Raw genomic sequence first — 60,948 nt, 5'->3', positions numbered from 1 at the left:
CAAAGTAAGTGTTCTTGACCTACAGTTTAGAACTTTCAGGTTGTTTTATGAACATGTAAGTCTTTGTTTAAGGAAAGTTGTTTTAATGTTCATATAATGTAGCTCTAAATGATTATGAGCCACTAGAACAACAATGGTCCTCAAAGAAACATCTTTTAAGAAAGATAAGGTGATTCTTTGATAAATAATTCTCTTCTGAGCATAACCTTTAACAATCAATCATATTTTTTTTTAGCGTCTTAACGTTTGCATTCAGATTTTGTTTAGTGATGAACACCCTTAGGTAATTCAACCAAATCCCAAACGTTAAAATCAAATTTGCTAATAACAATTCTTACTCCATTTAGAAAATTGATTGATGCTAATGGCTTAATTAGAGGAAGTAGGACCAGTAAACTTTCCAATATCCATTTCAACTTCAACCAAGGAGGATACATAATCATCAAAGTTAAACCTAGATGACCTCTGTAGTTGATTATTGGGTTGTATTATGAGTTTCAGTTTTATGGATTAACTCTTGATTAAGTTGCTATCACTTTCAAGATTCTAAGTGTGTAAGAGTTGGTGCAGTATGGTGTGCAAGAGGTGTAATCGGAGTAAAATTTAATAGGTCTCTTCCCCCGGCCTCTTGCACTTCTGGCAAGTCCTGATAAGGACTTTTATTGCTCCCACTGACTTAGAAATCTTTAATAATTTAGCATGATTATGGTCAACATTAGAAGACCAATAAATTCTAATAGAGAAACAAATTAAAGAAGTTACTCATTGTAGTTTCTCTGTTTGAGGATTACAAGTTTGGCAAGAAATCTGAGTGTGCCCACATTTAAGCAACAATGAAACTTTTGTTAGAGTAGCAGTATATTCTTAAAGAGAAAAGTTGTGAAGGAGCAATGTCTTGTACAAGAGGTGCAAATTGAGGTAGTAACAAGTTTTCACTCCCCTACCTCTTGCAACTCTCGCAAGTTAAGATAAAGACATTTAATGCTCCCACTAACCTTTTACATCTCTAGAAATGCTACAAGATAAGTTTCAATGATTTACGTGCTGTGGAACATGTCATATATGTTAAACTTGATTTCCTTAATGTCCAGATGTTTATAAAAATTTTGAGGGACATATTTAGAAGGAATCATAGTATATATGAATTAATTTCTTTAATGCCTTGATCCATTAGGGACATATTAGACACAAGTAAATATTATGATAAATGAATAATGTCTGAATATTCCATTTTGGGATAAGTTCCAATGAAATATAATTTCTAATGGAACTTAATTTATTCCCTTAGCCATTAAATATTAAGGCTTATACACATGCTCATAAGTCTCTAAGAATGAGATTTGATAATATTTCATCCTTCATTAAACTAGTCATGATTTATCATGAAATTTGGTCTTAATGGATGGAATTTGTAAGTCTCATTTTTCTTTTGTTAAATTTTCATTTTCATGATAACAAAAGGTTGTGGAAAAGTGTAGCATCATCTAGTTCTATCTTATAAGGTTTCTATCCATATTGAGATGACCAACAATATGAGAGTTTAAGGTAAGAGTAACTTTGTTTTAACCATGCAAACCTCACAACTGTCATAACGTAGCTTTTATATTGATACTAAATTCTGAATAATCTACAGAATATATAAGGTATCATAAAACCCAATTATAAAACAGTTTATTATGGTTCTTATATTCTTAACATAACATTTTGCCACTAATTCTCATACTAATTATTTGTTTTTTCTGGTAAGTAAACGTATAGAACTAGACTCAACCCGTCATGTGTTAATTGGAATATTATCATTAGCAGACTCAAATATCATAAATATCTAACTACTTATCTTAGCCAGCTGTCTCATTGAATTATGGATAGTCCATGCTAATGCCTAGTTAATGGCAAAAATTTGAAGTGGGACTTTCCTTTGAAGAAACTTATAGCTGGAAGTAGTACTTGACACTATCTTTGAATCTTAAAAGTATCATCCTTTTAGGTTTAGTGGTGGTGAGATGAACAACATCTAATTTTCCAATCTCATGCATTCATTTTCCTGTACATATGTTGCTAATCAACACACTCATTTTCCTTTGGTACTCTTGAGTGGTATAGTTGATTCTTAATGCAACTTATGGTATTGGTGGAAAAGTTATATGTAATGCATCAGAAAGGTGTACTGTTTTCCATGTGTAAACCTTTAAGTAATGGTTCATGGTATTGTACATCATGATGTATTCACATATACCACTAACTTTATAGTAAGAAACTAGAGTAATGCATGTTTTTTAGGAGTTATTTTGATTCTTCCAATGAAAACAGATTAGTCTTGAGAAAATTTAGAATCTGGAACAGCTCCCATGATAGCAATAATGAAATGAGTTCTTGATTATCATAAGAGATATAATGGTTGACTTATCCCACTAGTCATGCTCTAGTTTTCTTTTGAAATACTTTTATCAGAAAAGAGCAGTAGGATTATCATATCTTAAGAAATAATCAACAATCCAACAAGAGATAATTTTGTAGAAACTCTTTCGTAAGCAAAACATTTTAGGTTTTGAAATTAGAGTGGATAAAATAGATGAGATACAAACCTAAGAAGAAAATTTGAGTGATTTACATTATGGGGTAATCAAGTAAGGCAGACACAAATTATTATATTGAAGATATAGTCTGCTACAACACCAAAATAACAGACTAACTTAAGGTTCTACCTGAATTTTGGCTTCGCTTGGGCTTTGACCAAAATTCAGACATTATGAACGTACATAAATAACAGATTGTCTTGATGTTCTATATAAATTTGGTTTCGCTTTGGCTTTGACCAAAATTTATGCATTATGAACATACATAATAGACTGACTTATTGTTCTACATGAACTTTGGCTTTGCTTTGGCTTTGACCAAATTTCATGTATTATGAATATAAATAAAAACAAACCAACTTAATGTTCTGCCTGAATTTTGGCTTCGCTTTGGCTTTGACCAAAATTCACGCACTATGAACGGTATAAAATAATAAACCTCGGCTTAATCTTCTACCTAAATTTTGGCTTCGCTTTGGCTTTGACCAAAATTCAGCATTATGAACGATATAAATAATAGACCGTCTTTAGTGTTCTACATGAACTCTGGCTTCGCTTTGGCTTTGACCAAAATTCACATATTATGAACACACATAAATATAGACTGTCTCAATGTTCTACATGAACTCTGGCTTCGCTTTGGCTTTGACCAAAATTCATGTATTATGAACACACATAAATAATAAAGTAAAACACATAAATATAACATAACACCTTTGGGCCAGAAATGAAATATTTATGTAAATTAGGCTGATAATTTATTATGTGCATCATCAAACAATTCGTTGTTGGTTTCATTATCCAACAATACACATAATCACATAAAATGGTATAAATTAAAGTTGGGTCATTCGCAAAATAAGAATCTCACATAAGAGTTGCATATAAAGGGCTTTAAGTGTACAAACATTTAGGCACAAAATCAACTATTCAGTTCATGGATTATAGTCTAGAATTTCTATAATCAATTCATTAATTGCAATCATTAAATTCAAACATTAATTCATGAGGACTTTGTAACCGATTAATTCAAGAATGCATGAATACATAATCAAGTGCATTGAAAAATTATTAATTATAAGTTCATCCTCATTGCAAAAGATTTTAAATTGCATTACTTTCATTAATCCAATATTACATAAAACTCTCATGTCAAATCAATGGAATTAGTTGTAAAATAACTCAAATAAAACATTCATGTATACATAATCAAATTTGTAACTGATGGAACCTATACTTAAATACATAATCATCTATCATGACTTAAAAAATAAAATTCATATCATCAACCAAATATTGTGTTGATTATTTAATACACAATTTCATGAATTTAAAATACAGTATGGTGTCATTTTGCATGAAACAATTCTTGACTAAATTATTGCAAAATATGACAACCAATGCTATATATTATTTGATGCCCATAGTAAAGGCAAAATAACTATCCATAATATCAAATTGATGATTAGACGTTTCAACATTAAGTTGATCATTGATGGTCATTTATGGAAAAATAATAATCAAGTTGAATAAATGATTAGATTAATAAAGTTTGGGTCATGGAAAATAATTTTGATTCATGGTAATGAGTAATGAATTGAAAAGGAATTGAGTTTTAAATCACTGTTGATTTTATCAACAAAAGAAGATAACAAACGACAACAATGTCAACCATAGTATTTCCATTGTGTACTTTTGAATCCATGATTGGATTTTATTAAATACATTCTTCAATTTCATACCCTTATTCATAAAAAATGATTCAACAATTATTTTGAAGAAACTAATCATCAAATCACATGATTGAATAGATATAATCGACATAGCTCTGATACCACATGTTGATTATATCTTTAAACATGGGTTAAAATAAAGAACCCTAATCATGTTTATTCAATCATAACGTAAATATAGATGCCAAGTTAGAGATACTTACTTGTAGGGATGATTATCTTTGAGGATAAAGATGAAGTCATGATTCCCGTTATGGTACCTTGTGTTGATGGATCACACTAGAGAGAATTGATCATGGTGTTCTTCTAGAGAGTTTTGATCACCACTTATCACCAATATATAAAGATCAATAAAAAATGATCATGAATGGTGATCCGTTATAAAACTCTATGTTTTCTCTATTAATGGTACATAAAGCGAAATCATAATTGCCCCTTAATACTAATCAATAATTACAATTACTACCATCAAGTAATTGTCGGGGACTAGTTATGTCATATTGGTAATGTTACCAAATGATCCTTAAGGCCACATCAACGAGTTATTTCTAACAGCTATATGGTACTTAAATAAAAGGTAAAAAGATGCTCGATTATATTGTTCATATTTTTAAATAATATCGTATTAAAAGTTATGAACATTTAAAAAATGGAGATGATATTGAAAAAAAAAAATCAGACTTTTCCAAAAATAATGTTGATGAAAGGTGAAGATGCCTTCTTCTGTTGCACATATTATTGACTTTTAAGCTAACTTCCCCCTTTTAAAACAATCTAGACCCGGCTGAAGGGTAATCCAAGTGAGGCATTGACTTTGGGCTACAGTTTCCAAAGGGCTTTCAATTTCTAATAAATTAATTCTTTATAATTATAAATGCACTAATCCAAATGAGGTTTTTGAGCACGAATTGAGTTGTATATCCAGTAAAGAAGCTATGATCCAATTGCATTTGGCTAGGTAACTACTTGAATCGAAGATCTTTATTCGTATAAGGAAACTATAAAAGTAGACATTTTAATACATGTTACCCGCCCAACCCATCCGGTTTATCTGGCCATTTATACCATTAGCCAACTGACTTTAGGTTATTACGTTTTTACAAAAAGTCCCCAACTCTTAAATTCGCTTTAGGCCTTCTAAAGGGTTGAACCGACCGTGAAATAATCATAACCTTTTCATTCGTTAACATTTAAAAAAATATATATGATAAAAACAAATACCTTATTCTTCTTAACTTGAATATAACATTTCTACAGTTAAATAAATCAACATGTTACATGATTACTAGTGTTCGGCTTCTCGGGTGACCACTCTATTTTTAAGAGTAAAATCATTGAGGGTAGGTAAGTGTGATTAATAGAAAGTCAAGGACATAGTGATGAAAAAAGATTCAACCCCACCCCACCCCACCCCCACCACCCTTTTATTCTTCTTCTACTCCCCAAGTCAGCAACCACTGAACCAAAAGTGATGACAGAATCAGAGACACCTGCAGCAACAGAACCCACTCAAATTAATTCCCACATTTAATTTTCACAACCCCCAATCCCCTCTCTCTCTCTCTCTACATTAACTCTCAAACCCTAACATAAATCCCTCCTCAATGGCTTCTTCACCCATTCCATTTTCATCTTGAAGTAACAACAACAATGGCCGCTTTTCCCACCTCTGTTTTCCTCTGTTTCTCTTTCTTCACCTTGTACTTCAAATCTTCTTCAACCGCACACTCCACTTCATCTTTCTCTTTCACCAATTTTGGTCAAAATTCAAGTTTCACACTTCACGGTGATGCTAAAGTTGTTAACAACGGTTCGTCCGTACAACTCACTGCTCCATTACAGTCTAGTGCTGGAAGAATAACATACAAAAACCCCATCAAGTTTTATTCCGGAATTCCTAACAAAACGGTGTCGTTTTCGACATACTTCTCGTTTTCGGTTTATTCGGGTTCGGGTAATGGAGATGGGTTGGCTTTTGTTGTGTTTGCAGATGGGTCTCATTTGTTTGATGGTAATAAGGGGCCGTTTGGGCTTTCAAATGGGGCTGATTTGAAGTTCTTGAGTGTTGAATTTGATACATTGATGAATCATGTGGGGATTGATTTGTCTAACTTTGTGTCTTTGAAAGTTGCAAACTTGTCTATTGCTAATTTGGGGTTGAATAGTGGTACCAGGTTGCAAGTTTGGATCGATTACGAATCGGGTTCGAAGCGGTTGGAGGTTAGATTGAACAAATTTGGGGAAAATCGGCCCGTTAGCCCGTTATTGTTCGAGCGAATTGATTTGAGTAAAATCTGGCATAAAAATGAAAGGTTTTATGTGGGCTTGAGTTCATCTAATGGGAACTCTTCACAGGTCTGTAATGTGTACTCCTGGAGCTTTACGACTCGACAATCGCCAGATTGGATGCATTCGGAGCCGTTGGATCCGATCGGGTTCAAAGAAGGGGATGGAAAAAATGTGATCAATACTCATAAGAAAAATGATTGTGTTGTGTGGGTTGTTATTGCTCTCATACTTGGGATTGGATTAGGGGCTTTAGGAAGCTTTGTTGGTATGTTTATGTGGACGATATTAGCGAAAAGGCGACCGGTGACACCCGAAGAGTATGCTGTGAAACATGTTGTTGATGACAACAAATGTTTGAGCATATAGGTAAGAGTTTGTTTGTTTGTTTGTTTGTTTAGATGGTATGCATTTGTTATGAATTGTAAATTGATTTTGGTTGTGGTGATCTTGTATAATTGTTTAGTCAAATGTTTTGTGTTTCTAGTTATGTGTTATGAACAAGATTTGGTTTTGTTTAGTCAAATGTAATGTTTCCTTGGACTTATGTCGTAGGTATTATTAATTAATTATTAATTTAATTAGTGAATGCTGTTGCATGTGACTGGTTTCCTATTTGTTAACCAGAAAGTGTTTCTGATCAGTGATCTGGAAGGAGCATAGTTTATATTATCTATACGGTAGTAGGGCTGGCAATTCTGACACGAAGATGAGAACACGACACGAACCTACATGAAGTTAACAGGTTTCGTGTTTAACCTTAACAGGTTTCGTGTTTAACCTTAACAGGTTTCGTGTCTATAACAGGTCGACACGATAAGACTTGTTTAATTTCGTGTCGTGTTCGTGTTTACCTATTTCGTGTTCGTGTCTTATCGTGTTCGTGTCTTAACATGTCATGTCAGACACGATATGACCTGTTAAGACTTAAGACCATTATACAATACCTGTTAATGGCTAAATATCAAACAAGTAGTAACAGGACGTGTACGTGTCTTAACAAACAAGTCGTATGATACTTTGGTAAATTTTCCGTGTCTTAACAGGTCGTTTCGTGAAGCCTGTTTATTATTAGGTTCGTGTTTGGAAAATCTGACACAATAAGATTTCGTGTCGTGTTTGTGTTTACCCGTTTCAGATTCGTATCTTATCATGTTCGGGTCTTAAGAGGTCGGGTTGACTCAATATGCCTAGTGGTTACAGATGAGAGGTGTTCAGTGAGTTGTAAACTCTCACTGGTATGGTATGTTTCCATATTTTTATATTACAACAAATGAATGAATGTACAAAACTCTGAATATACACTTTTAAGTTAAACTGTGAAACATAAGGCAAGAAAATAACAAAATCTTAAACTACCCGGTTCGTCCAAATCTGTTTTCGCTTTCTTTGTAAGTTCTACGCTTATCGTTCAATCCTAGTGCACGGGGCAGCCCTCTAAATCGCGCTGCCAAGTATAACTACACGAGTGTTCCTGCACAACGGGAATGAGATAATTCCCGTAAAAGAAATTAAAGAATTAATGCTAGTAGAGGAGTAAAAGATCTATACTGATGATCGTAGTGCATTCCCATGTTTCGGTCTTCGCTCTGGTGATGCTTCAACAGTTTTATTTTTAGATCTACTGCAGATACAACCGGGAAACGGGTTCGCATAAAAGCTCTCTTCCAGCTTCGGAGACGGGCCAGGTTTCCGCTTATATGGTGCCCCCACCCGGTCTTTATGTATCAGCTTGACTTGCGAACTAAACGTCTCCCACGAGATTTCACCAGCGTCCAACAGATCAATGAGTTTAATAAACTGTAACCGGTCAGGGTTAATCGTCTTACGAAACCCTTCAAACCGCCGGTGTCCTTGGACCGCCTTAGCCATGTTCCCATCATACGTGTAAGCAAACACATCGCTCTCAAGGGCAACATTGTAGTCAAGGGCGGCTAGGCGGTTCTGGTAGCGGCTAAGATTGAGCAACTCCTCAGGCGTGGCTAGGGTGCTGTGCGAAAAGACGTTTGGGTACTCAAGTCGGAAAGCGTCCATGCTGTTATTACCGTAGATTTCACCGGCTACGATGTAGATTGTCGTGTTTGAAGGGTACCCCATGGCTTTAAGGAAAATAGCAGCTTCTCTAGGCGACAATGGACACGCTCCTTCTTGTCGCTTTTCGGTGCCGTTTATCTCTTTCTCCTTCCAATGCTTCACATTGTATCTCATGGTTTCAAGTACTTTAGATTCTTGTTCTGTTAGGTTATGGGTGCAACCTGTGAAAGCTAGCATATCCTTCTCATACCTGTAATAGATTAATCATTTTGTCATCTTTTACATGAGATTATCTAATCTAAATCTAATCTAAATATTAATAAAAGACTACAAATAATGCCACATGGCATTCTCTCCTTCAACCACATAAATTTTATTTTATATTTATTTAATTAAAATATTTCTTTTAATACTAATAACTAATATATATATAAATATCACTTATCTTTATCTTTATCCTTATCTTTATTTTAATATTAATAAATCCAATTAATAATATTATAAATATCTAAATCTAATATCTAATAAATTATTAATATCCTTTGTTTTAGACCCTTTGTTTTTTACTTATTAATAATATTACCCAAAACTTTTATACTTTTGCAATTTAGACCCTTTGTTTTTTTACTTATTAATCTAAAGCTTTTCATCTTTTCCAATTTAACCTCAACTCTTTTTAATTTTCAATTTTTTCCCACCATACTTTTCATCATTCCCAAGCTTTTCGTTTCGTTCTAAATTTTGTGAGTTAACGCACCGCAACGTGCGTGTGGGGTTCAACATTTTTCGTATATTTTTCACGTTTGGCCCGTCAAAACACATCTATTTTTCTCCGTTTGACACGTTCGTCGCAACGCACGGGTCCTGGATTAACTTAGTTATTTTTTCTATGTTTTATGTTTCGATTTAACTTCTCTACAACGAGCGTGCGTAATTCAAAGATTTTACGTCTGCTTTTCGCTCGACTTTATTTTTTTTCCGTTTTTATTTATTTTGTTTTTACGAGTTTTCCGGTGTTGGTGATCGCTGATAATGGTATAGCATTGATACTACTTGACACAGTTTTACGACAACCGCTGCAACGCAGGGGCTTAATACTAGTTATAAAATGTAATATTACCTCAAATGAAGAGCGATGAAGGGTTCACCGTCACTCCTAAGTCTATCAACGAGCTTTCTACCAAGGCTCTCGATCTCATCTGAGTAACGAAGAGCCTCATAGTTTGCACGACACCGAAGCTTTTGATAAGACGATGGGAGGCCATTATTGACAAGTCTTGCATCGGAATGCGTGAATTGGACCACTTTATGTTTTCGTAACAATGCTTTCATTTCTCCTCTATAATAACTCGCCTGAATCATCAATCAAATCAATAAGGTGACATGAAACCGACGAAATAAAAGAAAGAAGTAAAACACACACCTTTGACCATGAAACAGGAGCCTTGATAAACGGCTTTATTGTTGCGTATTTTGGTGGTAAAGACTCTACTACTTCGATATCATCTTTTAAATTATCGATGAAATGCCTCCAATCGAAAATGTCCTTAAAATCACTACAAAAACGAACCAAACGTCAGCTACTAGATCGTTACTTACAATACTTCTTTTTATACGCACTTTTACCTAGGATCCGTCCAAAACGATTGATGATCAAGAGACGGGATAACAAGAGTGGCATTCATCATCTTAGCAATTGCCACCATGTCACATATCTAACATAAACATAAGGTCCATGTTACTTAAACTTGAAAATAGTTAGTTTTAATATCAAAATGCAAACTCACCCCTGTCCTCATTTGATTCAATCCGCCGTTGGCATGGACGAGAAGATACCTGGTTGTCCGGAATTTTCTCTCTTAAAAAAGTTTAAAATCAAAACTTTAAATAGAGTTATATACCGAGAATTACAACTAACATAAACCAAATGACACGACTTACTGGTTGGATCTTGAGGTCTCTCGATACATTGATAATAGCGACTGCTGTTTGGTTTCATCCAAATATCTGGGACCTACGTGAAACAAAATGTTATCCATAGGGCTGACAATTCCTGATACGAAGACAATCCATTATATCCGTTTCGTTTAATAAATAGGTCATATTTTTTTAGTTTAGTTTAGTTTAGGTTACGACATGTCTAACATGTTTACAATGCAATTACAAGATGCCAACATGTTTGGCTTGTTGAGATAAATAGGTTAAACAGGTCATGTTCGTGTTACATGATGTTAAAATTTAGAGTGAATTTCAAGGATTGTTCTTTATCTTTATACTCATTTTCAGGCGCTGTCCTTTATGTTTAAAATTGACGAGTTTTGTCCTTTATGTTTTCATATCATACACGTTTTGTCCTTTAGGCCTAACCCAGTTAGTTTTTTCAGTTAAATTTGGTCATATGCTTTGCACCTGAGGGCATTTTTGTCAATTCAAAGGTAAGTTCAACGGCAGATTTATATAGCTCAAAGCTTCTGCAACCTTTGAAATGACAAAAATGCCCTTATGTGCAAAGCATATAATAAAATTTAACTGAAAAAACTAACTGCGTTAGGCCTAAAGGACAAAACATGTATGATATGAAAACATAAAGGACAAAACTCGTCAATTTTAAACATAAAGGACAGCGCCTGAAAATCGGTATAAATATAAAGGACAATCCTTGAAATTCACTCTAAAATTTAATAATTCAACGTGAGAACTCAAAACCTATCACAAACATGTTGTCAAATGTTTTAGAAAAGTAAGCTTACAGGATTGTGGGGGGACTTGTCTAAGATCTTGTCAGGCATAGAAAATGAATCAACATCTGCTACAACATTCTGAGCCTTTATCACATCACCTTTATAATCCCTAAGCATCAGCATTTGAGCGTTCGACCAGCTCCTACTCACCGTCGCCTCCTCCATCTCCGACACAAGACCACCACCACCCGTCATATACGAAAACTTCACAAACACACTAAACCCCACAACAACAATCAAAAACCCGAGCAACGTACGTCTCAAACTCCTTCCTAACTTCCCATAATTCCGAACCTCCACCGACCCTTTTCGGTGGGGAACATTACCATTATGGTTGTGGTGGTGGTTTTGGGTGGTGGTGGTGGTGGTTGTGGTGCAACTACTAAAACAATCAACAGCAGCTTCGGCTATGCAGTCGTTGATGTTTTGGTTATTATTCTCCTGTTGTTGTTGTTGTTGAGGGTGTTGATGTTCGTCGGAGTCTGTGGATGCCACCGTGACATCGTTAGCACGGCGGCGGTGGGCGGAAACACCCCCGAATCGTGGACTGCCGGTGGTGGATTTGGGGGTGGCGCCACCGGTTGTCATCCAATCCAAAAGATTATGAAGCGATCACCAATTGAAAGAAATATCGAAATCTAAACAAAAGAGAAGAGAGGTGAAATTAAGGATCAAAATTCGATAGGAGGGTGTAATTGTTGTTATAATTAAGTTATTTAATTAATGGTTTTGAAATATTGTTTAAAAAGAGGGGGAGAGTATAAACAGGCGAAATAAAAGGTGGTTCCTCTGTTTGATTATGATGATTTTACGGTGTGGGTGTATCTATACGCGGATATCGCTACTGTTACTAATAAACAACAATGTTGAATTGTAAGTGTGTTTGAAACCTCATGCCGACTTTTTCATGTTTTCTTAAACGAATTGTTTTTTCAACTTTTTGTGTTTTTAAACCTCTGCCTATAAATAGAACATGTCAGCACGGTTTTTTTTAATATTATTTTACATTCTATATCTATTATATGTTTCCTTTAAACATATATAGTATTATGATTTTTTTTTGCTATCAAAATCTAAACAAAAGAGAGGTGAAATTGAGGATCAAAATTCGATAGGAGGGTGGAATTGTTGTTATAATTAAGTTATTTAATTAATGGTTTTGAAATATTGTTTAAAAAGAGGGGAGAGTATAAACAGGCGAAATAAAAGGCGGTTCGTGTGTTTGATTATGATGATTTTGCGGTGTGGGTGTATCTATACGCGGATATCGCTACTGTTACTAATAGACAACAATGTTGAATTGTAAGTGTGTTTGAAACCTCATGCCGACTTTTTCATGTTTTCTTAAACGAATTGTTTTTTCAATTTTTTTGTGTTTTTTAAAGCTCTGCCTATAAATAGAACATGTCAGCACGGTTTTTTTAATATTATTTTACATTCTATATCTATTATATGTTTCCTTAAAACATATATAGTATTATGATTTTTTTTTTGCTATCAAAATCTAAACAAAAGAGAGGTGAAATTGAGGATCAAAATTCGATAGGAGGGTGGAATTGTTGTTATAATTAAGTTATTTAATTAATGGTTTTGAAATATTGTTTAAAAAGAGGGGAGAGTATAAACAGGCGAAATAAAAGGCGGTTCGTGTGTTTGATTATGATGATTTTGCGGTGTGGGTGTATCTATACGCGGATATCGCTACTGTTACTAATAGACAACAATGTTGAATTGTAAGTGTGTTTGAAACCTCATGCCGATTTTTTCATGTTTTCTTAAACGAATTGTTTTTTCAATTTTTTGTGTTTTTAAACCTCTGTCTATAAATAGAACATGTAAGCACGGTTTTTTTAATATTATTTTACATTCTATATCTATTATATGTTTCCTTTAAACATATATAGTATTATGACTTTTTTTTTGCTATCAAAATCTAAACAAAAGAGAGGTGAAATTGAGGATCAAAATTCGATAGGAGGGTGGAATTGTTGTTATAATTAATTTCTTTAGTTAATGGTTTTGAAATATTGTTTAAAAAGAGGGGGGGGGGGGATATAAACGGGCGAAATAAAAGGCGGTTCGTGTGTTTGATTATGATTTTGCAGTGTGGGTGTATCTATACGCGGATATCGCTACTGTTACTAACAGACAACGTTGAATTGTAAGTGTGTTTGAAACCTCGTGCCGACTTTTTCATGTTTTTTTAAACATATCGAGTATATTGTTATGGGTTAGCAAATGAATGTTTAAGAAACAACTCGATATGTTTAAGAAAACATGAAAAATTCGGCACGATTGGGTTAGCAAATGAAAGTGGCATGCTTCATTCCAATCTTTCTAATTCTTTCCAGATTTAACTTTATGGGTTAGCAAGTGAATGTGGCATGCTTCATTCCAGTCTTTCTAATTCCTTCCGTATTAAAGTTTGTGGGTTAGGTAATGAATGCGGCATGCTTCATTCCATTCTACATGCTTAACATGAGCGGTATAGGAAAAAAGAAAACACGTCGATAACTCGATACTAGTGTTCACAAAATCGAATATCATCTTGATAAAGTAAACGATAACTACCGAGTGGAATGAAATGTAACGATAGGATGAGAATCTTGAAGAACAAACTTTCAAGTTATATTGTGCAACACCAACAAATGAGTCGAAGATCATGTTTCAAAACACACTTCTGTAACGCAATAATGATAATATTTCCTCAACGTTAACTACATACGATCCATACTTGAACAACAATCACATACATATAAACGATGATATACAAACACCATCCGACCTCCAAGTAGCACACACAGTAGCATACAACCCATATTATAACCACCTAGCCGCAACCATTATAAACACATATATATATAAAACATGAACATTTGATCATAACTTGAGCCAATCCAAGCAAGGGCAGCACCCCCAACAGAACCTAGAAGGATAGTAATCCTTAAGATACACATCTCGGCTAAAACCAACGATGTAGAAGCTAAAGGCTTGACCACGGTTGACCATCGTGACACGTGTAACCGGGATTACAGAAATGGTGTGCCTCTCACATATGACTCTAGCAGTAGGAGGAATTAGAGGCCGTTCAGATATAACCTCCGAAGAGAACTGATTCAGAAAGAAGGAATCAGCAAAGAAAGCCGGAGTGCATTGGTAGGCTTGCGTGTTGCACAGCTGGACCCCTTTGGCTCGGTGGAAGACATCATCAGGAACCGAGGCGGCCCCACTTGTTGCATTCAGTTTTCTGGTTGCGTGTGTATCCCTACAAAATATCATCGTTTTGTTAAAGAAAGGAAACCAATAATTCAGTCAAGGTTCGGTAAATTCAAAGCTAGTTATATATGACCGAAGTTTTGTATAAAAATACAGTAGACGTACCATTTAACAACGGCGATTTTGCGTGTCAAAAGAGAACCACTGCCTAAACATTTCAAGCATTTAACTAGCCCACGAGATCCACAAGTTGCACAAGGTATCTTCCCTTTGCCATTACATTTCACACACCTGCAAAAAAAATAGAAATAAATAAGAAAATAAATTCAGCCGGTGCTCTGATAATTTATAAATTTTAATTTGAGTAAAATGCGTCCATGAGGTTTGGCCAGTTTTGCAACTTTCGTCCAAAGGTTTGTTTTTCCGCATCTGGATCCAAAAGGTTTGAAATCTTGCCATTTTCAATGTCATCTGGCTTCGTAACTCAATCCACTTTTCTCCATTAACTCAAGGGTATTTTCGTCTTTTTTGTTAACTTAAAGGGCAATTCGGTCTTTTACACTTTATGTACAAGCATTTAAAATACCCCTGACTGAATCTGTTAGACCGAATTACCCTTTGAGTAGGGTTGTAAACGAACCAAACGAACACGAACAAGACCGGTTCGCGTTCGTTTGTTAAGGAGATATATGTGTTCACCAATTGTTTATGAACACTTACCGAACTGGATTTTTTTTTTTGTGTTCGTTTGTTAAGGAAATGAACGTGTTCGTGTTTGTTTGTTAATTTTAGGTAATGAACGAACGTTCATGAACACAAACAATCGTTCATGAACATAAAATATAATACACTGACACTTGTTAAATATTTTATTTCTTTGAATTTGAAGTATTATGAACTATCAAAAACAAACGGCATAAACGAACACGTCAATGAACGTTCACGAACATAATTGAACGAACACGAGCTCTGTTCATGTTCGTTCATTTAACTAAACAAACAAAATTTCTTGTTCGTGTTCGTTCATTTATTAAACGAATGAACACAAACGAACTTCCCGCTGAACGATTCACGAACTGGTCGTTGAAAGGTCGGTTCGTTTGCAGCCCTACCTTCAAGTTAACAAAAAAAACGGAACTACCCCTGACATAACGGAGAAAAATGGATGGAGTTAAACAAGCCGGATGAAAATGGCAAGATTTTAAACCTTTTGGATCCAGATGCGAAAAAACAAACCTTTGGACGAAAGTCGCAAAACTGGCCAAACCTCAGGGACGAAAATGGCATTTTACCCATTTATAAATTTAAATATCTATATTACCATTTTATGCGTAAATGGCAAAAGGGAAACAAGTAAAACGACTTACAGTGTATCAGACCCATCTCTATGAGCAATCAAACCCCTTCCATAACAGGCAGCACACTGAGCCATTTGATTCTCCTTATGAACTCCATCGGGATTACACGTAGCGCAAACAATATCTCCTCTTCCCGCACAATCTGCCATCAAAACAAGACGTCATCAGGAATCCAACAATAAGTCGAAACAATACGACACTTTAGGCCATCGTTTCACAATTACCTGAACATTTTTCAACAGTTTCAGAGTGCGGAATTTTGGCACGTGACTCTTTGTGGTTTGTAAACAAAACTGGGAATTCTGACCGCAAATCTAATTCCCAAACACCAAGTTCAGGCCCCTTATCTTTTCCGTCAATATTACCACCGTTGTACGGCTCTGTTTCGGTTATAACTTCGCGTTCTTCCACAAACGTTTCGAGAGTCCCGACGTAAACATTGCAGTCCTCGATAGAGTGGATTTTCCAAGTGCGAGCGGGACGACTTCCCCAACAACAACGGTGACCAACATGATCGATCAGTAATTCCCGAATCTCAACTTCATCCAATATTTGCCTGTTAGGATACGCAACAAAATTATGTTAACCCGTATAGATTAACTCAAACAAAGATCACATGGTGTATAATTCAACTTATACCTAGCAGGTTGATGTTCAGGTTTACCAAATTGCCCTCCATATCCTGCTTCGTAAGAATAAGGTTGTTCTGCAAGAAAAAGTGAATAATCTTATATGTACATGGGGTAAGGTTATTGTAAAAAAGGTTAAAAGTGTGAGAAAGGTGAGAAATATTCTGGAGATGACATGTGTCCTAAATCTAAATTAATTCAAAAGGGTAAACAAGTAATTTTATCATTAATTCAATTAATTAAAAACTTCCCATAACCGCCACCTTAATTATAGGAACTGGATTTTTTTTTAAAAGATCTCTATAAACACCATTCAGCAATTATATAACACCATTCAGCAAGTATATAGCACCATTCAGTAATTATATAAAACCATTCAGCAAGTATATAACACCATTCAGCAAGTATATAACACCATTCAGTAAGTATATAACACCATTCATGGACTAAACATCTGATCGAAACATATTTTTTTCTCTATATAAGTATAGCAATATGGTACTCATATTAAAGATAAAAAAACGCTCGTTATTACGGTGTAATTTTTTTTTTTAAAAAGTTACGTATAAAAAGTTATTGACGTTTAAAAAAGACGGGGGGAAGTTACATGTGCATTAATGTTAGTTTCTTAATTTAAAAATGTTAAATTTACCTATATACCCTTAATCTAGAAAATTAATATGTTTAATAGTAAACATTATTACAATTTTGCCATTATGATCTCAACCATTAGATCAAAGATCTAATGGTGTAGATTCTTTCTTACCTTTCTCACAAAAACCCTTTTTTTACAGGAACCTCTACCTATGTACATGAACAGAAAAACATGATACTCCATTGGTTCTTAATTAACAGATACCTAATAAATATTTGTGTGAACAGAACTTCAATGATCAAGTAAGCAAATACAGTGGAGGTTTTAACATGATTAATACAGATTTCTGGGATTCGGGTATGGTAGCGAGAAAATGATTAAAAAAATATCGACGTGGTAGTGAAATAGTTACTTTCTTTATTAATTACAATAAGATTAAGCATTGTAATTAAGATTATACATTTAAGGCTCCGAGGCGCTTGGGCATCAAAAGCCGAGGTGCGAGGCGTGAGGCATGAGGCGAGAACCTCATAGCATTGCTCCACAACTAACCAAATAAGTCTTATGTACAATCAAAAGGTAAATCTGTCTCATTTTTTTTACATCTCGGCCTTTTTTATCATGTAAAACGCTCATAATCTCTTCATCCCTTTGGTTGTTTCTACGTACTACCCTTCTACGAACCCCAATCTTGACTAATGTTGACCAACTTTACCCAGATGTCATGACGCACTGCCTCAAGGCCCTGAAGCGTTTTCCACATCGACTCGAGTGCCTCAGGTGCGGTTTTTTAAACCAAGCCACACACACCCACTTCTAACCTCATTTTTTAACCCTATGTGATAAGAAATCATGATCACTTTTTTGCTCTCAACTAAACACCCCTAACTAAGTAGTTAATGCGGTAAAATATCGGATATCGGTTATCGCGGTGAGACATCGGTGGGATATTGGTAACTTAATATCATGTAGAATTTATATATGTAACAATTTAACACTAACAATTCAGTATACTCTCCTACCATTAACAAATTAACTTTTTGCAACTTGCAAAACACTAACAATTGTAGCAAGTGGGAACTGATTAAGACTTAAAACACTAACAACTAACAATTAAGACTTAAAACACTAATAGCAGCAATAAGAAAAAGACAAACGGTAGAACTAAGAAGAAAGGTACAGATATTGGGAGAGTCGGTGATATATCGGTCAAATATGGGTCAGTACCGCAGATATTATCGGTACCGATATCTCGGCGGGACCGATAACCAATATATCATTAATATATCGGTGATATATCAGGATATTAACTACACAGTGTATTACTGTACCGGAAATATAGGGAGGAGGCTCCGGGGAACTGATCAATGGAGCATGAAGAGAAGCAGGGTACCGATCAGAACCGGTAGCAGCCGATCGAATCTCGTCAACGCTGACTTCAGAAGCAGCGGGCATCATTGATGATCCTGTTCGTCCCACTGATGGATATGTATGCCATTTCTCGCTTTCTGCATCCCTAATTTCCCCCTTTTCTGCAAAACAAATAATAAAGGGTTTAAATTGATAATTGAGAAGAAATTGAAGCGGGGAAATTGTACCAGTGAGTAGCGGTTGTTGCTCCATTTTTGGATGAAGATGATGTAACCGATGTGGGTTTGAAACGGTGGATAGAGAGAGGGGTTTATGAAGAAAGCAAAGAAATATTTCTTACACACTAAGGAAATCAAGGAGTCAACCTTGTTGTCATTTTTTATTTTTTATTTTTATTTTTTTTAGAAGCTTTTCTGACCGTGGTGTCAAAAATATATATATCTAAAAAAATTATTAAATCGGAGGGTCAAAAACGTATATACATAAAAATTCTATACGAAAACTACATACCGAACACTACTGAGCGAAAAGTTTGGCCCCTACAAAGTTGCGCCCCTGGATAGAGATGTCGGGTCACATTTCCCAACAGAAAACCCGAAGAACCCTACTCGAAAAAAAACTCGAGCATTTATCGTCTTTTCTTTTTTATAGATGTGTTTTGGTTTGAAGTCTCTGGTATTTGTAACATTAACTATTTGGACTTTCGAACATTTTCATATCATATTGTCAAATGATGTTTGAATTTTGATTATTTTTTTTAATAGCAATATGAATTTTGATAAAATGTTATAAAAAGAAAACATTTTATTTATATTTTTCATCTAAACCTGAAAACCGAACAATTCGAGCTGAACAAACCTGGCCAGACCAACCCAAACACTAAATGGTTTAGTTAGGCCATGTTTTTCTAGTCAAAAACCCAAACAACCCGATTAAAAGACAACCCAAAGATATAACATGATGAAAACCCCTAGATCTATGTATTTAAATCATTTTGCCTGGACCAGACCACTCTAATAGCTGTTGGGCCTATTGGGCCCATACGACTACTTATATTTTGTAAGAATCTTGTTATAGTTTGGACTGGGCCTATTGGGCCCATACGACATTTTGTCAATTCTCTATGGAGTATGGATGCAATTCTTTTGAAAATGGGCGCTACAAATTCTAGAATAGTTAGAATTATGTTCGATTACTTGATATTTCAAACATTCAAGATACAACCAAGCACGCGCCCTTTGTGATTTGTGAAGATGGAGAGGATTCGGCGGAGCACATATTCACAGCATGCTTCATTTCCACGGTTGTCTGCAAGCCATTGCCCATTAGCAGCTGATGCAAAATTCAAGACATATACACCTTTGCAATAAGAAATTTGTTGGAGTTGCACAACACCATTCAAAAGAGTGACATTCAAGACATACCGGTCGCTGGTGCATATGGAAAACTAGGAATGAAGCATTATTTCGGACAAGAAGGCAAGTATTGGACAAACAGTAGAGAATATCAAGTCGCTTGGATATTTATGGCTAAAGAACAAATCTAAACACAAGAGCCTTCAATGGAAAGATTGGTGTCAATTTAAAATTTTGTAAATTTATATAATTATAGGTATCATATTGGGGATGTAATGTCGTTTTGGTTGGCTTTGGGGGGGGGGGGGGGGGGGTACACAACAAGTTATAGATCTAGACACACATTACTAGTAGTTGTTTTAATATCTTATAATTATATTATGTGTATATATGTGAAACATAATTAGATCATATGTAGTGGTCAAGCCCCGTAACCCCTATAGACGTGGGGATATACGACACGTGACAAATGTGTAAGAAAGGTGGGGGGGGGGGTATATAACTTGTGTGTGTAGTGGGGTTACACCCCTTCAATTATGTGTGAGAGAGAGAAACCAATGAACCAAGCGGTATGTATATCACGACCTTCGATTTTCAAGCCTATAGCGCCTGGGGGGAGGGGTATCCCGGCGCTTTGGGGCGGGATGATGGTCTATGGCGCCGGATACCGCCCGACTACGGGTGGCCTTAAAAACCATATTATTGGAAATTTGTGTTTTAATATGATATTTTCACCCCTAAATGCAAACTTGTTACTTAAATTTTAGACACCCATTATATGAAACCATTTTACTAGCTTCAAATGTAACTTAATCAAAGTCACTTAATTATACATAAGAAATAAAAAATAAAATTATATCTCTTAAATCAAAGTTAACTTGTTACATTTTTACAATACAAACAACACCTATTTTGGTAGTTTTCTTTTACCTTTTTGTAATACAAATGGCAAAAGGTACTCATACCAAATATAAAACTGTCATAAAAAAAAAAAAAAAAAAAAAAAAAAAAAAAAAAAAAGAAACTATCGACTTCATCAATATGAAACTGTTGTGCGTATATACTCGATTTCCAGCTGCAGTTATCTTTATAATTCTGGCAAGAATAAAAAAAATTAAGATGGTTAATTAGCTTAAAGTGGTGCTCACTTGTGGTGGCCTATGTGCGGAAATCATACTTAAAATCAAGCAAGTTTTGTGGGTGGTTGCTTAGAGTATACACAGTGTCTAAGAAGCTTAATCATATCCGCATTCGAGTCATCCGGAAGCGGCCTGATGGTGAAGTAAGTCTGCAGAAAACTAGTAAACAAAATAGCCGAAGCGACCAACAAAGCAACCGTCTTCCATGGACTACTAAAGTACCCGGTTATTAGCTCTGCGGCCCACGTCTTATACTTGCTACTGCAGTGATGCTCGATCTCTTTCCGGAGCTGATTAAACATGTAAAGATTAACCGCGGGTACATCAATCTCATCATACATCTTCACCACTTCTTCATCACGACCAAGACTATGAAGCAGTATGTTATGGTTTCGTAACTCTTTCACATCATCGCGCTGGATAACCAAAGATTTCATTACTCGAATGTAAGTTGAGACTCTAAAGTCATTGGGGTTATGCGCGCACATCTCATAGGCGATCATGTTTAAGTAGATAGCTTTTGTATTCGAGGACACTGCTCTACGTACAAGCTCTAGCTCGCCGTAGCAAAAATGTGACAGAAACTTTATGTCTTCATTCGAAGACTCGTTGCAAATACGTTTTAAGAAAATCCCTTTCGCTTTGAGTTCCGTTACTGACGCAAACGAACGATTTCGTTTTACGTAGTTATAGTCTTCACTTGATTCGGTCACTTTTTTCCACTTTCGCGGCCACTTGCTAGAATGAGTGGAACCGAGACCAAGAGAAACTTTAAGCGAGATGAAATAAGACCTGAATGAAATGAAACGGAAAACAAAATGATATTGATCAATAACATATCATATTTGTTGTCCCTATAAGTGTCGTCCCTGTAGGGTGACATAACATTAATAACAATAATAAATTAAATAATAATAACTACAACACCTGTAAAGCTCGAGAAGATGTAGTGGTTGCTTGTGATCGAGAACCTTTTCGCCCCCGGTGATCACCTCACCATAGTTCAAGTAGTTAAAGAACCTATTTAGAATATCTTCGCCGCCTTTATTATCGGCGGGGAATCTCAACTCTAACAAAACTTTGAGTACCACAAACGGGATCTGGTTCTCTAGCAAGAAGATGTCACGAACTACATTTGCGAACCCTAACGCGCCCAAATACTCGTTATTTAGCAACACCTTATTCTTTGCACATGATATGCACTCTATGAAGAATAAAACAAAGCAAGCGTCACGTAACATCATTCGAGCAAACTCCTCATCGGTGTAACCATCTGTGGAACCATCGATATAGCAGTTTCTGGCCTCTTCAACCACTTCAAACACCTTGTTGTATAAGTCACCCATGGTAATTTTCGTGCAGCTCAAGCGAAACTCTTCAAGGGTTATGAGTTTGTACTTCTCGGCTTGGGCCAGTTCGGTTTGGTTATGGTGGTATGGGCCAAGTGAAACCACTGCAGGCTCGTAACACTCTTGGTTTCTTTTACCTTTCTCGCATTTGAAGATCAACGGGGGCACTCTTTCAATACGTCGTTGGGAGCGTTTAGTGACCGCATTGCCTTTAAGGCAGCCTTCCCATTCCCTGACCACGATAGCGTTGTCGGTTGAATTATTATCAGGGATTTCAATCCTTACTTCCTCATTCTCAGACATCTCCATCTCAATCACGTTTGAGTATGTGTTTCTGTTGCCGAAATGATTCAAAGAATTAGTATCATAAAATTAAAGGTATATAACTTAATGGTACCAAGGTGTCCCCTCATCAATGGTGTATATATACACATTTGTATTCTTTTTTTAAATTACGTAAAAATACTAAAATGTAATAAAACTTTGTGTTAAACGGATCATGTTTGTATCAACCTGCGAAAAATCATGTCGTGTTCTTGTTCATGTGCGACGACACGATTTTTTAGTTCTTGTCATGTTTGCATTCATCTCAATTTTTTTGGTTTGTGGCGGCTTCGACCCAATAGCTCCACGAACACTGACCGTTTAACATTCCTATTATGCATCTTAAAACAACTTATACGACATCGACAATCTATAGCCTTCCATGATGACACCTAATGCTAATCTAAGGCAACTAATGTGACAACATAATCACTAGTTAGATGATGATAGTGCACATTACCATTTAACATAAAACAACACGACGACATGACCCTTGATTAGGATCTTGTCACTAGGGGTGTTCAAGATCGGATTATCCGGTTTTCTGATATCCGAAAACCGGATATCCGAAAATTTCGGATAGTGAATATTGACATCTGAATCCGTATCCGAAATTTCGGATATGAATATCCGAAATTTCGGATACGGATTCAGATATCCAAACGGATATCTGAATTTATAAAAAAAAAAAATCAAAAAATCCGTTTTGTTTTGTGTATAGAATAAAACTAAACTTATATTCGATTTTCCAAATTTCCAACATTTAAAATTAAAAACAATCATAAATTCACACGAATACAATTATTTACTACTTTTTTACTAATTTTTACAATAATTCAAACTAAATATAATGCTCATATACTATATATATTTATAAAAAAATAATTAGTTTTCGGATATCGGATTTTTGAAATTCATATCCGAATCCGAATCCGAAAATTCGGATTATCCGGTTTTCGGATATCCGAATTTTCGGATATCCAAAATTTCGGATATTTCGGATACGGATTTTCGGATATTTCGGATTCGGTTTCGAATATGGATTTTTTTGAACACCCCTACTTGTCACCTAGGCTATGAGTGTTTATATAAATATATGTATGAGAGAGAGAGAGAGAGAGAGAGAGAGAGGTACCTTTGTGGTGGTATTGAAGACATTACTTAAAATTGGCTGCTAGAAATGAAGAAGTGGTTAAGATGGTGAATATATAGAAGTTAAAAGTGTATTCTGCATACAGAGAATAAGTAATTTGCTTGCAACTTTGGGCTTCCAAACAATCCTCCAATGTTACTCCTTTTGCTTTAAATGATTCTTATCTTCCAAAAATACACCATGTCATTTCACGTGTTGCAGTACATAGGTTTGTTAATTTTTTTTTGTCAATTATTAAACTCCTAAAATTATATCTAGCAAAACAAAATTAAGTACACCTATAACACTTCAATGAATAGCTAGTAAAACAAAATTAAGTACACCTATAACACTTCAATGAATATTACAAACTAATAGGTATTGACTTAGAATGAATATTACAAACCAGTAATAGGTATTGGCTAAGTATAAATTTAAAAATAAAGTTTAGCAAAACAAAGTTAGGTAGATCTACTATGATCAATTTTACTTTATCATAGTTGACATGAATAAATAGAGTTAAAAGACGTGTATCTTTTAAATTTGATAGATTTATGTGAAAAGTTTTTACTTGATATAACATTATACTTGCTCAAAGCATGAGAACAAGATCAATAGCCAAATACTATCTATAACCGGTTCAAGTTGTTGGTCTGAAGTCAAAACGGTTGGCCACATTTATTTAGCTGTCAAATTTATCGGTTTTACCAAATTCGCTAAAACTTATTGTTTCAGTTGTGTGGCTGTGAATAGTCTAGGGGTGTTCAAAACCGGATATCCGAAAATTCGGATATCCGAATTTCGGATATTTGAAACTTTCGGATACCAGATTTCACTATCCGAATCCGTATCCGATATTTCGGATATCCGAAATCCGAAATCGGATATCCGAAATTTCGGATACGGATTCGGATAGTGAATCGGATATCCGAAAATCCAACTTTTTATTTAATTTTTATTTTTTTATTATTTTTTTCATATTCGGAAACGGATATTTTGGATACTTTCGGATATCCGAATATAAGTTTTCAGATATTTTTCGGATATTTCGGATATTTTCGGATACTTCGGATATTCGGATATCCGAAAAAAATGAAAATTAAATTTTCGGATATTTCGGATATCCGAAATATCCGAAAATTTTGAAAATCACTATCCGAATCCGAAAAAATCGGATATTCGAATTTCGGATATTCGATTTTTCTGATATTTTGGATTCGAATATCGGATATTTAGGATCGGATTTTCGGATACGGATAGTTTTGAACACCCCTAATGAAGACCAGTTTATATCTTGGTTATGGTTATAGAGCCGAGGGTCTGGAAGCAGTCTCTCTATCCTCTAGGATAGCCACGATTAGTTAGATACATGGCCGACCCTAAGGGTGGGCGGAGAGGACCACCGGCCAGGACCCGATATTTCAAAGGACACGTTATTTAATTTTTTTTATATGTATATGTAAAAATAAATAAATTAACATAGGTTAGTGATAAAGATCACCCTAGTGCAAAAATTACAACCACCCAGATCAAGTGTGTAATTATTGAACCACTGGGACCAAGTTTGCATTATTTGCAAACCACAGAGACTAACCAGACATTTAACTCTATTATATATATTACTAATAATTAATTTAACATAAATCTTGTTTTTCTTTTATAACTTTTAAAATATAGTGTTTTATAAAAGGGGAAATAGCCAAAATAGCTAAGACTTGGTCAAAGTTTCAAAAATAGCCAATTCATGTCTCAACCAGCAACCAATCCATGAAAGCCACGTGTCCACACAAAAGAAACGTGCACATGATGATGACAGTCTTGGGAAATACCATTTAACTTTTACCTCTCCCTCTTTCTCTTGTCAGTGATCCCACTCTTAAGACGTTTCCACCCAACCCCACTCTCTTTCTCTCTCTACAACCCAGTTTTTTGCCGTCAACACCTTCAACATCATCATCACCATCACCGATTCATCATCTTCATCACGTCGATTCATCATCATCATCGATTATCACCGGAAAACAAAAGAAAATGTGATATTTTGATAACATCTTCGATCTGATACTACTTTATTCATCACTCTTATTCTCAACATAACATCTTCATCACTCTTATTCTCAACATAACATCTTCGATCTGAAATAGAGATGAGCCATAGCTGCCGGAGTCGTCGCCGGCGAGGGGCATCGGCCCTCCTTCTCTCCCTCGTCGTTCTATCTCTCTTGCCTCTCTCTCCCTCTCTCGTTCGTTCACAGCCGGGGCTCACCGTCGTCGCCTCCCACGGCGGCGCCGCCTTTCCGACGAGCATTGGCGGAGAACAACCACCCTCATCTCTCTGTTTCAAGACCTGAGCTACGATGGTGGTGACTGGTCTTAGGGTTTCAGCTGATGCAAACGACAATGGTGGTGGCTAATCTTGAATTTGTGAAGATATTAATGTGTTGTGGTGAAGGTATTAATAGTGACTAATGGCAGGTGGGGTGGTGATGGATGTAGATGGTGGTGGTAGGTGGAAGAGAGAGATGAAACAGATCTGTGGAACTTGGGAAATGTCTCAGCAGTAAAAATATTTGGGAAACGTCTCTGCTTGGGAAACGTCTCAGTAGGGGTTTTTGCAGAGTTCTGAAATGTCTCTGCTGTTTCCAAAGTTCTGAAACGTCTCAGCATCACTTGTGGACACGTGGCTTTCGGTGGGTGGCTATTCTTTGAGACGTTTCAGGCTTGAGGAAAAGTCTTATGGAGCCGTTTGAATTGGCTATTCTTGAAAATTGGGAAAAGTCTTGGCTATTTTGACTATTTCCCCTTTATAAAACTACCATTATATAGTTGAAACTCACTCATTGTTATCTACAATTCAATCTAAGTTTTAATAAAAACGGAGTATGACCAAACATAATATATTTTACTATTATTATTACACGGTTCATATAAGAGTAAATACTTGTCTAGATACCTCATATATTTTATTTTAATGCATAAAACGGAAATGTTACAGTTAGCAAATTCAAGCTGGTGTAAGACTATTTTAATGCATAAGTGTAAGACTATTAAAACTTCCTATCTTTTATATATAGGATAATTGATTATTCAAAGTTTGTTTTTAAAATATCAGGATAAGAGTTTGATCAATCATATAGCTCTCATTATCATTTTAATCATATGTAAAACTAATTATATTCAATTTGCTTTATGTCACAATGTTAGGCGGCTGAATGTAGCGTGGCCAAGTTGGTGTTGTTCTTTGTTTTCCTTTAAATCTTAGTTGTTTGTTTGGTTTTATCATAAGCTATTGGTGTTGAGGTATTTGCCTCTCTTTTTTCATAAACTCGTTTTTTAAATATATTTTTGTTGTTCAAACAATGAAATTAGGCAATTCTGAAGGTATAGATCATAGAAGAATGGCAGATCTGTTCTTGAAACAAGCAAAACAATACTGGAAGACTCGCCCAGGTTATCCACAACAACTCTTTGATTTCATCGCCTCCAAGACGCCCTGCCATGACTTCGTTTGGGACGTTGGCACTGGCAGCGGTCAGGCTGCCGTCTCCGTAAGTTACTTTCCCCTCACCGGTAGATCATTGTTATCTATTATAGTTATTATTAATCGTTTTATGAGTTATGTTTAACTTTATTGCTATATTTGTAGCTTGAATATTCGAATTATTATTAACATCCTATCATTATCATAGTTTGTTAGAGCATCCATAATAAGCAATTTTTAGAAGATGTTTTTAAGGTGTCACATAGCACCTGCTCATAAATTTCTCTCTTTTACAAACAAAATACTCATCAAATATTTATCTTCTCTCTCCTCTCTCCTACATCACACTCACATACCTTTCTTCCCTCCATTTTTTCTCACATACACCACTATACTATCTCTCCTCCACCTCACACCCTCTCTCCTCCACATCAGACTCTCTCTCTCTTTAAAAACACCAAAAAATGCCTTTATTGCGGATGCTCTTAGCTTTTTCATTATCTTTTTCAATAGTTTGTACGTTTTCAGCTATTCTGTATACAAAAGATATTATTCACCAACATTATTTTATTCCCCTTTCAATTATTTTTCGACTGAATGAGTTTTGTAATCGTATCCTAATTGTTTTTCGCAGCTTGCAAGCATGTACAAGAGTGTAATGGGCACAGATACAAGCAAAAATCAACTAGAATTTGCCCCAAAGATTCCCAACGTTCGTTACAAATGTACTTCTCCCAATATTTCCATGTTTGAATTAGAAGAGAAGATTGGGATAGAGTCGAGTGTCGATTTAGTTACAGTAGCTTCAGCGCTCCATTGGTTTGATCACGACGCCTTTTACAGTCAAGTCAAATGGATACTAAAGAAACCGAATGGTGTATTCGCAGCATGGTGCTACACTGATCCGAAAATTGATGACGAATTCGATCGTGTGTTCAAAAAATTTTACGTAGAATCAAAACCTTATTGGGAAAAGGCACGTGGATTTGTGGATGACAAGTATAGTAGCATCAAATTTCCATTTGATCCAGTGGATGGATGTGATCACACCGGTCCGTTTGAGTTTGAAACGAAGCAGATGATGAATTTGGATGGGTTCTTTATGTACATTAGGTCATGGTCAGCGTACCAAACGGCAAAAGACAAGGGTGTGGAGTTGCTGAGCGATCGTGTGATTGAGGAATTCAGAAATGCTTGGAAGGAAGACACAAATGTAGAAAAGTGCGTCACGTATCCAATTTATCTAAGGATTGGGAAAGCTGAAGACACGGTTAAACAGGCCATATGATTTGCATGTTAAGTCAGTGATATGAACAATAATTAGTGAAGTATCTCACAACTGGTATGATGTATTCTGGTAAGGGGTGATTGTCTTTTGTACTTACCATCTTCTTTCATACAAATAATGATGAAATAGAAATAAATCTATATATGATAAAAAAAGAAAACTGAATTAACAGTTATTTATTATTAAATTAAAATTAGAATTATTTAAAATTAGAATGGAATGAATACTAACATTATTAAGAGATGAGCAAATGGTATCGGGTATATGTACCGGTCTCAAATTTACCAAACCGGTGTATTTTTTGTACCAGTTCTAAACAGGTATTCACCGGTTTTCACCCTCAAATACCGGTACCGTACCAGTACCGACTGATACCGAACCGTACCATACTAGGTATATTCGGTACCGGTACCCACTTTTGGGGATTTCGGTAACGGTATTTTCGGTACCGGTTGGTACCGAGCTCATCAAATCCTGTAGCAACGCAGCAATGCAAGTAATTGCACCGTTTAGATTACTTTTCATACACACAGTAAATAAACTGTATTTCGTTTGAATGAGGTTTTATATACACAACAACTTATTTTGCTTTCTTTTTTGTCTTTTTCTGTAATTAATGAATTGTAGCATGTAAAATTAACTTAGATATTTAGAATATCGATGAGCAAATCGTATCAAATCCTGTAATCGAACCGGTATCGTATCGGTACCAAATTTACTATACCAAATCATTTTCGGTACCAATTTGGTACCCACCTTTTGGCGTTTTCAGAATCGTTACTTTCGGTTCGACACCAGTCTAGCACCATACCTGTATTTATTGATTTTTACCTTCAAATACCATACCGTATTGTACCGAGCATTTTCGGTGTTGGTACCTAATTTCGATGATTTTCTGGATCGGTACTTTCGCTGCCGTTACCAGTACCGAGCTCATCCATATTTTAACGTGTTAGCAGCGTAGTAACTGAACTGAAAATAACCGAATTTCCAACGTGTAGGACGTGTGGGTCTTATTATTATATATTAGGTTATTTAAAATCGTTTTTTATGACGAGGTGACTATTCTTACCACGTCATTTTATTTATGTTTTGATATTCGGTATCTGTTTGCCGTTGCTGACACGCCTTTTGTAGTCATTGGGTCCCGCCGCAACGCGCGGGCGAAAAATAACTTAGTTAGGTATAAGTTTCCTAATGTGACACATATATTATTCCATTCGGCTCCAAATACAAATTTATTAGTATGGTAAACGTAAACGTGGGGTACTCTTTAAGTCTATGATGGTTGTAGGGTGTTCAAGGTCGGATTATCTGGTTTTCAGATATCCAAAAGTTTATATCTGAATTTATAATAAAAAATAAAAAAAAAATCGTTTCGTGCATAGATTAAAACTAAACATACATTTGATTTTTCAAATTTCCAATATTGAAAACAAAAAAACATTAATAAATTCACATCCGAATCCGATTATTTACCATTTTTTACTATTTTTAAACTAAACATAGTAGTCATAATATATATATATATATATATATATATATATATATATATATATATAGGTAGAGGATCCTGTAGAAAGTGGAACTTTTGTGAGAAGTGTGAGAAATAATTTGGGAGCGACAAGTGTCCTTTATCCTAATTAATTCAAAATGGTATATTAGTAATTTGACATTCTTATCATTTAATTGATTTCCAAGATAACTGACAAAAAAAAAAAAAAAAAAAAAAAAAAAAAAAAAAAAAAAAAACTGGTGATGAGTTTTTATAGGGATTGATTCGAATTTTGAATTTTTTTTTTGCAAGATCCAATAAGATTATCATCTACGCATCATTCTTCATCAATTATAAATACATGAAATCGCCAGATACCTTCCCCAGATACAATACAGTTGTTTACTTTCTGCGTCCTTTTTCGATTTTGGTGTTTTATAGCATTTACAGATGTATAGTGTTTTATCCTCAATCAATAGTGTTATATTCTGTACAGACATCTTAATTTCCTTTCATAGTGTTTTATCCCCAATCAATAGTATTATATTCTGTACAGACATCTTAATTTTCTGGTTCATAGTGTTTTATTCCCAATCAATAGTGTTATATTCTGTAGAGACATCTTAATTTTCTGGTTTATAGTGTTTTATCTCCAATCAATAGTGTTATATTCTGTACAAACATCTTGATTTTCTGGTTCATAGTGTTTTATCCCCAATCAATAGTGTTATATTCTGTACAGACATCTTGATTTTTCTGGTTCATAGTGTTATATCTTCATATAGTGTTTTATCAAGGGTACATAGTGTTATATCTTCATATAGTGTAGGATACGGTTACCATTTTTTATTGGGGAAAGTTGCTGATTTTTAGGAGAATAATGGGGGTTTTGGTTGTGTAGGACACGGTTACCATATTTGAAACATTTGAAAAGACACTATTGCCCTTCAATTTTACATAAGGCCCTTCTAATTAAAACACAATTTACATTTTATATCCTATTGATCTCAACCATTAGATCAAATATCCAATGGTTTAAAACACTTCTTACCCTTCTCACATTTTAAACACTTTTTACCATATCCCTACCCTATATATAGAGGATCCTGTAAAAAAGACTAAAAGTGTGAGAAAGATAAGAAAGAATACACACCATTAGATCTTTGATCTAATGGTTTAGATTAATAGGGACCAAAATGTAAAATTTATTTTATTTTTTGGACTGAATTGAAAATTATAGGGGTAATAAAGTCTTTTAAATCCATTCAAAAGAGGTAACTGTAATTAAAATCCCTACAATCTCTCTCTCTCTCCAATTGCACGCTCTCTCTCTCCAATCGCACACTCTCTCTCTCTAATCCCAGAAATCGTTGATAACATGAAGATTGATGAAGATGATCCGATTGATCCGATTGATGAAGATCGATTGATGAAGATCGCAGAAATCATTGATGAAGATTGATCCGATTGATGAAGATCGATTGATGAAGAAATCGTTGATAACATGAAGATTGATGAAGATGATCCGATTGATCCGATTGATGAAGATCGATTGATGAAGATCGCAGAAATCATTTGATGAAGATTGATCCGATTGATGAAGATCGATTGATGAAGATCGCAGAAATCATTGATGAAGATTGATCCGATTGATGAAGATCGCATGTTTATTGTGGTGGTTCGAGCGGCGGCGGTGGTGGTGGTGTTGGATCGGCAGTGGTGGTGCCGGAAGTGGCAGTGGTGGTGGTGCCGGAAGTGAAGAAGATGATACAGAGGTGTTATATTTTTTATTTTCTGAATGGTGTTTTTTGTACTGAATGGTGTTTTTTTTACTGCTGAATGGTGTTATTTTGTTTACTGAATGTTGTTAATTTTTGTACTGAATGGTGTTATTTTTGTACTGAATGGTGTTATATTCTTTCTACTGAATGGTGTTTTTTTTACTGCTGAATGGTGTTATTTTATTTACTGAATGGCGTTATTTTGTTTGTTGAATGGTGTTATTTTGTACTGAATGGTGTTATTTTGTTGCTGAATGGTGTTTTTTTTTCTGAATTGTGTTATATTTAAAACACCATGTATGAACATGCTATGAATGGTGTTATATTTATCGACGGTTATAAGTCCTAAAATCCAGGTTTTTCTCTCTCCAAATCCTTAAATCAAGGATTACCATATTTGAATTTACAATCTTACCCTTTTCAATTAATTTAGATCTAATGGTTGAGATTCTTTCTTACCTTTCTCACACTTTAGGCCTTTTTTACAATAACTCCACCATATATATATATATATATATATAGGGTCGGGATTTAGAGAAAACGATAGAAAGTGTGAGAACGGTGAGAATGCTTACGGATCGTCCGATTAAAACAATCTATGGACTAGATTGGCGCGGTGGCGTTTTCGTAAATAAAATCAATTTTATTACATGGACGTGTCTCATTAAGGGTAAAAAGGTCTTTACACTTCTATACCAAAACGACATACTAATGAATAAAACGCCATTACGGACCAAAACACATCCCTATATAAACAAAACATCCCAGACATAAAAACACACCCCACAGAACCTGAAACGCTATATTTTCTATTATATACCATCCATCTTACAAACGCCAAATTCCCCAAAACATCAAACACACCTACTAAAAAAAGGCCATAATTTCTACTATATACCATTCATCTTAGAAAACGCCAAAACACTCGAACATCAAAGATTCCAAAAATCGACGGTTCTTTCAGCTACACTATTTCCTCAGTAAAACGCCAAAAATGGCAAATATCATTTCTTGTATATTCAAATATTGTTCTACGCCAAAGTTTCGGAGAATGCATTCTTCCCTGAGGTGCTGTGACTCAAATAAGATTTTGTTGCATGAGATGGACAAATCATAAACAAAAAGATGCTAGTGTCAGACTTATGTCATTTTTTGTGTTTTGTTATTGATAAATATTATAATGGCATGAAAAGACGAATGATACTAATGAGTTGTTTGAAGATACATATTCAAAGAAAAAACTTATGTCATTTTGTCTTTCCAAACGGCCACAAAAACACAAGCATGACTAAGCCAAACCGCCAGCGAACATGATTCAAAGAAGAAAGAGACTGATGACAGTGAAGATTTGGAAGATGAATTGTTTCTATTTTTATTTTTTTAATTTTCTTTTTCTGTTGTTTGTTATGTATTTTTCAACTTAGAATAAAAAAAATACATTATATTAATAAAACGCCAAACAGTCATAATGCATGTGAAACGCCATAATGCAGTAAAAACGCCAAAAACTCCCAAACCATAATGAAAGTAGTTTGCAGAAGTATTAATAAAAGATAAAAATGGAAAAAAAACGCCAAAAACTACTTGGAGCCATTAAAAAACGCTAAACTTGGGAGATGGAAAGTCTATGACCCTAAAAACTCATAAAAAGCTGAACAAAAAACAGTAAAAATACACAGTAACTGAAAAGACGGCTACTTTATTAATATCATTTAATATAAAATAAAATCTCGCCTAAACTACGCGCCAAAAACATCCTATAAGAGAGACGGCTCTGCACAATCAACTGATCACAAACAAAAAACAAACGCCATATTTCCTAGAAACCATTCACTTTAAAACGCCAAAAATAATCTAATACTAATAAAAAGGTATAGATAATGCCACATGGCATTCTCATACTAAACAAAAGCCTACTTAAAGCCATATGTCATTTTCTCCTTCAATTCACATTTATTATTATTATTATTATTAATTATTTAATTAATTAATACAAAACAATAAAAAATTCCTTAACAACTTAATACTAATAAATATTTTATTTTTTACTTATATATTAATTATTTAATTTTGACTTATCTAAAATATATAGTTAGTTATTAGTAACAATTCTACTTATAATAAACAATTTCATATAATGTCAATGTGACAACACCTTCTTATTCTTTAAAAAAAGATTTCTTTACAATAAATTATTATTTTATATTATAATAATAAAAAAGGTAAATAATAGGTTAATCTGATATTTGAAAACCGGTTTACTTCCATGCTTTGAAAACACTTTTAATGTTATTAAACCTATGTAACAAACGTGTTTAAGGATATAATATCTTCATACTAATTTTGATACAAGTCTATACTCACTTGATGTCCTAAATGGAGTTATATTTTTAGGCTTGCCATACCATTGATAATTAACAAAGGTCAATGTTCCAGTGATGTTATTAAGAAATATTCATTGAAAGAATAGTTTATGTAACGAACTCGACTACAGGTCCTATCACTAGGTGACTAGGTTATTGAGACACTCATATTATCCTCCGGAAGTAATAATAACACTTGAACATTTATCCCTAAATTTCGTTTAATACCGCCAAATAGAAATATTTCATTTATATTGAAAAGAGATAGATTCCTCTCGCCCAATGTTTTGCCATGACGATAAATAAAAGTATAGGACAATTTTTATGTAAAGTTGGTTTGTTTATAAGAGAATTAGTTTTTACACATGACCAACTGTTGCATCATCTACGATAAAGAATTCACTTATATAACTTTACGAGAGAATATAAAATTAAATAATTTACAAATTTATATCCTTAAACCCGTGTAGTACACGGGTCTAATAATCTAGTAGTTAATAAAGCCACAGATGCAGAACCTCGATTCTTCTATATTGAGTATTGATCAGAATGAAGTTTCACTGAATGGATTCTTCTCTGAGTTGGGTATCTCTATAATCTTTTGCTGAATAAGATGGACAAATATTCAAGAAAAAGAGACTGATGACACTGATATGAGATCATGTCACTTTGTTCTTGATGGATATATGGATGGCATGAAGGGATCAATACATTAGAGTAGGCGTTGGTCTTCAACATGTCATCAAACAAGTATATATCCACCCACAATAAAGGATGCCACAAAAAAATAAGCATCTTCTAAAGACGGGTGTTATATAGGAAAATAAGGATCTACATAAGGTATTCAAAAACAGGTTCAAAACGCCAAAAAAGTTACAGTGGAAGAGGCTGATGACAGTGAAGATTTGGATGAGAAATTAGATTATAATTTTTAATTTTTTTTTCATTTTCTATTGTTTGTTATCTAATTCTCTGTTGTTTATTATTTAATTCTCTACTAATTTAAAAAAAATTGAGTATAAAACGCTAAAAACTACAAACACCAAAACGCCTGATAGTGTGAAAAACTGTGAGAACGCATGCTGGCAAAGCACGATGTTGCTATATAAAACGCCAAAAAACGCAAACAAAGTATTACTGGAAAAATCAACACTAATTGACAGATGAAAATTGAAAGAAACAGTAATTGCTAAAACAGTAAAATGAAGAGACGGTATCATTATTGCCAAACATTTATTATATTAAAAGCCACTACATGGATAATTGAATTTATTTATCTTTTCAAAAATGTCATAATTGTCTGTCATATTATAGGCCTGTATCCTACATGGCACAACACTTGATATAATAAAATCAAGAAAATTACTGATGTTTTTTACATTAAAGACCTGCATCCTGATCTAAAAAACAATAAAAACGCCAAAACAACACTTAAACGCCAAAATATTTACTATGATCCTGATCTAAAAATAATAAAAACGCCGCGTATTTATTAAACGCCAAAAAATGGAAAGATGAAGTGACACACGTTTAAAAAAAGAAATATGAAAGGACAAAAAAGCCCCTCCGCCCTTCTCTAAGCGGCGTGACACGCGTTGGGCCAGGAAGCGTTCTCACCGTTCTCACACTTTTGAGCGTTTTCTCCTGATCCTGTTTCTATATATATATATATATATATAGTGGGGATCCTACGGAAAGTGTATTTTTCCTAGAAAGTCTAGAAAGCGATCTGGGCCATCCAATGGTGTGTTTAATGGTTGAGATCATCTTGGTGGCATTTTGATAATATGTGTTTCTTAAAAATAGGATTATTTAATTAATCAGGGGTAGATATGTCATTTAGCTTGTTTTAAATATGGAAATAATTGTCATTCCATAACCACCCCACATTTCATGCGATTCTCTCTCTCTCTCTCCTCTCTCTCTCTCTCTCTCTCTCTTCTATCCTTCATGAAGAAACACATCAAGAAAACACATCGTATTAATCTGCTTGCTGTTAAAACACAGCGTCAAGAAATCCTCTAGCATTACCAGCATGGATGGTAAAACACAGTGTATGAATCTGCTTGCTGTTAAAACACAACTGTATGAATCTGAATGCTAAAACACAACCGTATGAATCTGCTTGCTGTTAAAACACAACTGTATGAATCTGAATACTAAAACACAACTGTATGAATCTGCTTGCTGTTAAAACACAACTGTATGAATCTGCTTGCTGCTAAAACACAACTGTATTAATTTGTTTGCTGTTAAAACACATCGTCAAGAAAACGGAGATGATACGAACAATATTTGAATGGTGATGATGAACTCAGAGATGGTGGAGATGGAGAAGTGTTTGATGATGACGAAGACGAAGAAGGAGAATGTTGCGAAATACAAAAAATATTGGAGAAATAGTTTCCATAATTTTAGGCATTGTTAGTTAATGAGAGATAAAATTCCAAAACTAAAATAAAATGTCAAATTACACAAGTGCCCCTTTTAGTTAAAATCCCTCAATGCCACGCGTCACATTCTTATTGCTTCCTAGACTTTCTAGGAAAAACCCACTTTCTACCCAACTCCTACTATATATATATATATATATATATAGGGCAAGGATAAATCGAAAACCCACTTGAGTTGAGAAAACCCAAGAAACTCAACATCTACCATTGATTAGAAGAGATGGATGGTTGTGATGTGTTTGGATATTATCTCTCTTACTTTTTGTTATATTAATCAGTAAATAGTACATGTAAGGGTAAAATGGGGATATAGTGTTACAAATATGTTCTTGGAAGAATGCAACTGCATCTCTGACTTCCTTTGATGTAACACATAATTCAAATTACATATTAAAAAAAAGAAAAGAAAAAAGTGTCAACTTCTTCATCTAACTTCCTTTGATGAATTCCTTTTCCAATGTGTCATCATGACAAATCCCCCCTTTCTCGTGCATCTTTTTCTTATTAAAAAAACACTAAAATCTGTATATCACCTTAAGTTCCATTCATGAAATGATGGCTTTTTTTTGTATATATTAACGAAAAAAAGTGTCAACTTCTTTATAAAGGTTACATTATATAAGATGAGCAATACGTATTACATTATATATAACATTTTACAAAAAAAGTACAAAAAAATAACGTTACATTTTCTGTATAATTTCAAAAAATGTAAACACCAAGTAAACAAGAAAAATGCTTGTTTTTTTTTACCATTTAAAGGATATCCATATACATAAAAGTGTAACGCGTTTTCTTCTCTTTCTCGTCCCACACAAAGTGTTATATTACATCACATTGTTACAAAAGTCGTCTTCATGCTAAAAGATGATACATGTTGGTACGTACACTACAATTTTTACATGATCAATTTTACATCACATATGTAACACTTTTTTTGTAACACAAAAAAAATGTAACACTTTGTTTCTGTAACATGCACTTTATTTTTACAATAATCTGGAAAAAAAAATGACAACACACTTTATTTTTACAATAATCTAAAAAAGTGTAATAATACACTTTATTTTCTGTAACGGGCATTATTTCTGTAACACAAAAAAATGTAACCGGCATTTTTGCTTTGATTGATTATTACATTTTTAACACAAAAAAAAAATGTACCAACACACTTTGTTTCTATAATAGTCACTTTATTTTTACAATAATCTGGAAAAAAATGTAACAATACACTTTATTTTTACAACAATCTAAAAAAGTGAAACAATGCACTTTATTTTCAGTAACATGCATAATTTATGTAACACGAAAAAATGTAACATGCATTTTTTCTTTGATTGTTACATTTCGTAACTAAAACGCAAAAGAATTGTTATGAGAATTGTTACATCAAAAATAAACTTCATTGGCAATAATCCAACATAAGTAATGTAACTAAGCAATCTATACTATATTATAAAACATTTCCTTGAGGACTTCTTAAAAATTAAGAGGTACAAGAAAAAATGTTTAGTATACAACATACAAATGCATATATTAATTACATTTTGGGGGTGAATTTGTCTTTCTAACACCATCATGAATGCGTTTCAGTTACATTTTGGGGGTGAAATTTATCAGACTTTTAAGACACTGGAGGTAATTAGGGGATTTCATTATGTGGATGATTGAATGCGTTTCAGTTACAGAAACCCCTACAGGCGGAAATCCCTTCTCTCTAAAAACGAAGAAAGCTTAATCGTAAAACCCTAATTCAATCTTTCATCTTTGTTGAACTCACCCATGGTGAGGAGTCACATTTGACTTTGGCTTATTTTACACAACTTTGTTTGTGAGGAATCACTGCTGGGAAACAGAAGGGTATGTATTTGGGATATCAACTTCTTTCTCTGCTAAATCTAAACCCTTGTTACTTTTCTCCGGTTCATCCAGATTACCAATCGCAAAACAGGTACTTTTCAATCACCTTCAGTAATCGTTGATTTATCCTTTTCAATCATCTCAGTTTTACCAACAATTTGTTCTTTGTGTTTGTATTAATCCGATAAGATTTCTTGTAATACCACCACATCTTTTGTTTATATTTTTTGGATTATGATGATTTTAGTTCTATGGATTTATGTGATCAATTTGGGTTGGGTGTTCCATAATGGGGTTGGTCATTTGGAGCAGCAAGAGCTAACCCTAATTTCACCCCCAATTTTACTTTTGTATGCAAGGCTTTTATATACAGATTTAAAGCTTATGAAGTTGATTCAGATAATATCAGCCTCTAAACCCTTCTTCTTCAGTATTTTCTTGTTTAACGTATCCGTTTAATCAGGTATGTAAATTTATTGGCTTATTGAACCCTCGCATATACAAACTATAAACGTACTTCAGTTCGTTATGTATAGTTTTTTTTTAACATAATTTATTGAACAGCAATATGCATGCACTTTTTTGAACATGATATTAAATAAAGTATTACTTACTTGCTCCGCTAGACCTTAGCATGGACAATTTATTGGCTTTTCTTGATTGATTTGGAGATTCGTTTGCTGTTAGTTGACTTTATCATTTGCTGAACTAAACCATTAAGCTTTTCATTAAAATTCTACACACATTTATGCTTGTTTTTTAACAGCAATTCTGCAGATATGTTTGTATAGGCCTTATTGAATCTTTTATAAATGGAAGAAAGCGGGAGATCTCGGGTTCGGTCGACGGTTTCATGGTAAGTCAAGTCTGATTTTTACTCTCTTTGCAAAAATTCCATCATTTCTATTAGGGCTGCTAAACGGGTCGTGTTTACGGGTTGGTGGGTTCAACCCGAACCCGAACCGAACCCGAAAATCATATCATACATATTGACCCAAACACGACCCGAAGTTTTGTGGGTTGACCCTAACACGACTCGTTCAACCTGAATTTTTTAATTTTTTATGAAAGTAATATATTAAAATTAAAATTTACTTAAAAAACACTAATGTATATAACTCAATTATATTTAAATTATAAAATCTCATGTTAATTTCTCCTTTTAAGTTATAATTATGACATAAAATACCCGCCGTGGGTTCAACCTGAAACTGACCCGAACCCGTTTAGACTAAACCTAAACCCGCGAATTTCGTGTTAGGTTCTTGTCGTGTTTTCGGGTCGTGTCAGAAATTCACACCCCTAATTTCTATCATGAATTCAAGCTAATGTAGTCACGAGAGTTCAAGATTTTGGTTTATTTTGTGTGGCTTTTAAAACATCCTACATTTAGAAACCTTACGTGAAATTCTATCTTTGGAAATCTTGTGTTCTTATAACCATTCTTTCATCGTAATCGTTGTAAAATACGGAACTTGCTTCGTAAATAAAACTTGTACATTACACTTTTACCTAGTTAAATCATGTTTTATTTCATATTTCACCTTGTTACAAGTTAGGGGAAACATTGTTGCATATTATTACACAACTTAACTAACAAAATTACTCATTATAATGTTTTAAAAAAAATATAAAAAATAAAGAAATATGGCAGCCCAAATTCAGCCAAATTCAGCCCCATATAGTTGGGTTTTGTGGGCTAGTTTCAAGGTGTAACCCCTTCTAAACACTTCCAAAGCCCAACCCATTGAAACCCTAATCCTTCCCCCTATAAATACCACTTATAACCAGCCTCCTTACCACTTTTGCAACACTAAAAACTCTCAAAACATCCTCCAAACCGTAGCTGAAAGCAAGGGTTCGAGTAGATTGACACCCCTTCACGAAAATGAGCATAACTCACTCAATTCTTATCCGATTCACTCGATTCTTTTTCCTACTTGCTTGTATAATCATGGGGTTCGATTCCTAGACTTCTCCTTGGAGAAATCAGACCTGGAAATGCCCCGAAATAGTCCATAAACTTTCTGTTTGTTTTTATGTTCATCAAAAACTTGTTTAAATCTATGCAACTTGTGTCCAACACATCTCATACCTATGTCCTAATGCTTACAACTTATCCCATGGTTGGTTAAGCTTAAAAACAAGGTTGAGACATCTAAATCAGAGGTTAAAACCTCATAAACTTTCTGTTTTTAATTAGGGTTTTACCCACAAGTAATGTTCAAGTGTGAAACTTGTTGAATGTGTGATGGTTGGATTAGCTTGGGCTATCCTTCATAAGAATCCACTCATTACTTGATGTTTTGCTATAGATTAGTTGTTGTTAATACCTTGATACTTGTATGTTCATGACCCTCCTTGTTGTTTATAACAACAAGTGTAGTGGTGAACAATAGAGGTGCCTAAATGGAAGCTTGTTCTTCCTACCTCATGTATGTATTCTATGACACAAAGAGGTACCTAAATGGAGACATTAATCTCCTACCTCATGCTTGAATCATAAGACTTGTAAACTATATAATATCTAAGTTATTCTATATGTATACATCTAAGTAACTAAGACTTGATGATGACTTAATAGTTATTTGTTAAGTGGACGTTACATCATCTATGACCATGCCCTTGTTACGACTCTAATGGATCTTAGAATCCATGAAATCATACCAACTCTTTTGAGTTTCAATAGTGTCAAGAACAAGAGTTATGCGTACAAGATGATTATTTTCACCTATGTTACTTTCTATATATTAAAAACTCCGAATCTATAATCTTCCGTTATACGCCAAACTCACACACCTACGTTTCCTTGTGTAGAAGGACAAGGTGCTCCGAACTAATTCATCTACAAACTTGCTCTCGGAATTTCAAGTCACCACTTGTAAACCGTGAGTATACTCGTATTTCCCCCTTTTTACTTTTACCACTTTTGGGGTGTAACATGTTTACCTATTAACTTACACATGAACACTTTGTTAAACACATGAACGTTCCTATAACATGCTTGTATACGTGATGACTTGATACTTTAAACTTGGGTTATTCTTATGTGTTGAACTTATCATTAACTTCGTACGAGCCAAACCTTGACATATGTAGCGCTATAGGATTAACGACCCGCCCGTAAACTTGAGGTTATGTCTTGAGCATATTGCGTTTTCTTGGTTTGATATGTTAGACACATGCCATATTTAAGGTTTATCTTGAATCATATGCTTGCCATGAGGAATTGTTCACACTTTTATCTTATGCTATGTATGTACCAAACTTGTATACTCGCCTTTGCTTTTGCATTGAATAGTATTTTTAAACATGTTACAGGTTGATGATGATGAAATGAAAGAGGTAGCACGATGCCTAGATACACACTTTAGACGTTAGATTTAAATATGTTGTATTGAATTTTGGTTATGTTGGTTTGTTATTTTGATTAAACTTGTTGTTATTTGGGATCTTGTATTGATGACTACTTGAAGTTTGGAAATGAAATTTGGATTATTAAATTATTGTCACAAATAGCGTTATGATGTCTCGAGCAATCTTCACACTTCGTCTCATCCCGATGTTTCCGCCATTGGTTGGGGTGTGACAGATTGGTATCAGAGCCATAACTATAGGGAATTAGGAAAAGTAGGAATGCTTTAGCCTAGTCTATAGTTTTAGAACCTTATTCGTATGCTTTGCTTGGACTACTACATGATACTTTATTTGTTACTTATTTATGCTCTTTTAAACATGTATGTTACTCATGTGTAATATTCGACATGTTATTCTTACGCATTAATGCTTGTTTTATTATGTGTTAACACTTGTTTCGTTGTTCGATTCTTTATGTGTTATTCTTGACATATTTCTCTGTGTGTTAATACTTGTTTTATTTCATTATTTAAGTATCATCCTTGATATGCTTTCTTATGTGTTTATACTTGTTTGTGTATCTCCTTCGACATACACTTCCCTCATGCATTTTACTCGATTATTCTAAATCCGACAACACTCATATTGTACAAATGAGACGAATTCACCAAAATAGGCGTGAAACCCACAATTTAGTGAACGACTCTCAATCTATCTATTCTTCTTTTTACACGAGATATCGCCATTGAGCTAGGAGTGAAATCCACATCTAAATGGCAAATCTCAAATTTCAAATTCTAGTGGACCCTCGTCAACATGTCGAAATTTAAATTTTGACCCGACGAGTACCAACCACACTTAGGATACGAAATCGTCAAGATAGGGGTGAAACCCGCACCTTGTCGACTAGTTCCACTCCTTAATTTTTTCATAAATCCCGCCAAGTCTCGAAATTTCGATTGATTTGGGACATGTAGTAACCGGAAGGGTAAATACCGTTAACCGACTTGTCGGCGAGAGTATTTTACCTATTAGGCCAAAGCATGCTCCTCAAATTCAAAAGACTTTTCGACCACTTTGGTTAGTCAAAGTTCCGTTTGGAACACTCCAAACTTTGGTCAAACATGTGTTTCTATTGTTCATTTTATACGATGCAATCTTTCAACCTCGAGTTTACCTTTGATTTCTCTTTTCACACGCACAACATATCGAACCTTTTTGATACATTTATATATGCATGATTTTCATATAATTTAAATTCATATTCCTTGTAACAACTAGTGGAGAGGTATCATCGAGATTGGAGTGACTTCCTTACCTTGACGATTGACTCCACCCCTCTTCCCTTAAAACGACCTCACCAACGAGTTAGGGGTGATTCCCTTACTTAGGTGACCGTTACCCAAAACTTCTCTTTCAAAATATTTTATTATGCAAACCCGATCATGTTTTATACCTAAATCATTTTATCATTATTCAAAATACCTACTTATACCGATTTCAAAATACATTGTTTATCAAACGTACTTCTTATTCTACCATCCATTTTCACTCAAATCATATACACGAGATTCTTAATCATGTCTTTACCGTTTTACTACACGAATTTCCAAACCTTACGAAATGCTACCTATTAATTTAATCGGTCTAATGAATCTCTTGCCCATGAACTTCACATCTGATTTATTAACTGAAACACGTTCACATTATATCATCATACTAGAGACTTCCACTCTTAATCGAAATCAAACTAACCTTTCTCAATTACTTATAAGACCTCATAGATGTTATATGACCGTTTACCAAATACTCTTTCCAACATCAATAAATCCTTTGTTAAAATTATTTTTAAACAATCACTAAGTTCTTTTACTAAATTTCTTTTCTAAGGGTCGACGTTTTCACAAGAACTTTCAAAGTCCAAAATTTTCATGTTTTGATGCAAATGAAACAAACCCGTTATTAAAAAAAAAAAAAAAAAAAAAAAAAAACCTTCTCTACAACGCTTAACTCGTCATCCAAATTTCAAAACACGTGGGCTAGAAGACTTTATGGGGACCGACAATTTTCAACATACGTGAACTCCTTTTTTTTTAAACAAAAGTAGCATTTCAATCATTACAAAATACGTTAAGCATGACCAATGAGTACTTTATGTTCCTTTACATATACAAACTATATTCTACCTTTCAAACCAAGCTCAATCTAATTTTGATTCGACAAACTCAACGTTTTGTTTAAACAACTATACATGCACATCATCATACACATTTTAGTCGATATCTCGCGATAACATCATTTATATCGTTCGTATCTACATACTTAACCTTTTTTTTTCTCCGCAATGTCTCAACGTACACCATATACGCAATATTTATTTTTCATACCTACACCTATGTTCATACGTTTTATGCTTGTACTCATACACATACTACTTATACGTTTTACGCTTCTGCTTGTACACATACTACTTACACGTTTTATGTTTATGCTCATACATACATGCGTATTCATACTTAAACTTATGCTCATACTTTCATCCTTACTCATGATTCGTACATTCGTACCTATACGCGAGCGTAATCCGAGGGATTCGCTTACGTGGGTCCCATACATGCTTAAACATAAACATGCTTACATACGACATTCTTCTATGTACACATTCTTATTTTCAAATTCATGTATACCTTGATTCATACATAACTAGTACAAGCTATGTGGATCATGCGACAATCAGTATAATCGCGGGTGCACACGGGATTATAGTGATAGGCGTATGAGAACCATAGAGTGTACTACTGTGTATGGTAAGACACGGAACGTAACATGACCCCGAGTAACGAAACGGACGTAATGTGGTTAAAACATGGTGGATACGCCGCTGGTACTTCCTATATATAAGTGTTTTCACCATGTTACCAAACTTTCGTAAAACGTGCCATGAGAAATTCAGTGTGTTGCAGACCTTTTGGACCTAATACAACTTCACGCAACTCACAAACGCATTATATCGGATTATTCATGACGAGACTTCATCCTTAACACACTACGTTCATCTATCCAACACTTATGCTATTCACATACTTGTACTCTTTAAGAGTCATTCGTTCATTCTATACTCGTATTATTTTATACAAAACTCGTTCGCAATCCAGCTTGTTTAAACATTTGAGTCCTAACTTACCTCGTTACCTATAAAATAGCCTCCCTATTCTTGATTCTTGTGTAACTATACTTAGTATCTCTCTATTGCTTTATTTAAAGTAACAAACCTTTTCGTCCCTCTCAATAAACAGGTTTTACGAAAGTATGATTTTTTTATACTATCCTTAAAAACTTCCCCTTGCAAATCTACCTTGATGTTCTCCAAAATTTGGTACTTTTCAAAACTTTCAAACTTCCCAAGTTTCAATTCTTAATGATCACCTTTATGCCAAAAACTCTTTCAAGCCTTCCTCTTGAATAAATTTCGGGACGAAATTTCCTAAAGGAGGGGAGACTGTAACGCCCTGCGTTTTCAAACATCCTACATTTAGAAACCTTACGTGAAATTCTATCTTTGGAAATCTTGTGTTCTTATAACCATTCTTTCATCGTAATCGTTGTAAAATACGGAACTTGCTTCGTAAATAAAACTTGTACATTACACTTTTACCTAGTTAAATCATGTTTTATTTCATATTTCACCTTGTTACAAGTTAGGGGAAACATTGTTGCATATTATTACACAACTTAACTAACAAAATTACTCATTATAATGTTTTAAAAAAAATATAAAAAATAAAGAAATATGGCAGCCCAAATTCAGCCAAATTCAGCCCCATATAGTTGGGTTTTGTGGGCTAGTTTCAAGGTGTAACCCCTTCTAAACACTTCCAAAGCCCAACCCATTGAAACCCTAATCCTTCCCCCTATAAATACCACTTATAACCAGCCTCCTTACCACTTTTGCAACACTAAAAACTCTCAAAACATCCTCCAAACCGTAGCTGAAAGCAAGGGTTCGAGTAGATTGACACCCCTTCACGAAAATGAGCATAACTCACTCAATTCTTATCCGATTCACTCGATTCTTTTTCCTACTTGCTTGTATAATCATGGGGTTCGATTCCTAGACTTCTCCTTGGAGAAATCAGACCTGGAAATGCCCCGAAATAGTCCATAAACTTTCTGTTTGTTTTTATGTTCATCAAAAACTTGTTTAAATCTATGCAACTTGTGTCCAACACATCTCATACCTATGTCCTAATGCTTACAACTTATCCCATGGTTGGTTAAGCTTAAAAACAAGGTTGAGACATCTAAATCAGAGGTTAAAACCTCATAAACTTTCTGTTTTTAATTAGGGTTTTACCCACAAGTAATGTTCAAGTGTGAAACTTGTTGAATGTGTGATGGTTGGATTAGCTTGGGCTATCCTTCATAAGAATCCACTCATTACTTGATGTTTTGCTATAGATTAGTTGTTGTTAATACCTTGATACTTGTATGTTCATGACCCTCCTTGTTGTTTATAACAACAAGTGTAGTGGTGAACAATAGAGGTGCCTAAATGGAAGCTTGTTCTTCCTACCTCATGTATGTATTCTATGACACAAAGAGGTACCTAAATGGAGACATTAATCTCCTACCTCATGCTTGAATCATAAGACTTGTAAACTATATAATATCTAAGTTATTCTATATGTATACATCTAAGTAACTAAGACTTGATGATGACTTAATAGTTATTTGTTAAGTGGACGTTACATCATCTATGACCATGCCCTTGTTACGACTCTAATGGATCTTAGAATCCATGAAATCATACCAACTCTTTTGAGTTTCAATAGTGTCAAGAACAAGAGTTATGCGTACAAGATGATTATTTTCACCTATGTTACTTTCTATATATTAAAAACTCCGAATCTATAATCTTCCGTTATACGCCAAACTCACACACCTACGTTTCCTTGTGTAGAAGGACAAGGTGCTCCGAACTAATTCATCTACAAACTTGCTCTCGGAATTTCAAGTCACCACTTGTAAACCGTGAGTATACTCGTATTTCCCCCTTTTTACTTTTACCACTTTTGGGGTGTAACATGTTTACCTATTAACTTACACATGAACACTTTGTTAAACACATGAACGTTCCTATAACATGCTTGTATACGTGATGACTTGATACTTTAAACTTGGGTTATTCTTATGTGTTGAACTTATCATTAACTTCGTACGAGCCAAACCTTGACATATGTAGCGCTATAGGATTAACGACCCGCCCGTAAACTTGAGGTTATGTCTTGAGCATATTGCGTTTTCTTGGTTTGATATGTTAGACACATGCCATATTTAAGGTTTATCTTGAATCATATGCTTGCCATGAGGAATTGTTCACACTTTTATCTTATGCTATGTATGTACCAAACTTGTATACTCGCCTTTGCTTTTGCATTGAATAGTATTTTTAAACATGTTACAGGTTGATGATGATGAAATGAAAGAGGTAGCACGATGCCTAGATACACACTTTAGACGTTAGATTTAAATATGTTGTATTGAATTTTGGTTATGTTGGTTTGTTATTTTGATTAAACTTGTTGTTATTTGGGATCTTGTATTGATGACTACTTGAAGTTTGGAAATGAAATTTGGATTATTAAATTATTGTCACAAATAGCGTTATGATGTCTCGAGCAATCTTCACACTTCGTCTCATCCCGATGTTTCCGCCATTGGTTGGGGTGTGACATTATCATTTGCTGAACTAAACCATTAAGCTTTTCATTAAAATTCTACACACATTTATGCTTGTTTTTTAACAGCAATTCTGCAGATATGTTTGTATAGGCCTTATTGAATCTTTTATAAATGGAAGAAAGCGGGAGATCTCGGGTTCGGTCGACGGTTTCATGGTAAGTCAAGTCTGATTTTTACTCTCTTTGCAAAAATTCCATCATTTCTATTAGGGCTGCTAAACGGGTCGTGTTTACGGGTTGGTGGGTTCAACCCGAACCCGAACCGAACCCGAAAATCATATCATACATATTGACCCAAACACGACCCGAAGTTTTGTGGGTTGACCCTAACACGACTCGTTCAACCTGAATTTTTTAATTTTTTATGAAAGTAATATATTAAAATTAAAATTTACTTAAAAAACACTAATGTATATAACTCAATTATATTTAAATTATAAAATCTCATGTTAATTTCTCCTTTTAAGTTATAATTATGACATAAAATACCCGCCGTGGGTTCAACCTGAAACTGACCCGAACCCGTTTAGACTAAACCTAAACCCGCGAATTTCGTGTTAGGTTCTTGTCGTGTTTTCGGGTCGTGTCAGAAATTCACACCCCTAATTTCTATCATGAATTCAAGCTAATGTAGTCACGAGAGTTCAAGATTTTGGTTTATTTTGTGTGGCTTTTAAATGTTTGTATTATACTGTCATGCTGAATGACCTTGAAATCATATGGGGTCTGCATTTTCTGACCCGTTGGACAAGTATAAAAGAAAGGTGGCATCCATCATTGATGATTACTTTACCAATGATGATGTGGATTTAGCAGGCATCTAAACTCAGGGAACTCGGGCCATCTGAATACAACCCTTATTTGATTATGAGGTTTGTAACTTTGTATCAATGACCATAGATAGGCATGACATGGAGAAAGAAAAGCTCTTTATTCTGATGTCATCAGTTCTACACAAATCAAGCAAGGGTGTGGATTTTGTTGATTTTTTAATAGGTAAGAGTAAAAAAGAAAAAAAGGAATCCTATGATCATTAGTTGTTTAGAAGAGGCGAATAATAGTAATGTGCAGATGCAAAACAGTCATCTCCTGTTCTTTCACCTCTTCATTTTGGGAACCATTTTCTTGTTTTATTCAGGCTTTTATGTACAGCGTCTGTGTTGGGGGGGTAAATCTGACTCTTCATGTGTTTTGAATATTTGGTTCATGGACAAAAATTAGGAACCGTTTTGTTTATTTAGTTTTTTGTTTGTGTAATACTTTTACTTGTCATGAGCAGGTTTTTCATGTTTTACTCTGTTTGTTGTATAAAGCCCCTTTTCAGGGTATTCATGTCGGGTTGGCAGGTTAAATTGGTGAACCTGAACACAGACCATATTATTACTAGTGTCGTAAACACCAACCCTAACCCAAGCACTTTTAATTTTGCGTAACCCGGAGATGTCCCGTGTAACCCGTTTATCTAACCGTGTCAAATGAGTTGGCGAGTTTTTTAACGAGTTCATAGGTTAAATGGCTGCCATATAAACCTGAGTATGATAAGCTATTTAAAGTAAAGTCTACTTGACATTTTAACCGCAGATACGGTATTGTTCATTGAGTTTTGGTGATTGTTTTTCTTTTTTTTTTTTTTTTTGCGTTTTTGCTGCCTTTGACTTTGTATAGTTGCAAAATATTGATTGTTTGTTGTTATTTTGTTGCAGATGTAGATGAAGTTTTACGCAATTTGCGATCCAGGTTTATTTTTTGTTTAAATGCAGTTAAATAATTCATGTGCTTTTGAGCAATTTTATGATATAATTAGTGATCTATGTATGATGTTGGGAGATAAACTTCAAACACAGGTAACTAACCATGAGTTTTTTCGATCATAAACATTGTAAATTTGTAATTTATTATGTCTCCATTTCATGATAACAGTGTACATTTGATTACTTAGGAGTTGAAGGACCATGTCTTAATTTGAGTTTAGATAGAATTGTTCTTAAAAGCTGAGGTGCAGGGCGTTGCTCTATATACAACCAATCAAAGTTTAGATCGAGTTTAGATCGAATTGTTCCTATTATTATGCGTGTTAATACTAACAGGAAGCGCAAACAAGGTAGCAGATGTCGATCCCGCTGCAACGCGCGGGTTCCCCACTAGTGTTACAAAATGTATATAAAAATATAACTTCATTAACAAGAGTCCAACAACAATAGATTTTTTAGATTCAGTCATAAAATCGTAATAAAAAAACCACATATCCAGAAAACAAGAACTTAATAACATTCATCTTCTTAAACAAAAAAAAAAATTGCAGATCTACAAAACACAAAAAAATGAAGATCTACAAAACATAAATTGCAAATCTGGAGGACCTTTTAGATCTGGAACACAAAAAATTGCAAATCTGAAAATTACAAAAAAGTTGGAGTTCTACAAAACACAAACAAATGAAGGTCTACAAAAACACAAACATACTTATGGATCCAGAGGATCTTTTTAATCTGCAACATCATGTTCAACATCAAACATCTTTTGGATCATCTTCAGCATCTGAAACATCATCTTCAACATCGAATTTGTTGACCACCGCCGGATCTTGAAACCACCATCGGATCTATTAAACATTGTTGGATCATGACTCTCACGCACTGGATTTGGTAACCACCGCTGCGATGGTGGTGGTGGTGAGTATTGTTTTTAATCTTGAACAAACTTTTGGTGGTAGTGGGTGTTTTTTTTTTAATCTGGAATAAAAGCCTTTTCATGAAGCTTGATGTAAACTTGGTTGAGATGAGAGAGATAAAGTTTGTAAAAAATGATGATGATGGAGGTAACAGATTGCTTTATGGAGCATATTGAATTCATTAAATGGGATTAAAAAAATATGGTCATTTGTCAACGTACTATACATAAAAAGGTATCAGACACTGTCACACCCCGATTTCCACGTGTATCACCGGTGGGCCCGGTGGGGGATTACCGTGACGTAGTTGGCAACAATATAGTCAAACCACACAATATATAAATGCACAGCGGAAGCATAAAGATAAATATATTTCAACTATTGAATGTAATATCCAAGTATCACAATCGTCGAAATATAATCCACAGGGGATCAAAATAAGATAGAAAAATAATTGTTCAACAGATATGGCATCCCAAGCTTGCGAGACTCTAACGATGCTTAAGGAGTGGCCAGCCTGTTACGCCTAGAACCTGCATTAATCTTTTTGGGGAAAATATGTCAGTTTACACTGGTAAATACATTCAACCGACACTTTTGTAAAATGTTTAATAAAATTGATTTGAATGCACATGGCACAAACTCTTTATAACTTGGGATAATTTATAATTTAAATCTTGTAAAAGAATTACATGTTCACTATGCGTTCGGTCGCCCGGGTCGTGCCGGGTTTAAGGTTAATAGACACGCCACAAAGCATAAAGCCGTGGCGGGAAAACCAACGGTTATACCTTTAATAATATAGACACATTACGGGTGTACACCTACACCCGTGTGTCAGGGTCGTGGCCATTTCGTAAAATGATGCCAAGGATATCCGGGACATGGTCATTAAGCTCCCAAAGGCGTAAAGCCACAAAACCAATTTTTAAACAGGTCACATTGAAATCACCCGACTACTAATGAGTTGGGGTCAATTGCCCGACCAAGCGGTATTTTAAATACCGTAACCCAAGCCCGTATAACGGAAAATAAGTTAAAAGTATTTACTTGAGCAAGTAATATCCTTAACAAACAAATGCAAGTTTCTTTTACTGGTCTCCTATTCTGGAACGAAGGTTTAAACAACCTATTAGAATCCTAACGGTCTTTAATTTAGCCTTAGCTTAGACCGGTCAGTTTCAAAGGATATATACGGTTTAGTCGCGTGAAAGGCGAAAACCGGGAATGGAATGTGGTTTGGACCCAACAAGTTTGAAGACCTGTTTTATATGGGTATAATAACCACACTCTGGATTTTGAAGTGAAAACGATAAGGTTTGACCCGTTTCGGCTAATTTATGTAAACTAGTTACATAAACCGAACCGTGCGCGCAAAAGGCGTAGCGGGTAACCGTGAGAGTCCTACACAGGTTTCCTAAGTTAATATGCTCTAAAGAGGTTGTGGTATCAGTAGGATACCTTCCATAATGCCCGTAACGAGTTTAAATCCATTATATGCCCCGAAGGGGTATTTCGATCACTTTTAAAGATTATAAAAGAGGTTTCTGAGTTCTATAGGAAATCTGAGTTTTCCGAACAGTTTATAAAGTCCAAAATACTCTATTTATTATTTAAAATCAGTAGCAACTGGAATCGGGTCAAAAGACCTTGTAGAACTCCAGTTATGTCCAAAAAGGGTATATTCGTTATTTACCGAACCGATGCCATAACCGCAGGTTATGAGCAGGTTAAAAATAATTAAAAATCTTTAAAAATCTCAAAATATTATTTTACATCAGTGTGTAAAAGGTTTGGTGTCGAAATTTGGGTTTAGATAGGCTTTACGCTAAATGCGCCGTTTAATTACTAAAGTTTCCGTAATTGCGCTATTTAGCATAACTCCTATTCTAGACCTCGGATTGACATGTAATTTTAGGGACATGTTTAGAAATCAGTAACTAAGGTTATTGTCCTTTCAAATGTCCAAAATTCTCGTTTTAAAGTGAAAAGGGAGTTATGGTCAACTTTTAGGCGTTTAACGGAATTGTGCTAAAGACTCGGCCAAACAAGGAACCGGTCACAGAGGGTTATACCATCATGTAACCTGGTCCTAAGAGAGTCCTAAGGCATATCTAAAACATACCATAACGGGTCAGAACTGAAGTCAAAGAAAAAGTCAAAGTTTTGCGACTTTCGGTTCCGAACCGGGTCAAAACAGTAAATGGTCGGATCAAACAAGCTTAGACTAGTTAATATACTTATTATCATGTTATATGAGTGTTAAAACAGGTTACACGCTATCTACATTACTGATTATGCATAAAATCGCAAAATAGCATTCTGTTGACTTTTTCTAAGCAAGTTTGACTCGACATTTGGATTAGTTAGAGTGGGAATCAGAGGGTGCCCTTTTAGGGGTTTAAAGCCCACATGATTACCAACATATAACTACCTTTGATTCGACAAACCACTGGACCATTTGTGATTTATCGTAAAGTCAATCTTTAATTACGACGGATTGACTCTCAAGCTATAACTATGTAAAAACTAAACCACAAAGGGTTAGGCATACTTACAGAAGTCTAGTGAAAGACCAGAGATGCTTTGAGAGGATTGTTGTGCTCTAGAAAGATCCAGGAGTGAAGAATGAAGGTGTGGTTACAATGTGCACAACTTATGGCCTTTTATAGTGAAAATTGGTGCATTAGATCATGACAACAAGGTCTATAATTGATCATGGATGTTCAACAACTGTCTCTGAGTGTTAGGGGACGTGTAGGGGGTGCCCATGCTGCCATAATTGCATCCAAGGTCGGTTAAAACAGCAAACAGTGAACCTGTGCATGTTTTCTGCAACTGGCGGTCTGACGCGGCCCGCGTTAAGGATCAGGCTACCTTTACGCGGGTCGCCTGGATCCTATTGTCAGTAAATGAATCTGCACATGGCTCGCGGCCCGCGTAAGATCACTCAGATCTTTAACGCGGCCCGCCTGAGGCTTGATTTCCAAGATTTTCAAATCTTTTGCCATTATTGCCCTGGCCTTTCGGTTTCGAAGGGGTAACTTTGCGTTTTAGGGCCTCGTTTATTTACGAATAAGGGCCTCGGAACTTTTACCCAACTTATTAACCCTTGGTTAATTTATTATCACTCGAAAAGTCACAACTTTCAATGTTGACGCTTTTAACCCCTCGTATACGAATTCGATCATAACTTTCTCGTTTTAAAACGGAACTTCGCGAAATTTATATCGTATATTCTAGTGAGCATAATTTACTGTTACAAAGCCTCGGGTTTGTCAAAGGGTCACTCAGAGGTATAAATTAAACATGTTGACACATTTAACCCCTGTAGTTTGTAATCTCTCACTTTCTTCCGCATTTCTTTCCGTACGATCCATGATTTATTCGTTTGAAGGTACGAGCATCATTTAGGGTTACTATACAGTATATTTATCCCTCGTTAACATTTTTAACCCTCGAATTTACATACTTTCAATGTTTGTCAACTTTGGTCCTTTATTTGGTGTTTAATGCTACGTGTAAACTTATGACACGTGTCAACACATTATTGGACGCAAAATTTCGAGGTGTTACAGACACCAATTTTAAATTGTTACATTAATTGGTGGTTGATGGTAAATTTCCAGATTTACCCTTTAAGTTATCTTTTTCAAAATACACGTGGAAGCTTATTGTCCACATAATTAGGTTTCTTGAGTTTTCTCATCTGGAGTGGGTTTTCTCATTATAATTAGCCTATATATATATATGTAGAGGAAGGTTAACATACATTACGGCTTAACGTACATCACGTACGACAGGTAATTACGCAACTTCATTTTAAAATCATGCACGTTATAACTCAAAAATCCAAAATCACGCATGTTGAAACACAATAATCACGCATATTGAAAACATTAATTTTTTTAATACTTTTTATAAGAAAATCGCTACTTTTAGTAGCAAAAAAAAAAATAGCATTTAGCTTGGGGGGGGGTTAGGTTTTTTTAGGGTTTTTTTAGCTATTTTAGGTTGTGTTCACATTGGTTCTCGCAGTTCTCCCAATAAAGGTGGTTCTCGCATGAACCATATATATATATATATATATATATATATATATATATATGGTTCATGCGAGAACCACCTTTATTGGGAGAACCGCGAGAACCAATGTGTTCGATATGGTAAAAAGTGTTTAAAATGTGAGAAGGGTAAGAAGTGTTTTAAACCATTAGATATTTGATCTAATGGTTGAGATCAATAGGGTATAAAAATGTAAATTGTGTTTTAATTAGAGGGACCTTATGTAAAATTGAAGGGCAATAGTGTCTTTTTCAATGTTTGAAATATGGTAACCGTAACCTACATAACCAAAAATACCTACATTCACTCCTTTTTCCTTAAATATAGGAATTAATGATTCACCTTAATTGTAGAAGATCTTTGGTTGCATATTCTTCATACGTTATCATAAAGAGATCTATAATCAGATTCATGGCGTGGTGTTTTAAAACAACTGGATAAATTGACTATGATTCAAGTTATGGTGTTTTATCTGGAGACATTGTTCATGTCGTGGTGTTTTAAACATCTATGATTCAAGTCATGGTGTTTTATCGAGAGACACTGTTCATGTCGTGGTGTTTTAAACATCTATGATTCAAGTCATGGTGTTTTATCCAGAGACACTGTTCATGTCGTGGTGTTTTAAACATCTATGATTCAAGTCATGGTGTTTTATCTGGAGACATTGTTCATGGCGTGGTGTTTTATCAATACAAAACATTCCCAGGTTTTAGAACACCATGACTATGATTCAAGTCATGGTGTTTTATCTGGAGACATTGTTCATGGTGTGGTGTTTTAAACATCTATGATTCAAGTCATGGTGTTTTATATGGAGACATTGTATAATCAGATTCATGGCGTGGTGTTTTAAAACAACTGGATAAATTGACTATGATTCAAGTCATGGTGTTTTATCTAGAGACATTGTTCATGGCGTGGTGTTTTAAATATCTGGACAAAAATACTTTATGTCCTTTCTTTATTTTATTTCAATATTATATCTATGGTTTGCATTCACCTTGCATTATTGATCTTTATAATGGGATCAGCCGCCATCTACAATGAAAACAAATTGTTTGTTAGGTAGGATATCATATGCAAGAAATCTCCATGAATGATGTAAAATCTGTGCTTCTTCGAGGTTGCCACATATATAATTGCAGGTCAATATTTTCTTTGTTTGTATCCTTACGTTCATCAATTATAAAGATATGTATTTCCTAAAATAACTCCAAAACCGTTACACACAATTAATTGATAAGAAAGGTAAATTACTAATGTACCCTTTTTAATTAATTAAGATAAAGGACATTTGTCATCCCCAAATTATTTCTCACACTTCTTACAAAAGTAGGACTTTTTATAGGATCTTTTACCTATATATATATACTAGCCTAAGATCCCGCGATTTTCGCGGGTGGCTTAACACAAATATATAATATCTACGTGTTTCCCGATAACTAAAGTTGCAAGGTCGTTCAGACGTGTGGGAACTGTTGCATTATTGAAAACAACGAAACCAATGTCGTAAACTGAAGCACAAGGTGTAATAGTCCTATTACGCTACCAAGTGTTGATGACGTAAAAACGGCTTAAGAAAACAAAATAAAAGCAAGATGAAAAATACCTCAATTTTAAACAATTAGTAAGTTACCTTTGGCTAATTAACAATCAATAAACTAAACCAATAGTGATCTTACTATTACCTTTGGCTGCTATGCATTTTGTTAGGATTTCATACAGGGCCCGAATCACCAAATCGAAAAAAACAGAGCTCGATCAACAGCAGACGTGAATGGTGCGAGCAATGGTGTTGGGCTGCAAGTTTGTGCATGAAAAGGTTACAAAGACGTGAATAAGATCCAATCCTCTTAAAGTGCTTTCCTTTTCCTCTAATGATTAAAAAACAACAGTTAAAGTGTGGATACCTTGCAAATAAATTTGCTTTAAAAGTTAGAACCCTAAAATGTACCTGCCACATCCTATCTACACATCAAACATCAGCAAAAATAGCTTTCAATAAGCAAATTACGTAAAAATCAATATATCAATCAATAAGAAATTAAAAAGGCGAAAACTTGAACCTTGAACAGGATACCATCAAGTAGTTCCTAAACATAAGGTAAAAGCCAATCGAACTACCCAGTTAGCTAGCTAGCTAACTGGCGCGTACCCTGAACCAAATATTGAAGATCAATACAACAGATATCAGAAGTGGATCTAAATTTCAGATTCTTAAACTGGTCGGAAAAAAACAAAACAAAACATGGAAAACATATTGAATCAAGAGACATACTAAAACTCGATTTTGCCTAAATAAAAAACTGTTGAAAAATTGAGAGAGGGTCATGTCGCCGTAAGAATCCATACTTAGACTCTCATCGTTCTCAATTATTCGCCTATAGCCGTAAGAATCCATACTTAGACTCTCATCGTTCTCAATTATTCGCCTACATGCTAAAAATGTGAAAGAAATGCCAAAAAATAAAAATATTATAAAGCTATAAAAGTATAAAGTAACTAAGCTATAAAAGTGTATTTGACAGTTGGCACAATTACAATTTATAAAGAACCCAAAATTTTGGACAAAAATTAACTTGGTTCAATGCTTTAATCCTATCCAGCCTGTTTCAAACAGTACATAAATTATTAGGCTTAAACCGAACACATTCTGAAAAGTCAACCAACCTAACCGACCCACCCATATAACAAAATAACTAAAGCAAGAAGAAGCGATGCTTACAAAAGTTTAGTGCTTTGCACCATTAGAAGCGCATAACTTGATATCACGCCTAAAAAATGTTCAAAGTCAAAACACTTCAAAGTTCTTTGTCTAAAATAATCAAAAAAAAAAAATTTACATACCTCCAGCTTCTCATCCTTACAAACACCTATTTTGTATAAGTAAAATTTGTCAAAACTGGCCCCTCTATCTAATAGTGATTATTTAGCAATAAGCCAATAACCATAGCCAACATTTGTGTGAAATAATCAACCAGCAATAACTATCCGATTATGAACTGTAGTTAATGCTTTGATATGTTAACAAACCTGTCTTTGGCAACCAATCCAGAGCTGATTGTATTGTTCTGTACGTTCTCGCAGTTCAGCTTGCAATGAGTGATTTGTACTTGACTGCAAAGCATCCATCTCCTGAGCTCTTGCAATCCATGCTTGAGTCTCCCTTATTTGTTCGTCTTTATATAAGATAGCTTCTTGAGCAACTCTATGCTGCAAAATATAACATAAATTACGACAAGCAAAGAGAGAATAAATCTGACATTCTAACCCCAAATCTAAATATATTGAATAAATTCCTTTTTCCCTAGTCAGACGTATCAATTAAAGGTTGCCTCCATAAACTGAGCATAGACCAATAATCTGCTACATCCAGAAAATCCACGAATGCATCGAGTTTAATGCATGAGACTTAACACATGGTACTCTTCACCTGTAACATTTCGATTAGAGTTTTCAGAAGTAAAGATCAGGCATTAACAATGCTGATAAAACTGAAATGGGATTAAATAGAAGCGCAATTACCAGGCTATTGGCAACCCTAAAGCATTTAAGAACCTCCCTTTCCCCAAGATTTCCCTTTTTCATACCCTGAACTACTGTTAAGCTTTTCCTACCATTTCTTTGCTGTATATGGATATGAACATACTCTTGCCTCTAACACCAGCGCCTGAATCTTCCTCAACAACAACATATGGATAGAAAGCATATGGGATCCAAAGTTCTATATCAACCATGAATTTCATCTGAATGATAATAACTTACTGTTCACAAAAACAAAGTCAAACATTCAGCTTCAAAAAATATAGATTAAAATTATATTTCACTTTCAATAAACAGATCTAGGGTTTAGTTCATAAATATTGTAAGATATAAATCACGAAATCAACCTAAAGCATATCAAGTTAAGGATAATCAAATCAAGAAAATGATGGAAGAATCCCTGATTCACTATAAAACGAATCAGTATTAATCTAATTAAGATTAAGAAAACACGTTCAAATGAAACCGTAATTAAGATAATTTACGGTTTACAATAACAAAATCACAATTCAGCCTCCAAAAACCAAAAATCTAACACCAAAATTGAAAGAAGTGATCGCGATTAGGGCTTGCGACAATTAGATGAAGAAGAAAAAGAAAATCTTTGAATATGATTACCAACATTAGTTAGATTCTTCATTGAAAATAATCCATGGATCCAAGTTTGATTTGAAGAGGATGTAGAGTGAAGCCAGAGAGAAACCGTTGAAAGAATGATTTAGGGTTTGGGTGGATAATGATTTCAATTGATTGAGAGAATTGATTAGTTTCCAAAATTCTGGCGGTTTCAAAAACAAAAAGAGCGTAGGAAGGAAGAAATAATTTGCCGCTCAAAGGAAAAAAAGAGGAGAGGATGAGATGCCACGTGTCATCAAGCAACCTAAGCAAATGCCAAGTGGCACCAAAGTGTTTTGTTTTAATATAGATAATATATATATATATATATATACTAGCTTAAGACCCCGTGTGTTACACGGGTGGCCTAAAAAAATATTATTTAATGGTGTTTTCATAAATCTTTTAACGAAAGATTTGTTTCAATATTAGTACTAAAGTAAATATAAAATTACACTTAATTAAAATAAATGAATATGAAATGTGACTTGGACATTATGGCTTCGGCTCATCGGGTTTGTTTCTTTTTATGACCCATTACATGACCAAGCCCATTTGCCACAGATCAGTGTCTATAGACCACAACCACCGTGGCTCGGAACCCATAACCCCACTGTACGTTTGTTATATACAATATGTGTACAAAGTAGACCAAACATGTACGCACGGTTTGATCACGACCTGAATTACAACACAACGTTCATAGACTGCCGTAACAAAATACCCGCGAATTTCGCGGTGAGAAATGATATGTTTCTTATTTTTAGAAGAAAAAAATATGTTTTTTAGGAGGTATTGACATAAAATAGTATACATTTATGATGACCATAAGGAACTTCTCCGAATGAAATTATTATGGAACTCTTCGGTTCATAAAGTAAATAAAACAACCAACGTACTATTGATTGATATGAATAAAACGAAAAGATAAATAAATGATGAAATTACGTTTTCGTAGTTCAAAATATCGATAGAAAGCCTATTAATCTAATACTTCTGTCTTTTGAAACTTCGTAACCAATAACCTCGCATTCGTTGTTGACCAACTGAAAAAAAAAATCATCACCATCACCTAACATTCGACTTAAATCATATCATACCATCCAATAATACTAAATCTATTGTAAACAATGTATACGAAAGAAAATATAATAGTGACAAATTGAAAAATGTAGTAAAAACTAAAATAAAGTTAATCAATAATGTCATAATGCATTGACAAACCTTGTTTGACCATCAATATTCTCTCTACGGAGCTTCATAAGCCAAGTATTTCCATCAAGAACTTTGATCTTCATTTCAGAAAACTCATATAAACTACCTAATTCAGTAATTAATTTAGGAAGGATATACTTTTGATAACACAACAATTTTGTAAAATATTATTACATAGAACAAATACAAAAAGAAATACTACTTGGTACACGAAATTGAAAGTTTATTTGTACACTTGTTAGTACACCCAACTTGTTGAAGCACACCCAAATTTATGATTGAGTCCTTAAACCTCAACTAATTATAAGATGACAAAAAATATAAAGAATTATTTAAATTATTAAATTTACAAAAGTCATCTACAATAAAATTATTATTAAATTTACAAACTCGTCTGCAATAGAATTATTAAATTTACAAAAGTCAGCTGCATAGAGCTCAAGATTCTAAATTTAGCAACCATAGAACATCTATTAAAGAAGAAAGCAAATTAAGCAGGGAATCAAGGGAATCAAGAATCTACGCAAAATTGAACCTTGAGTCCATGTTAGCAAAAGGGAAAATTACAAACTTACTAAAATATCTATTATATGGGGAAATTAAATTACAAACACAATTTACAAAAAAAAAGAACCTACAAAATTGCACGACTTGTAAGTACTGCACTAAAATTGAGGCTAAATCCAGGCTCAATAAGCATGATATCAGAAGCACTCCTTACATAGTATGAGCTACATCAAGTCCTATGAGAGCGATTCCACACATGCACACTCTTGCAACTTCTTCACAATCTCATACTTGTGTTCTCCATATTCAGATCAAAAGAGTAAGCGCAAGAAGAGTAATCAATAATACCATTACACTGACTTTAAAAGGATAAAATAATCACTAACCTTGGGAAAACTACAACAAATCCATCAGCTTTCTCTATAAACTCTATCAAATTTATCAGTTGTAAGGTTGTTAATAGCCAGTGGTCATGTCTTATCACTGCGAAGTACATTCATTCCCGCCATTTCTTTTATTGCGGTCATTCTTTTAGTAATAGCATACATATCACATTCTTTTAAATCATTTGGACTTGAACTTGGAAACATAATGATTAAATGGGACTTGATTTAAACAAAATATGGTAGAAATTAATATATGAGATACATGAAAGTCTTATTTACTTCTCTT

The 60,948-nt window shown here is 34.5% G+C and overlaps 5 protein-coding genes and 3 long non-coding RNA genes across 8 annotated transcripts; 4 read left to right on the top strand and 4 right to left on the bottom strand.

The window, feature by feature from the left end:
* The first annotated feature begins 5,757 nt into the window (after positions 1 to 5,757).
* LOC110937930 (L-type lectin-domain containing receptor kinase VIII.2) lies at positions 5,758 to 7,179 on the top strand. Its single transcript, XM_022180398.2, has one exon. It carries the CDS (start codon positions 5,960 to 5,962, stop codon positions 6,962 to 6,964), a length of 1,005 nt encoding a protein of 334 aa, XP_022036090.1. The 5' UTR covers positions 5,758 to 5,959; the 3' UTR covers positions 6,965 to 7,179.
* Positions 7,180 to 7,799: 620 nt separating this feature from the next.
* On the bottom strand, positions 7,800 to 12,226 carry LOC110937929 (O-fucosyltransferase 28). The gene is made up of 7 exons (XM_035988795.1): positions 11,380 to 12,226; positions 10,571 to 10,643; positions 10,417 to 10,487; positions 10,256 to 10,344; positions 10,053 to 10,185; positions 9,750 to 9,982; positions 7,800 to 8,879 (listed from the first exon to the last, which is right to left on the bottom strand). The coding sequence occupies exons 1-7, from the start codon at positions 11,956 to 11,958 to the stop codon at positions 8,141 to 8,143; spliced, it is 1,917 nt and encodes a 638-aa protein (XP_035844688.1). The 5' UTR covers positions 11,959 to 12,226; the 3' UTR covers positions 7,800 to 8,140.
* Positions 12,227 to 14,048: 1,822 nt separating this feature from the next.
* On the bottom strand, positions 14,049 to 18,908 carry LOC110937932 (protein SSUH2 homolog). Its single transcript, XM_022180399.2, has 7 exons — positions 18,767 to 18,908; positions 18,500 to 18,700; positions 16,584 to 16,650; positions 16,169 to 16,500; positions 15,954 to 16,086; positions 14,752 to 14,877; positions 14,049 to 14,635 (listed from the first exon to the last, which is right to left on the bottom strand). The coding sequence occupies exons 1-7, from the start codon at positions 18,789 to 18,791 to the stop codon at positions 14,251 to 14,253; spliced, it is 1,269 nt and encodes a 422-aa protein (XP_022036091.1). The 5' UTR covers positions 18,792 to 18,908; the 3' UTR covers positions 14,049 to 14,250.
* A 2,010-nt stretch (positions 18,909 to 20,918) lies between these two features.
* Positions 20,919 to 23,957, bottom strand: LOC110937933 (UPF0481 protein At3g47200). The gene is made up of 4 exons (XM_022180401.2): positions 23,842 to 23,957; positions 21,961 to 22,716; positions 21,072 to 21,825; positions 20,919 to 20,989 (listed from the first exon to the last, which is right to left on the bottom strand). Exons 1-3 carry the CDS (start codon positions 23,862 to 23,864, stop codon positions 21,078 to 21,080), a joined length of 1,527 nt encoding a protein of 508 aa, XP_022036093.1. The 5' UTR covers positions 23,865 to 23,957; the 3' UTR covers positions 20,919 to 20,989; positions 21,072 to 21,077.
* Positions 23,958 to 27,136: 3,179 nt separating this feature from the next.
* On the top strand, positions 27,137 to 28,699 carry LOC110937935 (putative methyltransferase DDB_G0268948). The gene is made up of 2 exons (XM_022180402.2): positions 27,137 to 27,386; positions 27,954 to 28,699. Exons 1-2 carry the CDS (start codon positions 27,198 to 27,200, stop codon positions 28,605 to 28,607), a joined length of 843 nt encoding a protein of 280 aa, XP_022036094.1. The 5' UTR covers positions 27,137 to 27,197; the 3' UTR covers positions 28,608 to 28,699.
* Positions 28,700 to 38,348: 9,649 nt separating this feature from the next.
* Positions 38,349 to 39,416, top strand: LOC110935275. The gene is made up of 2 exons (XR_002589004.2): positions 38,349 to 38,650; positions 39,326 to 39,416. It is a non-coding gene; the product is annotated as an uncharacterized LOC110935275 (long non-coding RNA).
* An 8,241-nt stretch (positions 39,417 to 47,657) lies between these two features.
* LOC110935276 lies at positions 47,658 to 49,550 on the top strand. Its single transcript, XR_004890849.1, has 3 exons — positions 47,658 to 47,813; positions 48,474 to 48,653; positions 49,361 to 49,550. It is a non-coding gene; the product is annotated as an uncharacterized LOC110935276 (long non-coding RNA).
* An 8,190-nt stretch (positions 49,551 to 57,740) lies between these two features.
* Positions 57,741 to 58,863, bottom strand: LOC118491216. Its single transcript, XR_004890848.1, has 3 exons — positions 58,558 to 58,863; positions 57,922 to 58,160; positions 57,741 to 57,829 (listed from the first exon to the last, which is right to left on the bottom strand). It is a non-coding gene; the product is annotated as an uncharacterized LOC118491216 (long non-coding RNA).
* Positions 58,864 to 60,948: the final 2,085 nt, after the last annotated feature.

Source organism: Helianthus annuus, chromosome 4 (assembly GCF_002127325.2).
Source record: "Helianthus annuus cultivar XRQ/B chromosome 4, HanXRQr2.0-SUNRISE, whole genome shotgun sequence".
Taxonomy (NCBI): domain Eukaryota; kingdom Viridiplantae; phylum Streptophyta; class Magnoliopsida; order Asterales; family Asteraceae; genus Helianthus; species Helianthus annuus.
The sequence above is the reverse complement of the archived record's forward strand: the minus strand, read 5'-3'. Positions and strand labels throughout refer to the sequence as shown.

Coding starts and splice junctions, on each gene's coding strand:
- LOC110937930 (XM_022180398.2), top strand. CDS start 5,960: ATGGCCGCTTTTCCCACCTCTGTTTTCCTCTGTTTCTCTTTCTTCACC.
- LOC110937929 (XM_035988795.1), bottom strand. CDS start 11,958: ATGACAACCGGTGGCGCCACCCCCAAATCCACCACCGGCAGTCCACGA. Junction 10,345..10,416: donor TGAATCAAATGAGGACAGGG/GTGAGTTTGCAT, acceptor TGTTTATGTTAG/ATATGTGACATGGTGGCAAT. Junction 8,880..9,749: donor TTCATCGCTCTTCATTTGAG/GTAATATTACAT, acceptor AATCTATTACAG/GTATGAGAAGGATATGCTAG.
- LOC110937932 (XM_022180399.2), bottom strand. CDS start 18,791: ATGGAGCAACAACCGCTACTCACTG. Junction 18,701..18,766: donor GCAACAACCGCTACTCACTG/GTACAATTTCCC, acceptor TTTGTTTTGCAG/AAAAGGGGGAAATTAGGGAT. Junction 16,087..16,168: donor AACTGTTGAAAAATGTTCAG/GTAATTGTGAAA, acceptor TTTTGATGGCAG/ATTGTGCGGGAAGAGGAGAT.
- LOC110937933 (XM_022180401.2), bottom strand. CDS start 23,864: ATGTCTTCAATACCACCACAAAG. Junction 22,717..23,841: donor TCTTCAATACCACCACAAAG/GTACCTCTCTCT, acceptor TTTCGGCAACAG/AAACACATACTCAAACGTGA. Junction 21,826..21,960: donor CATCTTCTCGAGCTTTACAG/GTGTTGTAGTTA, acceptor CATTTCATTCAG/GTCTTATTTCATCTCGCTTA.
- LOC110937935 (XM_022180402.2), top strand. CDS start 27,198: ATGAAATTAGGCAATTCTGAAGGTATAGATCATAGAAGAATGGCAGAT. Junction 27,387..27,953: donor GCGGTCAGGCTGCCGTCTCC/GTAAGTTACTTT, acceptor TGTTTTTCGCAG/CTTGCAAGCATGTACAAGAG.